The sequence below is a fragment of the Microcaecilia unicolor genome, unplaced genomic scaffold, assembly GCF_901765095.1.
Source record: "Microcaecilia unicolor unplaced genomic scaffold, aMicUni1.1, whole genome shotgun sequence".
NCBI classification, from domain to species: Eukaryota; Metazoa; Chordata; class Amphibia; order Gymnophiona; family Siphonopidae; genus Microcaecilia; species Microcaecilia unicolor.
Genome location: NW_021963463.1, coordinates 3840 through 75441, shown reverse-complemented (window position 1 = coordinate 75441; position 71602 = coordinate 3840). Strand labels below are relative to the sequence as shown.

General features: G+C 47.1%; 1 protein-coding gene across 1 annotated transcript; it reads left to right on the top strand.

Moving 5' to 3' along the window:
* Positions 1–32811: 32811 nt before the first annotated feature.
* LOC115459338 (tumor necrosis factor receptor superfamily member 21-like) lies at positions 32812–69145 on the top strand (the record flags this gene model as incomplete). Its single annotated transcript, XM_030189180.1, has 4 exons — positions 32812–32838; positions 36703–37339; positions 58079–58591; positions 68504–69145. Coding segments are annotated over exons 1-4 (1819 nt in total), but the record flags the coding sequence as incomplete, so codon positions are not given.
* Positions 69146–71602: the final 2457 nt, after the last annotated feature.

The window sequence follows — 71602 nt, the reverse complement described above, 5'->3', positions numbered from 1 at the left end:
AGGTGGAGATAGAAAACTGAGCTGAGACATCTCTTTCTTGTTAGCTCTTCAGTGTTTTCTATCTCCAGCAGGTGGATGGACACACTCTTTTCAGCCTCTGGTTCAGAGTGCTTTGCTCCAGGTTCAATTGGTCAACTGGTCTCCAGTTGAGTTCTGCGGGTGGCTTGAGTCTGTAGAGTCATAACTGGAGGTCTTCATATCCCGCTTTGGTGCCCCATAAATGAACTTCTTCCCTCCTTCACCTCTCTCCTATTTCATGTGGCACTCTCCTTTTCCAGCACAACAACCTTAAAAAAAAAAGGAGAGTTTTGCTGGAGAGCGTGGGACACAGTATCTGCCTTGAGCCTTTCTCATCTGTGGTAAGACTTGTGGAGACTGAGCTTGGTTGAGCAGTTGGTAGTGGTAAGTCTGACTGAAATTTGACTCGGAACTGCTTGGAGGGCTGTAAGTACTGCTTGGTGCTGGGGAGGGATCCTGATTCACCACTTGGGACACATGGTGGGATCCTGATTCACCGCTTGGGACACATGGTGCTGTCCTTGTGACAATTAAGGTGAATGGTGACTCCTGCAGAGGCAGTTAAGCAGTGTTCCTGCTGTGGGACCTGCTGGCTGTGTTAGCATATTGCAGTGGGTGCAAGTTGGAAATCCCGCAAGATGTAGAGGAAACTGTTGACGGCAGTACATTTCTTAATTTGTTGCAGCATATAAACGTGTTGGGCTCTCTAGCAGGGCTGTTGTGCAGTTTGATGCAGGAGAGTGCAGGAGCAGGTGCCATTTCTCGGGGCCAGCTGGTAGTGAAGAGCAGTCATTTTACAGCCTTGGGGCCTGACAGAGCATTCAGCTGCATCCGGATCTTTGTTTTCTGTGGAGTTTATGTTGTTCTTATGCTAGGCCATTTTTCTGAAGCAGGGACAGTCAGTTGCTGCAAGGGCTTCAGTTTCTCACCCTGTTGCCATTCCATCTCGTTCACACCTTCAGTAGTGGGCAGTAGTGGTTTTCCCTCCTTATCTGATGTGTCCTCCGTCTATTCAGAGGAGCCATCATTGAAGGAGCCGTTAGAGGAAGATGATGATCCAAAAGTACTGAGGTTGTTTCATAAAGAGGAGCTCTTATTTCAGAGGCACTAACAGTGCGTTCCATTGAGGAGCCTTCTGCTTCGGCATCATGAGTTCCATCTTTGCCGATCGTGAGGGGACTTAGAGGTGCTTCTAAGGCCTTCCTGATGGATCCAGACATTTAGGACCTGATTACAGCAGTATGGGTCTTGCCAGATGCGGGCTGAGAGTGGGAAGAGTCATGGCTCGCCTCCACCCGTTAGTTCCGATGGGGGGAGATAGATAAATGGCAGCTTCCCAGGGTGGATTCCCTGGTTACCACGGTGACTAAGAATACTACCTTGCTGGTGGAAGGTGGCATTGCCCTAAAAGACCTACAGGATAGGAAGCTTGAAGGTTCACAGAAATAAGCCTTAAAATGGCCTCTTTAGGCCATTATTAGGCCTTCAGGTGACAGTGTGCATCTCGTTTGTGGCAAGAGGGGTAAAGGGGAATGGAACTTGATATACTGCCTTTCTATGGTTTTTCAACTACATTCAAAGCGGTTTACATAGGGTTACCATATGGCTCCAGAAAAAGGAGGACAGATTGAGCCAGTCTGGGTTTTACTTCCATTGCTTTCAATGGAAGCAAAACCCGGACTGGATCAATGTGTCCTTTTTCTGGAGCCATATGGTAACCCTAGGTTTACATATTATATACAGGTGCTTATTTTGTACCTGGGGCAATGGAGGGTTAAATGATTTGCCCAGAGTCACAAGGAGCGCCAGTGGGAATTGAACCCAGTTCCCCAGGATCAAAGTCAGCTGCACTAACAACTAGGCTTCACCTCCACTCTAAGAGTATTCCAGAAGTGGCATCAGCAATCACATCTAGTTATATTGCCCTTTTGGGACAAGTGGCTATTTGGAAAAGCTGCTGTTTATCCATACCCTTCTCCAGTGCCAGATAATCCATGCCTTCTGGCTTACTCCAACAGTGGCCTGGAATAGCCTCTCTAAACGCATTGTAAGTTCATATCTAATCTGAAGAGACACTTCTACACATGGCCTCCTTCTATTGCTGCTACACCGGAGGACCTCTGAGGCCTCACTTTGTGCTGTTGACTCTATTGTGTGCTTAAGCTGTGTCTTGTGTATGTTTCTATTGTTTTCTTAATTTACCTATATGTCTGTAATACAACTTGTACACCTGGTAGCACTATACAAATTATAATTTATAAAATTGTGGGGTTCTTTACTGACGTTTGCTTATAATGGTGACTTAGAACTTGGTTAATTGTGTACACCAGAGAACCCCCCCCCCCCCCACTTTGATTGAGCTCAAATAAGAGGTGCTTCTCTTCTGTGGATCCCCCCACTGCACAGTACCCAAGCCCTTTTTAATTTTTCTGTCTGAGTTTGTTTTGGAGCAGTTCGTTACAACAATGTACTTTCAGTTCTCATGTTTAAACCTATTACCAAGCACAGCAACTGTGAAGCTGCTTCTTCCTGAGAAAACCACAAAAAGTGATATCCTAATCCTGGAATAGAAAAATATTCTGCCTTCAAAGATCTCTCTTTGTCTAAAGTCCAGTTTCGTTGCCAAGTAGCTTCTGGATTGTTGACAGATCAACAGGATCTGAGGTAGTCATAGCTGGGAAGCTAATTATCTTACCTTGTTTGATTGAAGTGTGAACATGCTTTTACTGAAAAGGATATTGTTGAATCATACCCAGCATACGCTTACTTAGTTTCAGTATCTTGGTCTCTGCATGCGCTGTGTTGCATCATATTTTCATGAACACAGCACTCGTTGTAGAAGCAGCTCTATATTTACTGTTGGATATTTATTGCTGGATTATTGAAACTGATGTAACAGGAAGAAAATTTCCCAAAATAAGGCTGAACCAGCAATCTTTGTTTTGTAAAGTTGAAGTGTCAATTTTTTTTTTTTTTTAAATGAAGGATCTCCTTCTTTCCTTTCCTAACCTTGAAAAAAGTCCTTTATGAAGAAAACCTGAAACTTTTATAGGGTTAGTGGTTAATGCATGGCAACCCCACATTATCTGCTGTAACATCCCCTCCATGCAGTAGCCCAAAGGCAGAGATAATACATGAGAAATGTTACTAAATTATCTCCTTTAATGTGGAAATATGCCTTTCCCTGTCCCTTAGGCAGTACAAAGTAAAAAGACCATCTTCAATAGAAGAGTCTGTAAGTTGCGAATTTCAAAATGAAAATGTAACTTTTTGTGTGGCCTCCTAGCTCCTGTAGAATTTGCACACATGCAACATCTAGAAGCCCTGCCTTGAGTAAGACCTGCCCCTCCCCCTGATAAAATGGGAAAAAGGGGACTGCAGTGGTGATGGGCTTGGGCAGAGGTTCTTTTTCTGGTATTTGTCCTGTGTAGCAGCTTCAGGTTTCCATCCTACAAATGATTGGAGGGGATGATCCTGAGTATTCTTTTCTGCTGTGTGAGAGTAATCACTTAAAATGTGGGGATTGAGCACAGTTTTTGGATGCCAAGGGTGAAGAGGGCCTTCTAAGGAATAAATTAACATTTTTGATTGCAACTTTGTTGGTTCTTATGCAAAGAAACCTGCAGTTGTGAAGGGGAGAGGTTTTAGGAAAAAAGGGAAACTCCTCATTTTATAGCGTCTACAGGCTTGGGATATTACAAATCCTGAATCTGTTGCTGAGATTCCTCTTTTTGTTAATATCAGAGCAGTATTTAAACATTTCCTCCCTTCTTTCATGTTGTGAATTCTTCAGGATTGTCTCCAAACTTGAAAAAAAATAGTGGATGTATCATGGAAATACTTTTAAAACAAATAGGAGGAAATATTTTTTCACTCAACGAATAGTTAAGCTCTGGAAATCTTTGCCAGAGGAGGTGGTAACAGCAGTTAGCATATCTGGATTTAAAAAAGGTTTGGACAAATTACAGGAGGAAAAGTCCATAGTCTGCTATTGAGACAGACATGGGAAGCAACTGCTTGACCTGGGATTTGTAGTATGGAGTGTTGCCATGATTTGGGTTTCTGCCATGTACTTGTGACCTGGCTTGGCCACTGTTTGGAAAACAGGATACTGGGCTAGATGGACCATTGGTCTGACTCAGAATGACTACTCTTATGTTCTTATCGTGTTGTGGTGTTAGGAACATGAACACACTCCCACCTTTTTTTTCTTTATTTTATTTTTTGCCAAAGGATCATGCCAGATTCTCTTATCCATGTTGTTTAACTGTAGGAATCTGAAAATTGTTTCTTCACATTATTAGAGAAACCAAGGAACATGATGGACCTAAGGGTTTTTCTAGCTAACTTCAAAGCTTTGCGATTTGTTTTGGCCAGCACTCTTCATAAGGATTATTTTTAACGGTTTCTTCTATTGCCTCCTTTCCTCCATGGGTTTTTGTTTTTCATTCTTGTCATTTTTAGTACTAACACTTTGAGAATTAAATCTATGGTGTGGAGCCTGCTAATTTTTTGGTGGTTTCTGCTGGGATATGTGTAACCCTTTCCTTTGCTGTGTCATGTCGTGGTTTCCTTGTGTGCTCCTCAGGGACTTGCACGGTATCTTGGTGCATTGTTTCTTGTGTTTTGTCACTCCCAGTGCTGTGGTGCAGGTCTTCCAAGCAGCTTTTGCTTGAATCCATATGGAATACTCGTCTGGTCCAGTGAGCCTTCATTCAGAACAAGGTCAAAACCCACATTTAGTAGAATGAGGCAAGCGCTACATGTTTCTTCTTGCTTTTACTTCTTTCCTTATTCTTAGGCTCCTTTACAAAGGGAAAGGTGGCTTGTGAAATTGCTGTGATGGTGGTGTTTTATCCATGGGTTTGCATATCAGTAGACACACGTACGTTTTTCAAAATGATTAGGGATGCTCAATACAAAGTTACAATGAAGGAGCTTGCTGAATATTGGAAGTGCTCAGCACTTACTGACACACACAGAACTGGCTCCTTGCTTGGAATAATAAATGCCACTATACTAGATCAAGCGCCTCTCCCCTGTTGCGTCCAAACTATGCACTCAAGACCTCGCATTTTAAGATTGGTTGCCCTCTTAGAACAGAAAGACCATGTCTTGTGGACATACACACATCCTGGAAAGTACTACTACTAATCATTTCTATAGCGCTACTAGATGTATGCAGCGCTGTACACATTATATGCAGGTACTTTCTTTGTCCCTAGAGGGCTCACAATAAGTTTTCTACCTGAGGCAATGGAGGGTTAAGTGCCTTGCCCAAGGCTACTGGTACATGAAACCTCTTATTTCATTGCTTTCTGTTTCTTGGTTCTCACATTAAACTGTTTGTTGAATGCTTAGGTAAAATTTCTGTGGATTTCTGCTTTTTGAAAACGCTATTATAACTCTGTGAAGTAACTTGGTGATCCTTCAATAGCCTTTAATCCCTGAACTTAACTGTGTCCTGTGTTGTGGTGTGCTAGCCTATAAATGTAACTTTCTGTCTTTCTGTGTGTTGTAAGCTCTTTGGGTTAAAGGTCTCCTGAAGTACTACGGAGCACAAATCTAAAATTCCTGATTAACTTCTTTTTGCATCAACTACATTTGCAAGTTTGTTCTTGGAATTAATGTATAATATAGAATATGAAGGACAGGTTAAAAATTAACCTGCATTATCAAGAGGGCAAATAGTGTTTCTGTTTTCTCACAATATTTGCGATTCTCCCTCTTTGCCATAAACATGGGACAAACTAGTTTGTCTTTATTGGGATTCACTGCAATACAAAAGTAATACCACTTTTCATACTAATCGACATATAGATATGAGGTCAAACACACACTTTCACAAAAGTAGTCGTTTCCAACATCTGACAATCATGTGTCACAATATCAGAATAGACTAGGGTTTCTCAACCCAGTCCTCGGGTAACCCCAAACCAGTCTGGTTTTCAAGATGGATATCCGATCTTGAAAACCAGACTGGGTTGGAGTTCTGAGGACTGAGTTAAGAAACCTTGAAATAAACCATTCATGAAACGTTCTTTTTGAGGACCTTTTTGATATGCAGCAGATTTAATTTCACCCTGTGTGAAGAATTGTGAACCTCTTGCACCCTAGTCCCTTCCTTAGCCTCTGCAGCAGATGAATCCAGAAACTGGTGGGTTGCATCTGTCTACCAGCAGGTGGAAATAGAGAACACTGAAGTGAAGGCAGTGATACCGGGTGGCAACCCCCTCAGTCATTCAGTATATCTCTATCTCTAGCAGGTGGTAAACTGATTCCCTCCAGGTCCTGAATTCTGTACTTTGGGGTGCTCCTGGGCTAGGCCTAGCCAGTTGAGCCTGGGGGTGTGTGGCCAACGGAGTAATCTTTGAGGGCATACTTAGTGGTCCAGGTCCCTGTCTTACCCTGCAGTTCCTCTTCTCCCAGTGTTTTCTGCCTTGGGGTTTCCTCACACACACACACACCACACATGCAGTGTATCAACCGTTTTCCAGTCATTTGTCTGCTCAGTCGGGGCTTAGTGGGGTTTGAGTATGGCGGCAGAGATGGTGAAACGCTGTTCCCACTGCCGGAAGAGGTGTTCAGCAGTGGGGCTGTGTAGCGCAGGATGCGTGGAGACTTTAGTTTGGGATGGCGCCTCGCTCTCTCCTGACATGGCGGTTTCCCTGCGCTTGTCATTTTTACTATTCCCCCTGAAGCGATCCCTGCCTCTCTTTAATATTTGCATGCAGCATATACCTCCAAGGTAGATTCTGGCAGTATCTTAGGTGGGGATGTCCCTTGCATCTTCAGAGGTCGCTTTGACTGTGGTTGCGGGGGCAGGGCTTTCTGGAGAATTTTTCTCCCCAGACTTTGCCCTACTGTTACATCAGGCCTATTTGTTGAAGTGGGCCCTGCTGCAGTCACAGTACTGGGGACTCTGGGAGCTTCCTTTGGGAATTTTAGGCAGCTCTCACATCCTTATGCAGAGGATCCTGCAAAGAAGCAGCGGCAGGTGGCCTACATGTCTGAGGTGGGGCCGTTGGGCCCCCATTCCCCCTCTTCCCTCGCTTTCTGCTTTTTCGGAGGAGTCCTTACAGTCTTTGACTAGCGGAGGGTGAGCTGCTCTAGGAGGAACCGGGTGACCCCCATGGCCGTCCGCATTTTTCATAGGGACAAATTGTCAGCCATCATTTCTAGTGCTTTGGAGGCATTGAATATTTTGGATCCTGAGGCGCAAGCATTCTCTATAGTGAATTTGAAGATTTTCAAGCATGAGGAAGCTGTCTAAGGTGTTCTCAGTACATGAGGCCATCCAGGAGCTTATTACAGCTCAGTAGTCTGATTCAGATGGGGAACTCAAAAAGAGTGGTGAAGGCAGGGTCTTGCCTTTATCTGGTGGGTGCTGATCACGCTTACTGTTTGCTGCCTAAGGTGGATGCTCTGGTGATGGCGGTCATCAAGAAGACCACACTCCTGGTGCAGGGAGGGGAGGCATTGAAGGACATGCAGGGCTGGAGGCTTTTTTGAAGCATTCATTTGAGGTTTCTGCTCTTGCTCTGCAGTCCTCTATTTGTAGTTCTTAACACAGCCAGAGCGTGCCTTAGCTGGCTTCAGCTAGCGTTGGAGCAGGACCAGGATTCAACCTCCTTGTTGGCGACTGCGGTGCCACGCATGAAGTTGGGCCTTGCTTATTTAGCAGATGCTCTTTATGATTTGGTGTGTACCTCAGCCAAGCAGATGGTGCTGGCGGCCATGTCCTGCTATTTATTGTGGCTTCGCCATTGGGCAACAGATGTGGCATCTAAGCATTTTTCTTTGGGGTAAACTGCTGTTCGGGGAGGACCTGGAGAAGATTATGAAAGATTTGGGGGACTCCAAAACCATATGCCTTCTGTAGGATAAGCCCAAGTGTGCTTCTAGGTCTGGGACATTGAGGCCTCTGCTTCAGGATGCTTGGAGGTACCATCCGGGTCGAGCATCTTCGGTGTTTCAATGTCCCAGATTCCAGCAGCGCTCTACCTTTTGCAGTGAGAAAAGGACTTTGGATGCTCCCACCAGACAAGGAACTGCAGGGCACTTCACCCAAAGATGGGGGCGCCAGTCCGCTCTTTGGTGTCAGATTGAGGGTCGGCTGACTCATTTATGAAGAGTAGACCAAGATCACTTTGGACCAGTGGGTTCTAGAGCCTGTCAGAGATGGTTACAGACTAGAATTCTTCTCTCCTGTTGAAGATTCGTTTTTAGAGTTTCAGTGCATCATGGCGTCCAAACGGGTGGTGATCACCATGTTGCAGTCTCTGTTGGCAACGGAAGTGGTGGTGCCAGTTTCCCCACTCAAGGTTTGCATGGGTCGGCATTCCATTTATTTTCTGGTGCCCTGAAAAGGGGGCGCCTTCCATCCCATTCTTGATCTCAGGAAGGTGAACCAGTTCCAGAGGGTTTGGCATTTCCGCATGGAAACCTTTCGGTCCATGGTAGTGGTAATACAGCCAGAAGACTTTCTTACTGTGCTAGACATGGAGGATTATTTGCATATCCCTATTTGGCCTCCACATCAGCGGTATCTTCGTTTTGTGGTCCTGGGGCCACATTTTCAGTTTTGGGCCCTTTCTTTTGGCCTTACTACTGCTCCTCGCACTTTCTCCAAGGTTGTGGTGGTGATGCTGAAGGAAGATGTCTGGTGCATCCATATCTTGACAACTGGTTGATTCATGCAGCGTTGGAGCAGGAAAGTCGCCTGGCCACAGACACTGTCTTGGTACTCTTGCAATCTCTAGGCTGGATGATCAACTTTCCAAAAGGTCACCTGGTACTTTGGTACTTTGGACTATCTGGGTGTTTGATTTGACATGGCGCTGGGCCATGTATTCTTGCCAGAGGACAGGATGGTCACGCTGCTTTCTTAGGTGCGTAGTTTGTTGAGGTTGCCGAATTCCCAAGCCTGGGACTATGGTCAGGAGTTGGGTTCAATTGCGGCCACTTTAGAGGTGGTGCAGTGGGCCAGAGCTTCTGTGCGTCCTCTGCAGTGCTCACTACTGAGCAGCTGGTCGCCAGTGTCCAAGGAGTTCTGGCGACGGCTTTCATGGTTGCCCCGATCGGATCAGCATGAGCTGGTAGCTTCGACTCCAACCTGCATCAGGGATGCCGTTGGCTTCTCTGCAGTGGATCGTGGTAGTGACTGATACTAGCCTTTCAGGGTAGGGGCTCGTCTCCACTGTTATGCACAGGGACAGTGGACTGTGTTGGAAGTGGCATGGTCCACCAATAGGCTGGAGCTATGGGCAGTGGTAAACTCCTTTCAGGACTTGCTGCAGGGCCAGGCAGTCTCGGACAACATGACTGTGTTGGCATACATCAAATCGGCAGGGCGGTACGCAAAATGTGATGTTGGCCACAGAGGCGGGTGACCTCCTGGGAGTGGGCAGAGAGATATGTCCTGTGCTTGCCGGTGGCGCACATTGTGGGCCAGTGATATGTACAGGTGGGCACAGTTTTTTGCAGAGGTGTTTTGTCAGATCTGCCAGCTGGAGGTCGACCTGATCAGGGCTAATTCCAAGGTGAATGGGTTCTTCAGCAGAAGAAAAGAACTCTGGTTTGCAGGATTGGATGCACTGCTGCAGCCTTGGCAGGAGTCGGCTCGCTAAGTCTTCCCTCTGTGGCCCTTAATTGGGTGGGTTTGCCACAGGGTCAGGCCACCTCCGGGGGCCAGTTGATCAGTGGCTCCGGCTTGGCTGCTCCGACCTTGGTATGAGGACTTGGTCCACCTTCTGGTGGAAGCACCATTTAGACTTCCTGTACTGCCTGACGTTTTGCATCATGCAGCTGGAGTGGAGGAGTGGCCTAGTGGTTAGGGTGGTGGACTTTGGTCCTGGGGAACTGAGGAACTGAGTTTGATTCCCACTTCAGGCACAGGCAGCTCCTTGTGACTCTGGGCAAGTCACTTAACCCTCCAATGCCCCATGTAAGCCGCATTGAGCCTGCCATGAGTGGGAAAGCGTGGGGTACAAATGTAACAAAAATAAAAAAAATCTGGTTCAGAAGGAGGATTTGTCCTTCTTTGGTCTTACAGTTTGGCGCTTGAGAGGTTGAGATTGAGGATAAAGGGCTATTTGGACACGGTAATAGCCACTTTGCTTCGGGCTATAAAACGGTCTACTATTTCTACTTTGACGACGTATGCCCAGGTGTAGTGCACCTTTAAGGTATGGTGTGCGGTTCACGCATGGTCACCGTTGCTGGCGTCTGAATCTCAGCTATTGGCCTTACTGCAGGACAGTTTGCAGAAGGGTCTGGCTTATAACTCCGGGTGCAAGTTGTGACTCTGGCCTGTTATAGGGGGTATGTATCTGGTTCTTCCCTGGCAGCTCATCGCCATTTGGATTCCCAGTCTCGTAAGGTCTTCTTGTAATTTTTCACAATACTCTTGCGATTTTACAACTTTGAATAACTTTATGACATCAGCAAATTTAATTACCTCACTATTTACCCCTTTCTATAGATAATTTATAAATATGTTAAAAGCAGCAGTCCCAGCACAGACCCCTGAGGAACCCCACTCTCTACCCTTCTCCATTGAGAATACTGACCATTTAACCCTTCTCTCTCTCTCTCTCTCTCTCCCTCTCCCACCCATCTTTTAACCAGTTTTTAATCCACAATAGAACACTACCTCTTATCCCACGACTCTCCAATGTCCTCTGGAGTCTTTCATTAGGTACTTTGTCACAAATGCCTTTTGAAAATCCGGATACACAATATCGACTGGCTCACCTTTATCCACATTTGTTGACTCCTTCAAAGAAATGTAGGAGTGGACTAGTGGTTAGGGTGGTGGACTTTGGTCCTGAGGAACTGAGTTTGATTCCCACTTCAGGCACAGGCAGCTCCTTGTGACTTTGGGGCAAGTCACTTAACCCTCCATTGCCCCAGGTACAAATAAGTACTTGTATATAATATGTAAGCCGCATTGAGCTTGCCATGAGTGGGAAAGCGCAGGGTACAGATGTAACAAAAATAAAATTTATTCTAGACCAGAAGGCAAGTTCACCACATGTGAATAAAATCTCCTTGTTTTCAGTATAACCTCTCAACAGTAGGGACTTGTCTGTTTACCCCAACCATGAAGGAAGCTGGGGGTGGTATACATATTCAGTAGGATTTTTACCTGCGTGGAAATTAGACAGTATAGGAGACAGCTTAAAAGTATACTCCAAAAATCAGGCTCCTCTTCCCCCAAAGATTTCTTCCCACTTTTGTACATTCAAACTTTTCAACTCTTTATCAGCCAGAGCTTTGTGTACTCTCATGGTCAGGTTGTGACCTGTACCCTTGTGGAATAACACTTGCTCCTATTGCCATAGACTGTGTGCCAAATGTGCCTTACACTTTTGGTCTATCCCATAGTGGCAAGACTTAAAAGTACTGAAGAAAGCTAGTCCCACAAAGCTCCTTTGCTTACGGTCACAAAACATTGGTTATCTGGAAAGGAGGACAATCTAAGGAAGCCTAGCTTTTCTGCTTCACACTTCCACTTCCCCATATCTTGAATAAAATGACAAGCAGACAGTGTGTACAGTGACAGATGTAGTAGTGCCTCCTCCTTCTAATAAATCATTTGCCAGATTTTGACTCTAGAGAAGTCAAACTTGAATGTGGTCTTCTGGGGAGGCTTCCTCTCTGCCCCTCGTGAGAATAGAAGTGCAGGTAAGAAGGAGCGGCTGGATCCGCTGCTGTTCAGTTGATCAAGCTGGCGTGTACTCCTCAGTCGTCCAGAAGAACACTCCCTAATGCTCACACACCAGTAGTCTCATGATTCAGGAGTCCTACCCCACCGTGCTTCTTGGGCTGTTCTGTAACACATAAGTAATCCTATATTGTTGGAATTTGTTGCCAGAGAATGTGGTAAAAGCGGTTAGCTTAGAGTTTAAAAAAGGTTTGGATGGCTTCCTAAAGGAAAAGTCCATAGACCATTATTAAATTGGACTTGTGGAAAATCCACTATTTCTGGGATAAACAGTATAAAATGTTTTGTACTTTTTTGGGATCTTGCCAGGTATTTGTGACCTGGATTGGCCACTGTTGGAAACAGGATGCTGGGCTTGATGGTCCTTTGGTCTGTCCGAGTATGGCAATACTTATGTACTTATATTGCTTGCTCTGCCAAATAAACTGCGAGAAGTTGACCATCTTAAATAGAGTATATGAATAAGGAGTTGTGTGAAACAAACAAACAAAAAAAAAAAAAAGAGCTGGAGAAGAGTATTTTAATGATGCAAGACCTAAAGACACCACTGAATCCATTTGTCTCCTCTCTTCTTGTGTTAATCTATTCCTCCCTTACAGCTCTTTCCTCGACTTCTTCTTTTTTTGCTTTTTCCATCCCCCTTGCCAAGGCCCCTTCCCTTGGTGTCTCCAAAAGTACAGCCATCTTCCTGCTCCAATGTGGCAGATGGCCTAGCTGCTCTAGCTCTGGTATTTTACTCTCATTTGATCTAAGCTGTACTCCTTCACCAGGTCACAGCAGTAAGTGTCGCTTCTGGTTTCCCTTCCACTACTGTGACTCTGTGAAGGGGCGCAGCTTGGATAAAATACAGAGAAAAATGCAACCCAGTTGAGACACCACTGAATTCCCTCCCCTCCTGCAAGTCTGTCCTGACAGTAATAAGGACCAAGTTCCTTGGAATCTGCATCCCCAGATATTTGAAGGGCTGAACTACTAGGACAAACTAAATTAAACACAAGAGCTCCTGCTGGTAATATCTCTTGTTGCAGAATTGGCTGGTTTAATGTGTGATCTAGATTTATATGCTCCCTAAGCATGAAATGCATATTGAACCTGGTTAACAGTTGAACTAATGGTTTCTCTTAAGGCTAAAGCATTTTCCAGAAAGTAGGAGGAAAATGATGCATGTGTCTTCTTGGGCTGTGCAGCACTTCATATGGCCCATTTTGTTTGGCACATCTCCCAGAATGGAGATCTAAGCCCTGGCTAAGATAAGAACACATTGAACAAACGTCAACATTTAATGCTGCCTTGTTCAAGACAGTGACCTTATTTTCCCTCGTAGACACTACAGAAACAATTTCATTTGTAAAGAATGTATCGGTTTTTTAGTGTACCCAGAACTGTATCGGATATAGATACATCAGAGCAGAGAAACAGTGAGGAGCACGAGTCATAACAGGTACGTTATATACCTCTGATGCATCATAGAGTTTAAAACATATGTAGAAGAAAGGGATAAACTTCAGAGAGATGCTGTGGATAGATAGCTTCAGAAATATGCTGTGTCTTTAGAGCCCATAATTTATCTTTGGTAATCGATGAAATAAATAAAGGTGGGAATTTTTACCATCATGAGCACTGCGACATGGAAAACTGAAGGTTTGCCTCGCCATGTTTCGCCTCAGGTGTTCAATCTGTGCACGCTGCTTTTCAGTACATGAACTAGGCAGAGATTTCTAGAGACACTCTTGCATCTATAATTTTCTGGGGAGAACGTGTGCTGCTGCTGCCTGGTGGAGCCCAGCAGGAATTTGTTCATTTATTCTTTCTTATATCCCACAATTATCCAAAAACAAGTTTCAGTTCAATGTGGCTTTCAGTTAGTTAAGAGAAATTACAAGCAAAGCATTTCAATTATAGTGATGTGGAACACCAGAGACGTAGGATTAGCTATAAAATTTCTTGAAAAAGTAGGTTTTTTAGTTCTTTTCTGAACTGACTATAGGGCCCTGTTTATTAAGCTGCACTATCATTTTGAGCACATGCACAAAATTAGCGTGCACTAACTGTGTAGGTGGCTTAGTAAACAGGGGCCATAGTTTGTAATGCTTTTTGTGACTCTGGGAATTGAATTCCACTGTTTTGACCCCAGATAGCTAAATCCAGCCACGTTGTTGAATTTGTAAATTATATTTGGGTAGGTGAAGTACTAAGTAACCTCTGGATCCTGGACTTGCATTTCTAGGTGACAGTTCAATCAGGTCTAGCATGTAATCGGGAGACATGCCAAACAATATTTTGAAAATGAGTGCTAGTTTTGAAAATAGTCTGGCCTTGATTGGGAGCCAGTGTAGCATTACCAGTAATGGGGTTACTCTTTCATATTTTGACGTTTTGACTATTGCTGCCGTGTTTTGAACGGTCTGTAGCAATTTTAGTATGTTTTCTTTGCACCCTACATATGCTGCATTACAATAGTCTAGTTGGGACAGTGTCAATGATTGTACTATAATTCAAAATGATTGTTTGAGAAAATAGTCTCTAATCCTTCTCAATTTCCATAGAGTTTTGAAACTTTGTGACTGCTTGAATCATGTTTAGAGTGTAGGTAGTAAAACTGATGCTTCTGATGTTCTGTTACTATTCTTGTTATTATTACTGCTGCTGCTTGTGCTAACCCTTTTGTGCCTAGCAAAAGAATTTTTATAATTGGTTCGTAGTGCTTTATTTATGTCTTTTTTAACCGTGGATCCCTAAGCATTGATCTTTGCATTTAGAGTGCATGATGCTGTTTTTAGACCAGCATTAGCTAGTGACTGAAAGCTAGTGATATGTCGAGGCCTGCCCACCATAGACAGAAAGCAGGGACTAGCTTTTAGTACTTCCATTCGAAGTTTGTTGGCTGCTGCATGTGATTGGCCCCTACTGTTGGGATTTAATGTTAGACACCAGTAATTTAATATATCAGATTGGAGATCTATTTTTTAGCTACCAGAGTCTGAGCTGGGGTTTATTGGATATAGTATTTATGCAGTTAAAAACTAATTCTAATTTGGACATCCTAATCCTGCACTTCCCACTCTACTTGGGTATTTTGTCAAGAAATGCTATAGCTTTTTACTTTGTTCTTAAACCCTAAAAATGTGAAGAAGTGTTAATAATTGTATCCCACTCATCGCTCTTGGGGACCTCCCCTTTTGCTCTTTTTGTTGCAACAAGAGCTCTGTTTTGTTCCGATTTCTGTTGTTGCTTTGGTTTCCTAAATTTCAGTAAAGACTTCTAAAAAATATATATTTTCTTTATTCTACATAGATTTTGAATCTCTTCACTTAGGAAGAAATATTTTTTTTTTTCACTCAAAGAATAGTTAAGCTCTGGAACTTTTTGCCGGAGGATGTGGTAACAGCAGTTAGTGTATCTGGGTTTGGAAAAGTTCCTAGAGGAAAAGTCCATAGTCTACTATTGAAACAAAGATGGGGAAGCAACTGCTTGCCCTGGTATTTGCATCATGGAATGTTGCCATGATTTGGGTTTCTGCCAGGTACTTGTGACTTGGATTGGCCACTGTTGGAAACAGGATACTGGGCTAGATGGACCATTGGTATGACCCAGTATGGCTGCTTTTATGTTCTTATGTTATATTATCATTGAAGACTTGCTTTGAATTCCTCAAGGAATGGAAAGGAGATTTGATATACATCTTTTCTGTGGTTACAATCAGGATTGAGATATTATATACAGGTGCTTATGTTCCTGGGGCAGTTTTCCCAGGTTCTCAGGCCACTGCACTAACTGTTAGGCTACTTCTCCACTAGTAACAAAAATGATGCGGAATTACAAATGCAATTAGCAACAACACCAAAATAATCCACACAGTGTCAAAGTATGAAACTCAAATATAACAAACTTACGATGGAAAAAAAGGAAGGAAAAGCCTCAAAGTAGCTTTTCCACTAGTGGCGTATTAACTCCCCACACAGCAGGGTTGTAGCCAGGAAAGCGGGGGAGGGGAGGGACAAAGGCTCTTCAGTGCCCAATGCTGGTGCAACCCACTGGTGGCATCCCTGAGGGGGTGATAGCAGCATCAGGAGGGGTAGCCGCACTAGCCATGGCATTTTTGTCTGATTTGATCCAAGCTGCGCTCCTTTACTGAGCCATAGTAGTGGAAGGGAAACCAGAAACGACACTTGCTGCTGTGATCTGGTGAAGGAGTGCAGCTCAAATCAAATGAGAGAAAAATGTCAGGTCTAGAGCAGCTAGGCCTTCTGCCACATTGGAGCAGGAAAATGGCTGTGCTTTTGGTGGAGACGCTATGGAGAAGGGACTTGGTGAGGGGGAAAGAAGTAGAGGAAAGAGTTGTAAGGGAGGAGAGGAGACAAATGGCAAATGGACAGCAGACCTTGAATGAATGAGGAAAGCAGAAAAGTCAATGACTAAATGTGAGTGGGATTACAAGTTGAAATAGCCAGACAACGAAAGCAGAAAGTGTTTTAATTTTGATTTAAAAATTATAAATGTATGGTAATAACCCCATGTTAACTGCAATACACAGCCTCCACTCATTCCTCATCCACAACCCCCCTCCCTCACACATGAATTTCCATGTGTGGATGCATTTTCATGCATACATATCAGTACAGCTGCTTAAGAAATGCACCTTTTCCAAAGCTGACATTTCCACTCATACTGTACAAAATACAAAGAAAATACATTTGGTTTTATCTCTCCAATTTCACTCTTGACTTGGGGTTTTCAGTTAGGTTTTGTGTATTCCTCTTTCTAATTTGTGGTCCCTTGCTCTGTGTTTTGGGAGGGGCTGTGTATTTTTTGCCTGTGGACTGGAGTATAGGATTCTTCTAGTGTTGGTTGCAGTGTAGGGATCTGTAGCAGTCCTGCTTATTATGTTTTTTACAGTAGGGGATATATTACTGTTCTTGGGGCCCAATATAATATGTGTGGTGCTGCCTTTTCACAGGTAGTGTTGAGACTATGTGAGTCCTGACAATGCTGTGGTAGGTTGCTCTAGATTTTGTATTTCATAATGTATCTAGCAGTTGGCATCGGAGGGAAGTCATATAAAAATCTGGTAGCCTTACTCTACTCTAACCCAGTGTCTCTCAACCCAGTCCTCAGGACACATCTAGCCAGCCAGGTTTTCAGGGTATCCACAATGAGATGTGCATGAGATACATTTTGCATGCATTGCCTCCATTGTATGCAAATTATTTCTATTCTATAGTACATGATTCTATTATGAAGTAGGTTTGAGTTTGTAATATTTTGTACCTCACCCTGAATAAGGGTGGGTTATAAATAATAAATTTAAATCTTACATTCTACTAAGTTCGGAGCAGATTCTATGTGGATTACAAACAAGAGTTCCTTTATTCAGGAATATTACAGTAGAAACAACTAAAAACTTAAATCTGAAATACATCTCTCATCACTATAAGACATGTTTTTCAACAAACAAAAATTACTTTAGCACTCTTCGAAAAGCATGGTATAGTGGTATTCTCAGAATTTTCAGAGGTAATCCGTTCTAGAGCTTCACTTCCTGATATAAAAAGGACAGCTCTAAAGTGGATTTCTCTTGATTGCCCTTAAAAGATGGATAATTTAATTTCAAATTACATTCTGATCTAGCTGAGGAAAAAGATGGAAAATCCAAATAATTAAATTACCAGGGCCATCACCATGTAACAATTTGTACATCATACAAGCTAGTTTATATTGTAGTCTTGGGTACACAGGAAACCAATGTAATTCCTTTTAGGGGCATGCTTTTTCATATTTTCCCAAACAATAAATCAATCTTGCAGCTGTGTTCTGTAGTAACTGCAACCTTTTGTAGCAACTTTTTAGTAAGACCCCCCCCCCCCCAAAAAAATAGCGAGTTGCAATAATCCAAATATGGAAGTAAAACTGCCTGTGTCACTGTTCTAAAACTATCAGAATGGAGCTTAGAGCAAATTGCTCTTAGTTGCTGTAACCGGAGAAAATTTGTTTTAGACAACTTCACATCTAAGTTAGACCTGAATCAATTAACTCCTAATACTTTTGAATGACTTTCAATCACTAATATCTCACCTGTTCATTTAACTGGCAACATTTCATAAGCTTCAAACTAAATGGTCTTAGTCTTTAATCTATTCAGTTTTTTAAAAAATTAACCATAGGCCAATTATCAATTTTAATGACAGTCTCCTTCAAGAATAATACTACATTGCAATCCGCTTAAGTGCAGGGGTCTGGGACCAAAGAAATACATGCAGCTAACCGGAGCGTGCACTTAACTGTTGTGACCCCAAGAAGCTTGACATCTGATAACATATGTACAGTACTGTTTATTATATGTACAGTATACCGTCTCCGTTAACTGACGTTATACAGTCTCTGTTAACTGATGTTAGGCTTACTTGAAGTAATCGGTCATAGTCCTCTGTACACTATTGTCTATGAGTTCCATAGACTGCGTCTGCCAGACGGTAAAAACTGTCATAGCACTGACATCCAGTGGCCTCCAGATAGACCCGCACGGTGTTGAGATTCTCCAGCACTCTTGCAAAAGTGACAGGAGTTTGTTGAATTTTGTCAGCATGTGCCTCGCTGCTCATTTCATCATCAGCCATTGCCTGCATGTAGGCACATATCTGGACATCAGTGCTGTCGTCAGCTGTTTGTAGATCGTAATCAGCAGCTACGTAGTGATGAAACTCCTCTTCAGTAACACTGGCTGGGATGTCAATAGCCTGTTCATCTGACACGTTTGCAACAGCTGCATCTGTTTCGTCCCTCTCCACATCCCTAACAAAGCTTGCCCGCTTGTAGCAGTTCACAGTGGTTGCCTGTGTAACATAATTCCAGGCTTTCTGCATATGTAGGGAATCCAACAGTGATTGATTACGAGTCAGTTCAACAGCACGTTTATCCTTGCCAGTCTGGTCATCCGCTCATCAGACAACGTAGCACAATAGCCCGATAATGTTGTTTGAAATTGGCTATTATGCCCTGATCCATAGGTTGGATCAGAGAGGTAGTGTTTGGTGGCAGGAAGACCACCTTGACATTAGACAGCCTGACATCATCACTGCGTGCAGCACAATTATCACAAAGCAACAAAATCTGACGCTTTTGTGCCCGCATTCTAGTGTCTAACTTCTTTAGCCAGTGTTTCCAAATTTCCCCAGTCATCCATGAATTTGCATTAGCCTCGTATGACACAGGAAGTTGCTTAACTTTCTTGAAACAATGAGCCTGTTTGCTCTTTCCAGTGATGAGTGGTTCCAACTTCTCACTCCCATCCATATTGCAGCAAAGGAGGATCGTCAGTTGGTCCTTCAACGTTTTACTTCCTGTAGTTTCGGCTTGTTTGAATGCAAATGTTCCATCAGGAATCGCTCGCCAGTAGAGACTGTTTTCATCAGCACTGAAAATGTCACAAGGTGCAAACTCATTCAAGATGGTAGGAAGAGCTGAAACAACCCAACTTTCAGCACCAAAGTCATCAGCGTCTTGTTTTTCACCATTCTGTTTCTTGAATTTTATGTTGTTCCTCTCCTTCCATCTTTCCAACCATCCAACAGTGGCTTTGAATTCAGTTAGTCCAAGACTTTCAGCTAGCTGATTAGCTTTCTCCAGTGGACCACTGACAGGAAACTGTCTCCTCCTGACTTGAGAAAACCACTGAAGAAGAGCATCTTCTACATCCTCAGCTTTTCCCGCCCGTTTACGTTTCCTGTGTGGATTTGTATTGTTTTGCCAGCCTTCCAGAAGCTGATCTTTCTGCTTCATGATATGTGAAATTTGACTGGGATTGACACCATATTCTTTAGCAATAGATGCTTGACTTTGTTTGTTTTCTAATTTTTTAAGAACTTCTATTTGTTCAGCCAGTGTTTAAAATCTTACAGTTGTGCAATGACGACTCCGACTCCAGTGTACACTCTAACAACTTTCTTTTGATTATTCTGCCTGTGGCAGTAAACCAATGAGATTTCAAATTTATCACCCCTTTGTCATGTGCCAATCTGCTTCCATATTCCATGCGTGCGCTTATGCGGAGTCTTTCCTGCAGATGAGCGGTCTTTAAACCATACATATAAGCGAATCTTGCATTTATCAGTGGTGCGCTAAACCGAAGTTTGTCCCCATAGAAATTGATAGCGCCAAAAACGGGACCGACGTACTGCATGCAATTAAACAGAGCATGTGCTTATCCGACGTGCACTTAAATGGAGTGCACTGTATATCTTCAAACTTTTCCTGGGCTTAACATAAATGAAAAATATCAGCATATAAATAGACCAGTACTCCCAAAGTAGACTATATAATTCCCATTGTTCTTAAATAGATATTGAACAAACAAAGAGTGCGATGATGGTGATCCTTGGGGAACTCCACAATCTGCATTCTACTCTGAGGATTCCTTAGAATTCTTTCTTACATTATAAATTATCCTCTGTAAAAATTATTTAAACCATTTTAACACAGTCCCATTCACTCCGATCTGGCTAAGCCTGCTCAACAACTGATCATGATTCTCCACGTCAAAAATATCTGAAAAATCAAATTGCTATAGAGTCGTTTGCTTTCCCTTTCTGAGGGCTAGCCTAATTTCTGTTACACAGTACAGAAAGATTGCTCCTAGAAATGGTAACAGTGTAAAGCTATGTTATGAGGTGTGAATATAAAATCTACTCTAGTAATCAGAGTTGATTATTCACAACAAATTCAGTAAATTTTTCAAGCCATGGTGTGCTTGCCTTAGACAGATCTTGCCCCCATTTGATTTGGCATGCATTATGTTAACTCCCAGTACTTAGAATGGAATTAACAAGCATTGTCAGCCAGACCACTGTCAGATGTCTTAAGGACAAATGTCTGAGTAGCTAGATTAAGTATTTCTAGTATTTTCATTGACTTCCAGAAACTCATTCCATAGCATTTCTTCCTTCGCAGAATTATCCCTCCTCTCCTCCAGTTGTCCTCACCACAGATAGTCCCATTCAGTCTCAATGAGACTTTGCCTAATATTTATTTTAGTATGAAAATAATTCAACTACTCATCTGCGGTAGGTTGTGTGTCATGTAAAATCATCTGTACCCCATCAGTTGTCAATGAATTAAAAATGTGAAAAAGCTGATGAATTTTCCGAGTTGGCTATCAATTTTCCATAATATTCCCTTTTTGTCACGGCAATAGAGCTTTTTATATCTTACCATTGTCTATAAATTCTCAGGTTCCCTACCATGTTTTACTCAAAGACCTCTCTAACCTCCTACAACTCCTTTTAAGATCGCCAACTCTGATGTATACCGTTGATTTTGTTTTAAACAACTATTCCTTTTCTTCATAGGTGTTAAATTATCTAAAGATGAAATCACTACATCATTCCATATCTATAACACTTGGTTTGGTTGTTGTAACTCTAGCTTTAATTCTCCCCCCACTCTTCCCCCCACTCTCTGCCAATAGGATTCTGCATCAATTTTTTCCCCAACTAAGACATGTATTAATCTTAAACTTTGAAAACTAAAATGGCCTTAAAAGATATTCAAAAGAAAATGCTCAATGCAAGGTACTGCCTCCCACTTCTGATGCCCTATAAGTGCCTCTAATTCCTCCCTTGTAGTAAAAGCTAAAAAATTGTGTGTGACCTTCTTTGAGTTGCTTGATCATGCCAATCCTAAAGGCTAATTGTAACAAGAAATCTATAACTGTTTTACTGAGACATCACAATGATTTTCCAAATGGATATTCATATCTCCCAAAATAATTAATTCCTTAAAAACAAGCATATAATTTCAAATAGCTGCTCGCTAATGCTATTCCAGTGGCCTATAAATTAAGATTATCCCCAGTTTCTTCCTCTTCATAAAATCAGTAAGTTGACAAACTACACTTCCAGGCCCATCTCAATGATATCTACCTTTGTAATGGTAAAAAACTTTATAAATAAAGGCCAACCCCCCTCCCTTCCTATCTAGTCTAGGGTTATGTAAAATCCGATAGAACTTTGCCTTGTAGGCTAACACACAAAGGGAATTTGGCAGCCAGGTTTCAGTAATAAAAATCAAGCCTATTTAATCAGATCATGGATCAAAATTGTCTTATTATAGACTGATTGCACATTTAAATACAAACATTCAATGGACCCATAATCCTATTCTCGAAAAATCTTAGAAACAATGGGAGGATATGTTATACACCTACTTCTCTCTCTTTCTCTAACATCCCATACCATTTCTGGAATCCACGAACATCTCCAAATTTCTATTTCCTATATTATGGCAAATTCACGTGCAGCCTAATTGAGTTACTGGTATTGGTAACCCTACTAAATCCCCCATGTTTTCTGACTTCCAATTTTCCACCCGTCTCTACCTCAAATAATACAACAATAATAAAAGCAACCAAGACATTATGCCTCTGTGTCTAAAGTAAAACCCCTTAAACAATACCTTTACCCTCAATAACCCCAAAATCGCCTCCAAAGTTGCCCATAAAAGTGCACACTAAGGTATGTGACACGCCTCTTAAGCGTGCCCCTTCATTGGCACGCCCCAGACTAGGCACCCTGATATGGTTCCTCTAAGAGTGTGTTGAGGATGTTGATGTCACAGGGGCTGGGGCTTCATGCCATACCACTAAGAGAACTGGAACAAGTCTCTAGTTGATAAAACTTGTACAGCAACACGTTCTCTTTACAGCAGAGGTGACAGTATGGATGGTAGAAGGTCCTCTGACTAGGCACCCTGATATGGTTCTTCCATGAGAGCACATTGAGTATGCTGATGTCAAAGGGGGCAAGGCTTTGTGCCACACTGCTAAGTAGAAAGTTGGAAAGTCTCTAGTTGGTAAAACTTGTACAACACCAAAAAAGCAGGAGAAGCCTCTACAGAAACAAAACAAATCACCAAGGAGTAGAGGCTGACTGATGAACAGACCAACTCAGGAGATGATGTTGAAGACGTTTTAATAAATCAACTTGCACAAAGGACCTGACACGGTCTGTGTTTCAGCATGAGAAGTGCCTGCCTCAGTGGTCACAAATAAAATTTAAACCTTGTCAACTGGGAAATTCCCTCTAAAAATATAAGTAGTAAAATGAAAAACAAATGAGCTCCTCATCTGAATATGAGCTCAGCAAAGAGCACAAGTGCAGTTTTCTCTCAAGGAAACCATGTGACAGCAAAAAAAAAAAAAAAAAATTAAACTTGTACAACATGTTCTCTTTAAAACAGCAGTGGTGAATATCCTGAAAACCCCGTTCCATCCCCTCTTCATGTATAAAGGATGTTCAGACTCATTAAATTGTTGAGAGAAAATAGAAGTTTGTGAAGGGCTCTATTGGAATCCACTGGACAGGATAGGACAGGACAACAAAAATTAGCGTCAGTAGGTATCTATATATATAAAAGGCACCACCAGCGTTCTAATGAAGCCTCACTTCTGGTTTGCATGGTGGTGTAGATATCCAGTTTTCCCCATGAGTGTCTGGCCCGCCCTAGGGTGGAGCACTGACATCATGGGGAAAACAACGAATGACAACCACATCCACACTACAGGGGCAGGAGTAGGGAAATACGCGGAACGTGTTTCCCTACTCCTCCCCCACCCTATAAAGCAACCCTCACTGCCTCCCCCAAACAGAACACCCTGAAGCCAAGCCCCTACCCCACCTTGCAGCATCACAGAAGCCCCTCCCTCTGCCACATCAACAAACCCCCTAGGAGCGGCTCCAGAGACGACAGTCCCCCCTACACTCCCTCTCCCAAGTCGCCGCCGCTCCCCCCCTCTCCCTCCGCCCAGCAACTTTCCCACCAGTCCTGCCCACACACCCACCCAACAGACCTGCCGTGCCGCTCCAATCTCTGCCCGAAGCAGCAGTACCGGACCAACAAAAAAAACATCAGCTGTTTACACGAAGCAGGCACGGCATCGCTGGCAGCCCATCAGGATTGCCTGTTGGCTCTGCAGCCGCTCCTCTTGCCTCACGTCGCTCCTACAGGTCCTTCTCCAGGGGCAGTTACGTCGAGGCGCGAGGACCGGCTGCACAGCCAACTGCCAGTCCTGATGGCCTCCTGTGGTGCCTTGTCTGCTTCGTACAAACAGCTGATGCTGTTTTTGTACCGCTGCTACTGCTGCTTCGGCCACACATCAGACCTGCTGCCGCCTCTGTGGATGGAGAGAGTTGCTGGCCGCACGGAGAGGGGGGAGCAGCGGCGGCGACTTGGGGAGGGGGACAGTGGCTGCGCAGACATCCGGGGGGGGGGGGCAGCGGCTGACATCGGGGGGGGGGGGGGAAGCGGTGCTAGTGCCCGTTTCATTGCTCTCTGAAATGGGCCTTTCACACTAGTTTTAAATAATTGAATTTTTTTAAATGTGAAGTTGTCACTCATCAGATATAACTGCTGCAGACTATGTCAGGTGCAGTCAAGGGCATTATTTATCAATAAAACTAACTAGCATGTTTCAGATCTGCATGCCTCATGTCTCCCCTCCCATCCATAGATGTTCCTGCAGAGCAGAGGGGCAGCCTAGTAGTCAGTGCAGTGAATTTTAATCCAGGGCATCCAGGTTCACTGCAAACTCTTATTTTAAATGGTGAGCCCTCCAGAGATATGGAAATACTTACTGTACCTGAATGTGCACCACCTCAGCCCCCAGGCTTGCAGATGTCTTTTTAATATTTAGGTACAGTAGATATATATCTGTTTATGGAGGGCTCACAATTTAAAGGTAAAAAGGAGTTGAAGTAGGATTTGAACCTAGGTCCTCTGGTTTACAGTCCACTGCACTGACCAATAGACTACCCTTCAGACCTGCTTGCTGCTGTGTTCAGAATGCCTATAATACCTGATGTTAGGCAGCCTAGTTTCCCTTTTCGGTGTTACTTTGAGGGAGGGGGACAGTATCTACTGGGGGGATTAAGGAGGGAGGGACTGTAACCACTGGGGATTGGTTATTGTGCAGTGGATTGTAAACCAGGGGACCTAGGTTTATAGTTGTGACTGACAGGACGCGATTGAAACAGGTCTAACTTACGATGCTCTTCTTTTTTGACTTGGATGTTTCTTGGTGTTTGATTTAACGCTGTTGGGTGTCCAAAATTTGGGCTCTCCCTAGTCCCAAGCTAAACGCACCCCTTGCTATTTGATTGAACTGTCCAAATTTTGTGTTTCAAAAACCACAGTTTGGATGTTTTGGTGATGAATATTTGAGTGTTTTTTTGTTTGTTTTTGTTCTTTTTGTCAATTTTGAGGCATCCATATGCTTTGAAAATGAGCCCCATAGTCTCTTCAACAGATCATCATGGCCACTGCAGCGAGCATGCTCCAGTAAATTTGAGAGAATGAGATCATACTCCATATACCCTGGTTTAGGAGTGAGGCTCATTCCTGTCATGGTGTGCAGAAAAATAATTGTAAAACAAAACGGATAAACACTGATATAGTATACACACAGCACAAAATCCTGCAACAAAAAGAAATGGGAGAAACTAACTGGTATACTATATTGGGTAGAAAATTTAATGGAGAACAGATGATTAAGACGTGAACTAACATCTGGACCTGAATTAGGACCTCTTAAAGGACTAGGTCCTATCATAGGAGCCAGCTCTGTGGGTTCTTCAGCACTTTCAATATTAAATTAATTCCTTGACTGACTGTGTCCAGGGAGAAGTCATTTCCGTTGGGTTTAGCACTCCCAATAATTTTGAAAAGTTGTCTCCTATGAGATTCTAAAAAATTATTTGACTGATTTTCTGATGCCCTTCCAACACATGTACAATAACAAGTTTGTTCGATACCATGGATTAGTTTCTCCCAATTGTTTTTTGATATGCAAAGCTAACCCATTTGGATAAATTGCCCCCATGAGACTCGCCATGGCCACTATCTCTGAAGCAGGGACAGCAGAATGCGATTTTGATTGGAGGAGCCAAACAAATCTCTGGTTCTGGCCCCAGCTCTGTATTTGCTAGTTCTGTTTTGGGCAATATATTGGTTGGGTCCATTGCCCTAGCAGCTCACCCCATTCCGCTGCCCATGCCCTGAAGATTTGAATTCTATGCATTGTATTGGTCCACAAATTTCCTTTTTGCCAGATGTTGGATTGCTCTCTGAGACCTGACAGTCTGTGGCATCTTCTGAAGTTAAGCTGGTATTTTCTTTCCATTTGGCAGGTTGGATTTGGTGATGGTTCTTAAAAGCAGGCTTGCTGATGCAACTCAAAACTTGCTTTCAGATCTGATATTTCCTTTGACAGTTTGAATGTGCAGTACACATATTTAAGATTTCATCTGGACATTGGTCGGTGTGATAGAACAGTGGGGTTTTAAAGCCTATAAAACTGCCTTCATTCTTTAAGTGTATTTATGTAGTTTGGCCAGCAGGTGGTGCATGTTTATGCTTAAAGCTGTTATAGAAAAGCCAATGCTTCATCTTTAGTTTCACTCAGTGAGGAAGTGATCTACAGTACTATGAGTCGTATACTTTTAAAACTTGTTGCTCTGACCTGTGATTGGCCCAGGAGCTCATTTTTGTTTGTATTTTACTGGCTTTTCTCCGAGAGATAGAGAGAGAGAGAGAGATATCTTGCTGAGGCCCTGTGATCACATATATTTGATAATCTTTGAGTAGCATATTTCCTGATCTCCCCAGGTACTTTTTAGGAAGTAAACAAATGTTTAGTTAGTGTTATAATTCAACCATATTTCAGTTACCTGTCATTGTTTTGTTGATTGCACTTTTTTCAGTTTCACTGTTCAAGTTCGGACAATAAACAATATTTAGTTTGTTGATTCTGCCTGACTGATAAAGAATCATGGTGGTTTGTGTTTTGGGTTTGTGAGTGCTTTTTGGGAACTGTGAGGATAAGTTGAGATCGGGAGACTCGCCCAGAGGCGGTTTTGACCTAGTCAGTGGGAGAAGGGTGCTAGTGTAGATCACAAGCAGCAGATGTAGGTGAACCTGAGCTGTGCTAGGGATAAACCCTTTGAGTGGCCATGGGATAACCTCAGGCAGGTGGCTAGGCTAATATTAGCATCATGTTTTGTACAGTTTTTGGGCCAACTGACTGACTCCAGTTCAAGTGAAGTCCACCCTTCTGCTTTCCAGTGTAGTGTATGTGTGTGTTTTCCTGTATTTTTGGCATTTCTACATGACTGTTACCATTTCATCTTGAAAGTGTTTCCCATGTCATTTGTTTTTTGGCCTATTGATTGCTGCATTCAGTTTTCTGGCTTGATTGTAGTTAAATAATTGCCACATTTCTATAAAAAACCAACCAACCAACCAACCAACCAAACAAACAAACCAGTAACTATTTTCCTTTCTTGGGTATCTGTTGCTCCCCAAATTTCAGGAAAGCCACCATGTATTTTGGAAAATTGAAAATTCTGAAGTGTTACTGTTTTTTTTTTTCTTAAAAAAATAATTTTCATTGTTTGCCTTATTTACGTTTTCCTTTATTAAACATGATACAGTAACAAAGGGCAGAATATGTCTTCATAGTCTGGACAGCATTGAATTCAACCATCCGTTACAACTTTCTACCCAGAGCTCCCTGGGCAAGTCACTTAACCCTCCATTGCCTCAGGTACAAACTTAGATTGTGAGCCCTCCTGGGACAGAGAAATATCTAGTGTACCTAAATGTAACTCACCTTGAGTTACTACTAAAAAAGGTGTGAGCAAAATTCAAATAAATAGGTGCCCGACCTCCCTCTCCTTCCCTCAAGCAATCTCCACAGGTCTTCAATGGTCTAAGCCAAAGTTCGCCGCTAAGTCCAGTAACAGTGCCCATGAGATGCTTCCCTTTCTATAATGTGCAGTAAAAAGTAGTTTTTTACAATGCTAGGAACACTTTAAAATGATTCTGTTTGCATTTCATCTGGATGTCTATATCGACCTATTCTACATTTTTAATTTCTAAAGAAGTATTTACAAATAATTCTTCCAAGCTGGTGATTTTTGCTAATAACTCCAAGCATGAAGTTGTCTTCTTAAAAATAAGAATCAGGATCCTGATGAAAAACTTGCTCTCTTTTTATTCCAAATAAAACAAAGAAGATACAATAGGACAGAAAGCAAGGAGGAAAAATGTGAACATACAGTGGCCTATGAAAGAGTGATGAGCAGATAAAAATCTATCCTGTATGTCAAATAAAGAACACTCAAGAATTCCACTTGAGCCCTGCCAGAGTTTACTTGAGCTTTTACAAACATGAGGCATGAGGGCTACAGTCAGTGGTGTGCTGGTAAATTTTGAACAGGCTCTCTCCCTTGTCCACCTCTGGGGCCCCCCTCCCAAATTTCAGAGCTGGCTAAACCCGGGGAGAGAGCCTGGGGGAGGGGGGGGTGTAATGCATTGTTCTCTACGGGAATTTTTTTTGTTAAATGCTCCAAGGCTCCAATCTAATTCATGTGGGATAAAATGCCATAAATAGATAGAAAGTCTGAACGTTGAGCACTTGATTCCCATAACATGATGTGTGTTTTAGAAAGAATCTCTGCACCAATAACAGGGTTAGGTGCCCCTGTAACCAGCCCCTCCAAATGACACACTGATTACGATTTATAACAAATTACTATTCTACCTATGAAAAGTTATTCCCTTATTATACTTACTCTGTGTACATCCCTGTGCAGAAGAAGGCCATATTTTTAAGAATTTAAATTTTTTTTTAATAGTATCTTCACCTCACCTACCTATTTCAGACCTCCTCCCTGATCCCCAGAGCCGAAAGGTCCCACTCGTGCTGCTGGTGCTGACCCTCCTCCTGTTGCATCTTTTTTAAAATGGCTGCTAAGACTTACAAGGGTGGCCTCGCAAGACAACTCCTTCCTCTTTCTTCCCTCCCCTCCATCCATATGCATCTCCTTCCTCTCTCTTCCCTCTCATCCATCCATGTCCAGCTTTTTACCTCTCCCCCTCCATCATCCATGTCCAGCATTTCTCCTCTCTCCTCCCCTCCATCCATGTTCATCTCACTTCCTCTCTCTTCCCTCCCCTCCATCCATGTGCATCTCCTTCCTCTGTCTGCCCTCCCCTCCATCCATGTCCAGAATTTCTCTTCTCTCCCCTAAATCCATGTGCATCTCCTCCCCTCCCCTCCATGTTCATCCTTTCTACTTCCTCTGTCTTCCCTCCCTCCCCTCCATCCATGTCCAGCATTTCTCCTCTCTGCCTTCCCCTCCATTCGTGTGCATCTCCTTCCTCTCTCTTTTCTCCCCTCCAATATTTCTCCTCTCTCCCCTTCCCTCCATCCATGTCCAGCATTTCTCCTCTCTCCCCTCCCCTCCATCCATGTGCATCTCCTTCCTGTCTTCTCTCTCCTCCATCCAGGTTCAGCATTTCTCCTGCCATCCCCTCCATGATCCATCCATCCATGTCCAGCAACTCTCCTCTGCCCTCTTCTCCCATCCATGTCCAGCAACTCTCCTCTCTCCTCTGCCCTCTTCTCCCCTCCATGTCCAGCAACTCTCCTCTCTCCTCTGCCCTCTTCTCCCCTCCATGTCCAGCCATTCTCCTTTGCCCCCTATCCTCCCTTCCCATCCATGTGCAGTGATTTGTCCCAGCTTCTACCTGCCCCTTTTTCAGCCCCTGAGTTCCAGTTCCAACCTCCCAGTGCCGGCTCACCTACTACTACTAAATTTATATAGCGCTACTAGATGTACGCAGTGCTGTACATATTATATACAGGTACTTTCTCTGTCCCTAGAGGGCTCACAATCTTAAGTTTTTTTTTTTTTTTTTTTTTTTTTTTTTGTACCTGGGGCAATGGAGGGTTAAGTGACTTGCCAGAGGTCACAAGGAGCTGCAGTGGGAATCGAACCCAGGTTGCCAGGATCAAAGCACACTGCAGTAACCATTCAGGCACTCCTCCACTTTGCCACCTTCTTCCACCCCCCCATCCCCAGCATCCCACATTACCCACCTTCTTCCCCCACCCCATCCCCAGCTTCCCACATTTCCTACTTTCTTCTACCCCCTCTCCCCTCCAACACATATCAACTATCTCCCCCCCCCCCCAGCAGCCTATCAACACTCTCCTTCCCTCTGCAGCCCACGTTAACCAAACTACATTTATTGCGTTTTCACCCCACTCCTCAACATCCCATTGTTAACCATCTCCTTCCAGCCTCCCCCCCCCCAGCAGCCCATGTCAACCATCTCACTTCTAGCACCTCCCCCCCACTCAACCCCAGTAGCCTACATTTCCTGCCTTCTTCCAGCCCCCCCCCCCCCCGCTCCCCCACTCCCCAGGTCGTCCATCATTTCCTGCCTGCCCTCAGCTCCCCAATAGCCCTCGTTTCCTTCCTGCCACTGCCCTGTCTTTAAATATTGTATTTTTCCTCGAGTCGCAGCGCCAGTATTGAAAGCAGCAGGCTTGGCTCGCCTCCGGCCTTCCCTTCCCTCGCATGGTTCCGCCCTCTTCTGATGTATTTCCTGTTTCCGCGAGGGCGGAAGGCTGGAGGTGAGCCGAGGTTGCTGCTTTAAATGCCAGCGTCGTGACTCGAGGAAAAATACAATATTTAAAGGCAGGGTGGCGGCAGGAAAGAAATGAGGGCTATCGGGGAGCTGAGGGCAGGTAGGAGATGATGGACGACCTGGGGAGCTGGGGAGCCTGCAGCTTGCGGGGTGGGGGGAGGAGAGGCAAGCTGGCTCGCGCTCGGTAAACAACTGGCTGGCAAGATGCCAAAAAATTTAACAACCTGCTCTTGCGAGCCGGCTTCAGCAAACCACTGGCTACAGTGTAACACATTCTGTTATGCCTTACCCTACCCTCTTCCTCCTGAAACTGCCTCTGAGCCCTGCAGAACACACAATGCTTCCACATCTTGTTTTATTGTTCTGTTTGTTCTTCGAGTCTTCCATTCATGACCCTTTAGGTTTTTTACTCCCCATCTTTCCTTCTTCTCTTGGCCTCTCCTATCTCTGCCCTTGCCCTTTCCATTGAGTGTTTCTTTTGCTCCCTATTGATGTTGGCAGTTACTGTTGCAATCCCATATGAAGAAAGTGGGGAATGTTGGGCTATATTGGCCCTTTTTACTGTGGCCTGGCAGCAATGCAAACTTCCTTCTGCACTTTCACAGATGTGTTTAGGGAGCCTGGGAGTGGGATTCTCAGGGTTGTTGATAAAAATCATTCTGAAGCTGAACTGGTTTCTCTATCCATTTATTCCTTTTCTTATGAATGCCAGTAGTATTTTTGTTTGGTCTCTTTGATATAAAACATACCAAGTGAGGGCAGCTGACTTGTTTTTACTAAAAACTGCTGCACTTAATGAGTTGTTAAGAACAGTCCCTGTAACTAGTTAATTTTAAACTGGAAAAAACTTTCACAATACTCCTTATGAGGGTATGTCAGATTAGAATAGGGCTGCTTCTGTATGAAAAGTGTGTGTGAAGTTGATTGGAAGTTTTTAAAATGTCATTCCATTACGTTCATTCCCACTACTCTGGGACAAGTGGGTAGTTATGTCCATTGACCAGCAGGTGGAGATAGAGAATACAGAACTGAGCACCACTACATAGCTCCCTGCTAGCAGCTGAGCTCCTCAGTATCTTCTATTTCCAGGAGGTGGATGGACAGACTTCTTCTGACTCTGGTTCTGAGGTCTTGCTCCTGGTCCAGTTAGTCAACTGGTTCTCGGTTGAGCATAGTGGGCAGACATACCTGGTGGTGCCTGGTCCCTGTCGTGCTTTCTCCCCTGGAGTGTTCTGCGTTCTTATGGGAGCCTGCTCAGCAACCAGTCTGCTTCAGAAGATAAGGAACAGTGCAGGCAGCGCAGTGAGTTTGGCGGGCCGGTGGTGCAGTGCCCTGCTGTGACAGGGTGGTGGCTGTGTCCTCTGGGAACATGGACCCGGGGTACTCTGCTGTGCTTTGGGCCTCAGGACGTCCTTGGGAGCGATTTGTGTCTGTGCTCACAAAAAAAAAAAAAAAAGAGCTTTATGGTTGTGCTGCGCTCCAGTTAAAAAAAAAAAAAGTGCACGAAAGACAAGCGAATATGTAGCACGGTGCGCCACATGCTTTCCCACGCTGCGACAATCTTCGTTCCTGGCAGCCCCTGCTGGGAGTGCGAGGGGCTGCCTGTCTCGCAGTGGGCGGGGTTCCTCCTCGGGCTGCTGCAAGGTGTGCAGTCCGGTTCCCGAGTAGAGGGGTTGAGTCGGGGCTCACGCACACAGAGCGCCCTCAGTCGCAGCAATGTGTTTCTTGCAGCTCTGGTCCCCAGTGCAGCGTCTTGGTGAATGGCAGCCATTTTGTTCTCTGCTGGGGTGAGAGCCCGTGCAGACAGCTGTAGCAGTGGGGATCTCTTCGAGGGGGGGGGGCCCTGAGTCAGAGCCTGCCCTTCTGGGCTTGTTCTCTTGCTCTGCCAGACTTTGGGTTGGTGCAAGTAGTCCCTTTTCCAGTGGCCCTAGCATCTCCTGGGGGACAGGGGATGGGGTTTTCCCCCGCCGGCTCCCAGGAGTTCACAGTGGAAAACACTTGAGTCTTCGTGTTGTTTTGCTGCAGTTGGGCTGCTCTATGGGGTCTCCTCTGTCAGAGCCCTTGGTGGAGGGTGAGCTCCCTTTGGGGGAAGGGGATGACCCTCGGGTGCTCAGTCTGTTAAAGCGGGGGGAGTTCGGCTTCTTGTTTGCGGTGGCGCTAGCAGCGCTTTCCATAGCAAAACCCTTGGTGTTCTCTGGAGGAGAGTCTGGCGGCTAGCCTTGCGTAGGGCCTCAGGGGCTTGTCCAAGGTGTTCCCCATGTAATGGTCATTCGGGTCCTGTTTTCCACAATGTACAGTGCACTTGACTCAGGCCTGCAGGTTGGGAGAACCATGGTCCACTTCTTTTCTCTAGTGCGGGGAGAAGGAGAAGCTCCGTTCCCTACATTGGATTCAGTGTCTGCAGTCACCTTGACTCTTCCCTTCCTGGTTGCTGGCGGCATTGCCTCGCAGAATCTGCTAGATGGGAAGCAGAATCAGACCTTGTAGCCCCTCTTGGAGGTGTTTGCATTAGGAGCTGCAGGCTTCTGTTGGTAGCCCTTTGTCTTTCCCGCTGTGGGCTGTCTTGGGTCGAGGGCTGTGGCATGAACCTGTTTGCACTGGCAGCAGCAGTCTGTTTCCCGGGGCAGTCCCTGGGCTGCCTGGTTGGAGGCACATTGTTTTGGCTGTCTGGTGGACGCTGTGTATGACATTCTTCGGGCTTCGGCCTAGGGTATGTCTTTGGCATTCATCACAAGCTGTCAGTTCTGCCTGCGGCCGTAGGCGGTGGTTGCCACCTCCAAGGCTTGCGTGGTCAGGTTTCCACTTTGGGGCACCTTTCTCTTTGGGTACACCCTTAGCGATTTTGGTTCAGGAACTCGGTGAGTTGGGCTCCTACGTTTGCCATGGGACGTTCCTCGTTCTTGGACTTCCCTGTGGGCTCGGCAAGTGCCCGGTTTCGTGTCAGCACTAAGGGTAGGCCTGGTCCTCGGAATTTTGGCCAGAGGGCTCGGTTTAAAGCCTGGCATTCTCCCTTCCGGGGGACGGGGAACCAGCAGGGCACTTGGGGTGAATGACTGCTGTCTCCCGGCCATCCTTGGGTGGCCTGGCTGGCTGGCCTGTCTGCGCCGAGATGGAGCCGCTTTTGGGCATTTCCGGGATGTGTGGACTACCTTCTTGGCTTAGGTGCTGGATTTTCGGGGTGCTGGCGTTCTCCCCTCTGGTAGCCCCTCTCTTCTTGCAGTCTTCTTGTCAGAGGGGACCTCTGTCTGTTCAGAGCGCTGTTTGGGTCGGTACTCCATCCTTTTTGGGATTCCCAGGAAGACGGGAACAGTGCAACCCATTCTGGATCTCAAGGGATCCACAGGTATCTGTTTTCAGATGGCGGCCCTGAGGTCTCTGATCGCCTCTGTTTGGGAGAGAAAGTTTCTCTCCGCTCTCGATCTCAGGGAGGCATACTTCTCTTTCCTGCTACGGGCTGTCTTGGCAGTTCATTCCTGTTCTGGATCCTGCCGGTTGGTTCCGTTGGACCGGAGGACCCTTTTTGAGGTCATGCTCATAGTGGCGGTCTTTCTGCAGAGACACAGGTTTTTGTGTTCTCCTGTACCTGGATGACTGCGGGTCTCTTCTTGGTTAGCCTGGGTAGAGACCCCTTCAGCGCTGGTTCACTCCCAGTTTTTTGTCTGGTTCGGGTGTTTAATTTCAACAGGAGCAGGCTGGCACCAGCACGCCAACTTTTATTCCCGATGAGCTTGAGTATTTCTTCAGAGGGACAACGCTTTATGTTAGCTTCCAAGTTTCTCGCTCCTGCTTTGTCACCAGCCACAGGCCTGGCATTTCATGCAGGTCTTTGGATCTATGGCAGTGGCCATGGAAGGGGTTCCTTCTCTCATGCGGCCGCTTTAGGGGGTCCTGCTCAGCTGCTGGTCTCAAGTTTCAGAGGGCGGCGGCATCTGGCTCTTTTGCTCTCTGGCTGTCAGTCAGTGCATGAGGGGGTTGCTGCTTCCCCAGTCGTTGACCCTGGGAAGGTCCTCCTCAAGCCTGCTTTGGGAGGTGGTGTCTATGGATACCAGCTTCTTGGGCTAGGGAGTGCCCTTTGCTGGGGTTCGTTGGTGCAGGGCTCTTGGTCTTCAAGGAGGGAATTGGCCTTCTATCCTCTGGAGCTGCGTGCAGTGAGCTGAGCTCTGGAGGCCTTTGCCCAACTGTTGGGAATGCCGCCGTTTTGGCCTTTCGGTCTTGCCTGCGGCGGTTGCCTTTTTTCGCCTTGCGGGGGGGGGGGGGGGGGGGGACTCCTAGCAGTCTGCTGGCAGGGGAGTCCAGCTTGTTAATGGATGGGGCAGTGAGACTTCAGTTGTTCCTTTAGCTGGTTTGCGGGGTCCCTCAATATGGAGACAGACTTGCTCAGTCAGTACGCTCTGGTTTCCAGCAAAGGGAGCGGTTGGTCGAGCTGTTTTCAGCTGGTGGCCTAGTCCTATGTCTAGGTTCCTCAGTGCTTCAGCCACCACAGGGCATAGGACTCTAGGGATCTATTCGCCCTGCGACTGTTGTGTCTGAGCGAGAGACCTCCGTATGCCTTCACCCGTGCCAATTTTAGGCCGGCTGTGGGGGAGAGTGGCAAACCTTTGGGGCAGGGTGATCCTGGTCTCCAGCCTGGCCATGGTTTCCATGGTATGCAGATCTCGTGAGGCTCCTGGTTAGGGAGCCATTGTGATTTTCCTCAGTGTTGAGGTCTTTCTGTTGGGGCCTAGTGGCCATGGAGGTTCCCTCCCCCCTTTCCTTTGGTCCTGCGGCCTGGCCCTGGAGAGGGCTCGGCTGAGGAAGAAAGGTTATTCACCTTCAGTGGTGGCTTCCCTGCTTCGGGCCAGGAAGTACTCTTCCTCATCGGAGTCTGCCAGAGTGTGTTTCTAAGTCTGGCATGCTGTGAGGTTTTGGGTCGCCGTTGTGTCCTCTCTGGGCCACTTTCTGGCTTTTTGGCAGGAGGGAAATTCATGGGGCTAGTGCTGCAAGGTCCAGTGGGGGTCCTGGCTTGCTTTTAGGGCTTCTTGCAGGAGTCTTAGCTGCTCCTTCTGGACTGAGTTCTTTTTCTGGTCATTCGGGTGCTTCAGCACTCCCCATTTGAGCCTGTTGCTAGGTGGCCCTCGTTCTGTGGCACCATGGCTTAATTGGCTAAAGCACTGTCTAGTTCTCTCTGTCCACGGTGTTCTTTGAGGTGTTTCTGTCAGCCTGTTGCTTCTCGCAACTTCAGTCTCTTTCTCTCTTGGACGGTCCCTTTATCCGTTTTTCAGAGGCAGGGGTCTCACTTGGGGCAGTACCATGCTTCTTGCCTTAGTGTTTGTTGGTCTTTCTTTTTCCGTAGTCAGGGGTCTGTTTTTTGGAAACTTTTGGTCTTAGCAGGGCGTTCTTGCATTTCACGGTTCCTGATGTTTTTCGTCATTCGTTTGGTCCTATTGGGCTATTTGGTAAACAGCAGGGGGGTCTCATGTTGCCCAAGGCTTTCATTGCCCAGTGGGTGAAGGTGGCTGTGGTCTTAGCCTGTATCCTGGAAGGTGCTTCAGGTTGAAGGCTCTCCTGGACGTGTGGCTACGTCTTGGATGGATGCTTCGTTGTCTTCTCTGATGGCTATCTGTAGGTCAGCGGCGTACGTTTTGCTGCATGCCTTCACTAAGTATGGTAGAATGGCTGGTGCCGCTTAGGCAGCAGCTACATTTGGGGTGTCGGTTGTGCTTTTGAACATCCCACTTGTCCTGGAATAGTGGGAATGAACGTAATGGAAGGAGAAATTAGGTCTTACCTGATAATTTTCTTTCCATTAGTTCTTTACACTATACCAGGAGCCCTCCCCTGGTGCGATGCCTTTGTTGGTGGCTCTATGAACTGTCTTTGTATCCTGTTTTCCAGGGGCCTTATCTTTGAATGGTTCTTGGGGCTGGATATGTTGATTGCTGACCATGCTCCTGATTGGGTGTGTTTTCTTCCTTGCTTGAGGATGGATACTGAGGAGCTGAGCTGCTAGCAGGGAGCTATGTAGTGGTGCTCGGTTCTGTATTCTCTGTCTCCACTTGCTGGTCAATGGACATAACTACCCACTTGTCCTGGAATGGTGTGAAGAACTAATGGAAAGAAAATTATCAGGTAAGACCTAATTTCTCCTTCTATTCTGTTCTATAGTTTACCCTCTTGTAAGATCAGTAAGCAATTTCTAGTTTTAGACATAAAAACAGCATGGTGAAAATATCTGTGTACATAACTTCAGTGGCTGGTGGTGTTATTTTCACTTAGGCATTGCCCACCACCAATAAAAACTAGATTTACATTGGGGGCAAAGAGTGCAACGTTTTTTAATTTTTATTTATTTATTTTTTTTGTAGCATTTGCAAATACCATGTATGTCTGTCTGTTTCAAGATACAGAAATTTTGTTCAAAATAGGACTATGTATGTATTAATTTTGTGTGTATATATGTTAACAAATTTAATTTTGTCTCCCTCTTGTTGTAGCTTCTTCTGTTACTTGTTGCTGCTGGGGCTCAGTCTGAGAAGGCTTCCCAAAATCTGCCCTCTGGCAAATATCATCACACTGACCGTGCCACCAATAAAGAGCTGCTGTGTGACAAATGCCCAGCAGGAACCCATGTGTCCAAGCACTGTATGGAGAGTGCCCTACGGGAATGCAGCCCTTGTCCATCTGGGACCTTCACAAAACATGAGAATGGGATAGAAAGGTGCCATACCTGCTTGGAACCCTGCCAAGAGCCGATGATTGAAAGAACACCTTGTACTGCCTTGTCTGATCGTGAGTGTACGTGTCCGCCTGGTACTTTCCTATCCAATGACACCTGCACCCCTCATTCTGTCTGCCAAGCTGGATGGGGGGTGAAGAAAAAAGGCAGTGAGACTGAGGACACCAGGTGTAAACCATGCTCACGTGGTACTTTCTCTGATGTGCCTTCTAGTATGGTTGGGTGCAAGAGTCACACGGACTGCTTGGGACAAGGACTGGAAATCATCAAGCCGGGAACAAAAAAGAGTGACAATGTATGTGGTGCCACACAATCTTTTTCTGGTACAGACACGGTTTCAACAGAACCATCTGAAGCACTTGGCGCCAGTGCTGCTTTAACCACTTCTCCCAAAGGTAATACATAGCATTCTCCAGGAGTCTGCATGGCTTACAAAGTGTTGACCAAGGAGGTTTAATTGACACAGAGGGAGAGTGCTTGGCCCATTATCTGGTCTGAAGCCAGTACGTAGAGCTTGCCACCATATTGAGTTGACTTGAACAATAGCAAATATTTATTATAAACTAGTAAATAAGGCCCGTTTCAGAGACAAATGAAACGGGCACTAGCAAGGTTTTCCTGGGAGTGTGTTTGCTTGAGAGAGTGTGTGTGAGAGTGACTGTGTGAGTGAGAGAGAGAGTGTGCGAGTGTGTGTGTGAGAGAGAGAGAGTGTGTCTGAGAGACAGAGTGTGTGTGTGTGTGAGGCACAGAATGTGTGCGATTGTGTATGTGAGACACAGTGACTGTGAGAGTGTGTTGCACACAGATACACTGTGTGTGAGAGAGAGTGTGTGTGTGCCAAAATGCAAGCTGTAGCGAAAAAGAGGGGAGTAGATGTAAATGAGCACTTCAGTGTATCACTTAAAAAAAGGTTGCAAGAAGAGTTAATTCTTGTACTTCAGAAGGGCTTCATTAGATTTTGCAGCTAAATGATTTTTCCCTCCTAGCTTGCTCATTTCCTGCCATGTTGGGCTCTCCTGTGCTTTGCAGTGCTGCAGTCATCCCTGCTGTGCTGAGAAAGAGTTAATGGAAATCGTGGCGGCCGCTTAGACACATATTCAGCGGAAGCAGACCCTCGTTTTCGCCCGTGGGCTGCTTTGTTGGGTATGGCTGCTGATCGGTGCGGGAGGGTAGGAGGCGCCCTCACTGGGAGTTATGGTAATAATGTTGAGAGAGAGTTGAGAGATCCAGGGTTATTGTCTGTCATCCGAGCTCCAGTGCCAAGGAAAGGGGGGGGAGGAGAGTAGCAACACATTGCATTAAACCTGTAACACGGCTCCGTCAGGCAGCTGGCATTTGCTGTTGTCTCTGCAGCCGCTCCTCCTCTCCCCTCTGACGTTGCTGTGCTCCTCCGGTGTTTCCTTCAGGGGCAGTGACGTGCAGGGGAGAGGAGGAGCGGCTGCAGAGACGACAGCCAATGCCATATGGCTGTCCGGAGCCGTGTTTCAGTTTTAAAATTTGTTTTTTGCTTTTTTGTTTTTGTACCGGCCGCTGCGTCTGCGGGTGGCGAGGGGGTTGATGTGCCGGAGGCGGGGGTAGGGGCTTGGGTGATGCACCAGGGGGAGGGGTTTGGTTGCTGCGCCGAGGGGGGGGGTAGGGGCTTGTGTGACGCTCCAACGCGGAGGAGCTTGGGTGTTGCGCCGGGGGGGGGGGGGGGGGTGGCTCTGTGAGGTGTTTCGTAGACAGGGAGGCTTTTCACAGCTTCAGTGACTGCTTGTTTTTTGCGCTTTGTCGCCGAGGGGGGGGAGTGCACTGACAGCTGATTGCTAGGCAGGGGGAGGAGTAGGGAAACACGCTCCGCGTGTTTCCCTACTCCTCCCCCTGCCTGGGTCGCAGTTTTGTTTGGTTCGTCTGTGCTGGCGATGTCATCCGATGCTTCATCCGAGGCACAGCCAATCAGCAGCGCGACACGGTCGGTGAGTGTCATTGCTCCGCCCTCGATGTCATCACGTTTGACGTGTGGGCGGGGCAGACACTCATGGAGGAAAATTGATCTCAGCCGCCTCACTTTTAGAACGTTGGGAAAGTGAGGCTTCATTAGAACGTTGGAGGTGCATTTTATATAGAGAGATCAGGGCTGCCTAAGTTGCTTGTCATGGACCAATAGTTTGCTTTGTTTTGAGTTTATCAAGATAATGGCTATGGCTTCAGCCTTGTTATGTGATGCCATCTCCTATCAATGAAACCTCCTTGGTGTTGGCTAATCCCGCTATTCATTGCTGTGGAAGCTACAGGCACTCAATGCTTGTGGGCTTGGATTAGGTTCATTTGTTCTTGGAAACCTTTGTGCCTACAGCAGTGCTTCTCAACCCAGTCCTTGGGGTACACCCAGACAGTTGGGTTTCAGGATATCTACGATGATATACATGAAATCTGTATAGCATCTCATGCATATTCATTGTGGATATTTTGAAAACCTGACTAGGCTGATAAACATTGGCCTATAGTAACTTTTTTGTGGATTCTTTGATTTATTTTATTTTTATTGGAATTTTTATAATGCCATACAACTTAACTCTAAAGACACTTATGCAATCATATTGGAGCTAATACACTGAATAACCTAAATCCCCCCCCTCCCCGCCCTTAGGCATCATGGTGGTGCTGAAAGCTGCGCTTTCGACTGTTCGTATGGTTGCCAAATCTTGTTAAAAGTCCCCAAATGGCCTCTTCTCAATGCAGTAAGTTTCGTCACTTGGTAGAGATAGTCCACCTTGTGCAATATAAGTTGCATTGGAGGTAGAATCCGCTGTTTGCACGCCCTTGCCAATGACAGCTTTGCGGCAGTAAAAAATTTTGGGTTGCAAATCTATGGTGAGAGATGCTAATCTCTGGAGGCTTAAAATGCAATAGACAATTCTCTGCTTTACATGGGTAATTTTGTTGCAAAGTTTGCTGAACCAGCCTGATCACTTGTTTCCAATAAGTCTGGGCCAGCGGGCACTCCCATTATATGTGTATGAAGGTACCACGAGATCCACAGTTACGCCAGCAGTCTGCTGATACCCCAGAAAACATTTGTTGCAGTCTATCAGGGGTGTAATACCACCAATATAGCATCTTGAAACCATTTTTGACCATATTTTGAGCTAGTGATGGCTTAAGCAAGAACCTATATCCCCTTCACCAGGTTTCCCTTAAATATGTACATTGTAATGCTACCTCCCATCGTTCAACATAGTATGATTGGGGATTATTATAGAGCAGTAGTGCTAAATATAGCCGAGATACGCTTCCTTTGCTCCCCCCCCCATCCTTAATGCCTTCTCTAATGTTGTTTCTGTTAGGTCCATTTCCTCCCGTGCCCATCTATAAATGTAATTTCTTAAACAGCTATAATAGAGATCACTTTCCTGCAACCAATATTCCTCTTGAAGATCTTCAAAATTAAGAAATCTCCCATTGACCTTCACCTGCCCAAGATTATATAAACCAGCTTTGGCCCACCTCTCATATATCAGTTCTGAGGATCCCAGCTGGAAACCCGGGGCCCTCTGGATGGCTGTCTGTAAATAATATTTTATCTCCAGAAAATTTTTTTTTCGTATACGGTACCATGTTGAGAGCAGGTGGCCCACCCCCAACGAAACTTTCCTAATTATGGCCAGCAAATCACTCCCCGTTAGCCACATAATATCTCCCAAAGATCTGGTTCCCGCCCAAGCTCACTCCTAATGTAGCCATTTCTTAGTGGTGAAGGGAGTCCAATCTGCTAATACTTTCAACTGCGCTGCTTGATAGTACAGATAGAAATTAGGAACTCCCATACCTCCTCTGTCATATGTCTGATACATCATGGCTCTCTGTACCCTAGGAGGTCGCTTCTTCCAGATGTAAGCAAACACCTTACGGTTGAGCTGAGAGAAGAAACTGTGTGGAATTGGTATCGGGAGCGCCAGGATAGATATACTAATTTAGGGAGCAACATCATTTTGATTGCATGAATACGCCCTGTCCATGATATGGTCAATCCCTCCCACCTATCTAATTCCACAAAAAGTTCTGTTACCTTCTGGGGATTATTGACTAAGAATAGGTCCTCCACCGTAGGTGTTGTGTATCCCCAAATATTTAATAGATTTAGCAGCCCATACAAATGGCAAGGCAGCTTTTAGCTGAGGTACTTCCCGTGAGGGAACCGTCAGATTATGAATTTCCGATTTAGTAATGTTGATCTTGAAACCTGATAGCTGACCATATTGAGTGATGGTTTCTATGGCCTGTTGTACAGAGGACTCCGGACGAGCCAAAGTCAGGAGCACATCATCGGCAAATAACATTATTTTATGTTCCTTTCTTTCCCTGACCAAGCCCCTAATTCCAGGATTCCCCCTAATCCTATTAGCAAGCGGTTCGATAGACAGAGCAAACAGTAAAGGTGAAACCGCACACCCCTGTCTGGTTCCCCTATGGAGCATCAAGGATTTAGTATATGTACCATTTAGCTTTAAAGTTGCTAATGGATTTGTATACAGCAGTCTAAGCCAGCCCATATATCTTCCCTCTATACCTACGTGTTTCAGGACTGAAAATAAGAAAGTCCAATTCACCCTATCGAAAGCTTTTTCAGCGTCGATCGAGAGTAATAGCGCTGGAACCTTATCATCTCGGTTTGTTGAATTATATGCAGCAGGCTTCTAATGTTATCATGAGTCTGCCAACCTGCTATGAAGCCTGTCTGGTCCTCATGTATCAGCCTAGGCAGCACCATCTGGAGTCTGCGTGCTAAAATCTTTGCTAAGATTTTATAATCTGTATTTAATAGGGAGATTGGTCTGTAGGAAAAACACTGCTGAAGATCCTTCCCCAGCTTCAACAACAAAGTGACTGCTGCCAGTCTCCAAGAGTGTGGCAATTCCTGTATATTGTCAAAAGATGTAAACACTCTGTGTCACGTCTGTGGTCGTGACCCCCCCACAGTCTCTACCTGATTTCTAGGGATCAGCTTCTGAGCTGGCTTCTGCCTATCCTTTCTGGGAAGATCTGTTTCGGTTTCCTATTTCTGGCCGCCGTCATCTGGGTTGGATCAATGGCGGCAGCCATCTTGGATGGCTCAATAGTCATAGCGATCTTGGATAGCTCAAGGGGTACAGCCATCTTGGATAGATCATATCATAGGAAGCCATCTTGGAGTAACGAGGACAGGAAGGAAGCCCTTATTTGGTCCTTAGAGATCTCCTGTGGGAACAGCCTCCATTGTTGCTGCACCTCAGGTGTGGATGGGCTTTATTAATCACCTAGAGACTGCAGTCAGTTGCCTTTGCATTGCATCTTAGGCCCTGGTATGTGGGTGCTGGTGCACTTCTGCCTGAGAGACTTTGTCTGATTCCTGATTCTGTGTTTGCTGGTTTCTTGCCTTTTGAACCCTGCCTGTTACTGGACTATTCTTCTGCTTGCCGCCTGCCTAGACCCGGAGTGTTACTGGACTATTCTTCTGCTTGCCGCCTGCCTAGACCCGGAGTGTTACTGGACTATTCTTTTGCTTGCCGCCTGCCTTTTGAACCTTTGCCTGGACCTGGACTTTGTTTTGCTTGCCGCCTGCCTTTTGAACCTTTGCCTGGACCTGGACTTCGTTTTGCTTGCCGCCTGCTTTTGAACCTTTGCCTGGACCTGTCTTCTGCTTGCTGGCTGACTGCCAGAGACCTAGCTTGGATTTACCGGTATGTCTGTTCTGCCTTGCTTCTGGTGTGGGGTGGTTTTGCCTGCCACTGCTGCTCCTCAGCAGTGGCCCAAGGGCTCACAAACCCAGGTTCCTGCTGTGAAAACGTGACACTCAGCAGTATAGGGGCCACCCGCTTAGCAAACAGTTTGTAAAACCTAGTGGGAAAACCATCTGGACCTGGAGCCTTATTCTGAGGGAGGTCTGAAATTGCCCATTCAACATCGTCTAACATAGTAACATAGTAGATGACGGCAGAAAAAGACCTGCACGGTCCATCCAGTCTGCCCAAGAAGATACATTCATATGTGCTACTTTTTTATTTGTACTGTCCTCTTCAGGGCACAGACTGTATAAGTCTGGCCAGCCCTATCCCCGCCTCCCAACCACCAACCCCGCCTCCCACCACCAGCTCTGGCACAGACTGTATAAGTCTGCCCAGCACTATCCTCGCCTCCCAACTACCAGTCCCGCCTCCCACCACCAGCTCTGGCACAGAGCGTATAAGTCTGCCCAGCACTAGCCCCACCTCCCAACCACCAGCTCTGCCACCCATTCTAGGCTAAGCTCCTGAGGATCCCTTCCTTCTGCACAGGATTCCTTTATGTTTATCCCACGCATGTTTGAATTCTGTTACCGTTTTCATCTCCACCACCTCCCGCGGGAGGGCATTCCAAGCAACCACCACTCTCTCCGTGAAAAAATACTTCCTGACATTCTTCTTGAGTGTGCCCCCCTTCAATCTCATTTCATGCCCTCTCGTTCTACCGCCTTCCCATCTCATCATCTAGTGTGATGGGTGTTGATAACATAGCCGTTTCTTCTACTACTACTACTACTACTACTATTTAGCATTTCTATAGCGCTACAAGGCGTACGCAGCACTGCACAAACATAGAAGAAAGACAGCCCCTGCTCAAAGAGCTTACATTCTAATAGACAAAAAATAAAGTAATCAAATCAATTAATATGTACAGAAAGGAGGAGAGGAGGGTAGGTGGAGGCGAGTGGTTACGAGTCAAAAGCAATGTTAAAGAGGTGGGCTTTCAGTCTAAATTTAAAGGTGGCCAAGGATGGGGCTCAGGAAGTTTATTCCAGGCGTAGGGTGCAGCGAGACAGAAGGCGCAAAGTCTGGAGTTGGCAGTAGTGGAGAAGGGAACAGATAAGAAGGATTTATCCATGGAGCGGAGTGCACGGGAAGGGGTGTGGAGAGATACTGGGGAGCAGCAGAGTGAGTACATTTATAGGTTAGTAGAAGAAGTTTGAACAGGATGCGAAAACAGATAGGGAGCCAGTGAAGCGACTTGAGGAGAGGGGTAGTATGAGTAGAGCGACCCTGGCGGAAGACGAGATGGGCAGCAGAGTTTTGAACCGATTGGAGAGGGGAGAGGTGACTAAGTGGGAGGCCAGCAAGAAGCAGATAGCTGCGGGAGGCTAGCCTCATAAAGATAGGATTCTTTGTCAGATACCGATGGTACTACCTCAGGTGTATAAAGCTCTGTGTAGTAGAAAGCCTGCTGTATTTGCTCTGTCTGAGTGCACTGTATCCCTGAGTTATTTTTGATAGTAAAAATATGATTTTGCTGGGCTTGCTTCTTTAATTTACACACTAACAACCTACTAGCTTTATCTCCAAATTCAAAGTGTTCTTGCTGTACCCTTTGCAGCTGAGAAGATATCTCCGCCATTTGAATCTCATTAAGCTTTAATCTAAGCTGATGCAATATTTCCGCTCTCTGGAGATCAGAGGGGTCTGCTTTGTGCAGTGGTTCCAACTGAGCTATATTGCTTCTAATGTCTTGTTCTTGAGCCTCCTGTGTTTTAGTAAGGTGTGCCTGTAATGCTATAGATTTCCCCGAAGGACTGCTTTCAGACCCTCCCATAGTATAGTAGGCTGTATCTCATCCACATCATTAAAATCTTTCCATAATATATTTTTCCACAGTGGACACATTCTGGGGATCTTGTAGTATAGATTCATTGAGCCACCAGTATCTAGGGCCCTTGGGGATACTTGTTACTCCCAACATCAATACCACCGGGGAGTGATCCAACCACGACCAGGACTCGATAGTTGTCGCATGCAGGTTATGCACTATAGCCCCATCTCCCAGCCATAGGTTTAACCTGGAGTATGTATTATACTTAGGAGAGAAATAAGTATAATCCCTTTCCTGCCCATGACTCCCTCGCCATAGGTCAACCAACCCCCAGCGCGCCAAAAAGTTTTTAAATAAAACTCTCGCTTGGCATAATCTACCTGCCTCTTTGAGTTGTCTAATGACGGATCTATTGCGAGATTGAAGTCCCCCCCCCCCCCCCCCTCTATAATCAGTTGTCCCTGCGAGTGACATTGCAACACCCTCTCTACTTCTGCTATAAAGGACCCCTGTCCTTCATTAGGTGCATAGATTGACATCATAGTATATTGTGCATTATACATGGAGGCCGTAATTACAAGTTATCTGCCTTCTTTATCAGACACTGTATTATGTATGTGCCACAGGTGGCTACTCGAAAAAGCTATGAGCAACCCTTTGTTTTTCAATTAGTTGTATTAGAGGCAAATACTATAGGATAACGCTAATTTGACTAATTTTTCATGCTGTGGCTTCAAATGGGTCTCCTGAATAAACATCACCTCTGCCTTTAAACGCAACATTTCTTTAAACATTAGCTTACGTTTCATGGGTGATTTGAGACCAAGGACACTTAAGCATATTCACTGGACCCCCATTTTCAGCTATCCTATTCAGCCACCACCAGATGCCATTTTGTTTCCCCCACCCCCTTCCATTCCCCTCCCCAATCCTTCCCCAATACCAACCGTAGCATGCCATTTTACCCAATCGTGACATGGCTACTCGAGAAGGAAGTATGTCCTCGAGCAATCTTCCAGTCCATTATCAATAGTCCTCCACACTTGCCAGCATTCCACTCCTGTGAGGATCCTGCCCATTCATGTAGCAGGGCATTTTCTCAAGTGCTATGAACCTCAGCTGGGCCCCGGTGGCAATATGGCTTGTCTTCCCGAAATCTGCCTCCTAAGACGGCCTTTCCCCTGGGACACTCGGTGCCATTTCAGCCTATCTTGCTTCTTACTACCAGGTTGCTATTGCTTCCCTGGTGGGTCATTCCGATCACCAGTTGATAAAAATTCTTGTGCTTCATCCAGCGAGACCACTCTGTGTTGTTTGCCCTCTTTCTAAAACACTAGAGCAAAAGGATGCTGCCATTTATACTGGATCCCCTCCTCTCTTAAGCGGCCAGTTAAAGGGCGCAATTCGCTCCATTGCTTGAGTGTAGTTCACCGGGAGTTGAGCCCCCAGCTGCAGGCGGCCAATGGGACTTCTGGAACCGCAGGGGTTGGCGGACTGGCCAGTAAGCGAGGGTAGTCAGGAACAAGCAGTGGTCAGGACTGGCAGTAAGCGAGGGTAGTCAGGAACAAGCAGTGGTCAGGACTGGCAGCAAGCGAGGATAGTCAGGAACAAGCAGTGGTCAGGGCTGGCAGCAAATGAGGATAGTCAGGAACAAGCAGTGGTCAGATGAATCAGGCTAAGCAGAAACGACGTCTGGCGACAGCACACGGAAGCTTCAATCCTCTGTGACGAGAAACCAAAGCAAGGGTCATGTAAAATGCTGCTCCTTAAATAGCCCTTCCCATCAGGGCGCCGAGAGTCAGCTGGGAAGTGCAGGACCCCCGGCGATGTCCTCAGAGGATTCCCCCTGATAGGCGCAGCGTCAGCTTGGGGGCGGAGCCCCTCGCTCCAACCTACCAATCAGGAACTCCCCAGGCGCTGCCTCGTTTCCCGGGCTCCGCATCCGGAAGAGACGCCGGCTCCCGAACGCCGGCGCCATGTTCTTGGGCTATTTGACACGGCCCTAATGGCCGGCGATCAGAAACTGCGAGGTCAGGATGGCCGGCGATCTGGTGAGGTAACTGAACAGGCCGGCCAATGGCGTGAGGAAAGGCGGCCAACTCTGAAGCGGGGCCTCTGTGGGAGCAGCGCTGTCCAGGCGAGGGACGCGACAATAGGATAGCTATCCCACTGGATAGGACTAGCTGCCCTTGCTTTATGCATCACTGCTTCTTTCATTTTAAGTTCGGCAAAGCAGGCCACAATATCTTTTGGCACATTTGATTTCCTCGCACCTAAGGCTCGATGGGCACGCTCAATCTGAACTGAGGCCGGTGCACAAGGCTTGGGTGGATTGGAGAGCAAGTGAGCCGCAAGGCTGTGGATTACTTCTTCGCAGTCAGAATATTCGGGTATCTCCGGCAGCCCACGGACCCGTATGTTGGAGCGATGGCTCCGATTTTCTAGGTCTTCCACTTTATCTAGAAGATATCTAGTTTCATTTTTTTTTGGTCCTGTAATTTCCATTCCAGCATAGTTGGAGACTCAGCATGATCTTCTAGGCCCACTTCCGTTTCAGCCACACGGTTACCCAGCTCAGCTATTTCTCCTCTAAGGTCAGTTCCCAGCGCCACCAACTCGTGGCGCATTGCCTTTAAATCTGACCTTATTTCTTCGCGCCAACTGCATAGTGTGGGCCACGCTTCATGTTGTGATTCCATTGTCTCTCCATTCACATTAGGGCCCGCCAGCTCCTGCATGAGCTGTAGGTGTTCCCCCTCTCGGTGCCATGTTCCTCAGGATGCGTTACAGGAGACATTGCCTTCCGTTGAAATGCATATGCTTGTAAATCGAGTTTCCCTATCATCAAGCCGATCAATCCATAGACTGGTGGGTTGTGTCCATCTACCAGCAGATGGAGATAGAGAGCAATCTTTTGCCTCCCTATATGTGGTCATGTGCTGCCGGAAATTCCCCAGCATGTTCTCTATCTCAGCAGGTGTGTGGTCACACAGCAGCAGCTCTGGCTAGGTCTCCAAGCCTAATTGTTTAGGTTTTGTTGAGTACTTGGGGTTGAGGGCTCTTCGTGAGCAAGTGCAAACCTGGTGGTGCCAGGTCCCTCCTTTTCTCCTCCCTCCCACTGGCTCCGTTGAAAAAAAAAAAAAGTTTTTAAAACGTTCAAAAAGGACGTCCATGTGCAGCTGCTCACTGGAACAAGTCGTCGCTGCTCGGAGCAAGAAGCAGGTAATTTTTACCTTTTACTAGCGGGCAGGGGGTTCCCCGAATGGTCTCCACGTAGCTATGGCCTTGGATGGCAAGGGCGCAAAAAGACGCTCCCTGGAACGCGTTCGCGCGCCTAGCGGGGAAGCGGGGGGCTCGAAGTTAGAGTCGCCCTTTTTGGGCGGCCTTTCGGAGCTGGGAGAGTTCACCGGTTTTTCCTCCGGCGCGGCTGGCCGCCCTCCCGGTCGTGACCGGCCACACGGCTCGGTCGGCTTCTTCTTGGGCCGCCCTCGAGATGGGAGACGTTAACAGCTTGGTTGCCCTTGAATCGGGCAACAGTAAGAAGTCGGCGAAATTAAAACGCCCTTCTTCCCGCACGGCTCCTTCTCGGAGTTTCGCGCCGGAGGCCATTTTGGACGTGCAACACACCTCTCCCCCGCTGCTGGGAGCGCAGATGGAGGGCGCCTCTAGGGCCGCGGCACAGGCTGCAGAAATGCACAGACTGGGGGGTTTCTCCTCTGAGTTCATTTTGCTGCTGCATCAGGCCTTTCTTATGCAGAACACTGCCCCTGCTCACGTCTCTGATCGGGGTGATGAGGCCTCTATGCTTAAGCGCCCTAGGGTGGATCTTCCACCCTCGGGGGTCTCCTCTGATGTGGATGACGGCAGCGTGTCTGAGTTCTCCCAGAGATCCTTAGTGGAATCTGTGGAGGAGACTGATCCTCACTCGGATGGAGCGGACGACCCCTCTGCAGCGCGGCTTTTTCGCTCAGAGGATTTGCCCAACCTGCTTGTGCAGGCCATGAGCATTTTGAAGATTGCCTCTCCGGAGGAAGGCTCTCTCTCTCAGCCTCTACTGGCTCCGCCATTATGCTGGGAACGAAGCGCCTGCCTAGAACCTTTCACGTTTATGAAGCCATGCAGACCTTTAATTTCAGTGCAATGGGATGCCCCTGAGGCGAGCCTGAAAGTAGCCAGGGCTGTGTCCCGTCTGTACCCCTTACCTGAGGGGGAACGGGAAGCCTTTGTCTGGCCCACGGTAGACTCCTTAATCACTGCCGTGACTAAGAAAACGGCGCTGCCGGTGGAAGGTGGCACTGCCCTGAAGGACGCTCAGGACAGGAGAATGGAGGCGGCCTTAAAGTCGTCCGTTGAGGCGGCCGCTCCGAGTTTGCAAGCCTCGGTTTGCGGCTCCTACGTGGCTAGGGCGTGTCTGACTGTTTTGAAGCGGGCTTCCCCCTCGGACCCTTCCTGGAGGGCGGAATGGCCACCCTGGAGTTGGGTTTGGCCACTTGGCAGACTTTGCTGTATGATGTTTTGAGAGCCTCGGCCAAGGGTATGGCTCAGACAGTCTCTGTGCGGCAGTGGCTCTGGCTTAAGCATTGGTCTGCTGACCATGCCTCTAAATCTCACCTAGCCAAGCTGCCTTTTAAGGGCAAGCTGCTCTTTGGGGACGAGCTGGACAAGATCGTGATGGAGCTGGGCATATCCAAGGGCAAGAGGTTGCCGGAGGTCAGGACTCGGGCCGGCAGTGCTCGTCCTGGTTCCTCTAAGGGCCAATTCCAGGAAGCCCGTCTGTATCACCTGGGCAAGTCGGCCTCCTCTGCCTCCGCTTCCTTCAAACGGAACTTCTCCCCCAAGCAGCATTCCTTTCATAGGGACCGCCGTCCAGGAGGTTCATCCTCCGGCCCGCCCACAGGGTCGCGTACCCAATGACGGGGACCTGGTCCATGGCCCAGTGCAGATAGGAGGAAGGTTGTCCTCGTTTCTGGGCAAGTGGACCAGGGTAACTTCAGATGCTTGGGTTCTGGAAGTCATCAGAGACGGCTACAAGCTAGAGTTCTGCCGACCCCTAAGAGACGGGTTTGTAAACTCTCCTTGCAAGTCTCAGGTCAAAGCACTGCCGTGCAGCAGACCTTGAACAACCTGATCCGCCTGGGCGCGGTGGTCCCGGTGCCAGTAGATCAGCTTGGCAAGGGGCGCTACTCCATTTACTTTGTGGTGCCAAAGAAAGAAGGTTCTACTCGGCCTATTCTCGACCTCAAGGGAGTCTACTACTACTACTACTACTTGACATTTATAGAGCGCTACTAGTGTTACGCAGCACTGTACATAATAACGAAGAAGAACGGTCCCTGCTCAAAGGAGCTTACAATCTAAAGAACAAATGTCAAGCTGGGGTAGTCTAGATTTCCTGGGTAGAGGTGTAGAGGTTAGGTGCCGTTCAAAGCGACATTGAAGAGGTGGGCTTTAAGCAGAGATTTGAAGATGGGCAGGGAGGGGGCTTGGCGTATGTGCACGGGGAGTTTGTTCCACGCGTGGGGTGAGGTAAGGCAGAAAGGGCAGAGCCTGGAGTTGGCGGTGGTGAAGAAGGGTACTGAAAGGAGGGATTTGTCTTGAGAGCGGAGGTTACGGGTAGGAACGTAAGGGGAGATGAGGGTTGAGAGGTAAGGAGGGGCTGCAGATCGAGTACATTTGTAGGTGAGTAGCAGAAGCTTGAATTGAATGCGGAATTTGATCGGAAGCCAGTGAAGCGACCTGAGGAGAGGGGTGACATGAGTGTATCGGTTCAGGCGGAAGATAAGACGTGCAGCAGAGTTCTGAACGGATTGAAGGGGGGATAGGTGGCTAAGTGGGAGACCAGTGAGGAGTAGGTTGCAGTAGTCAAGGCGAGAGGTAACGAGAGAGTGGATGAGAGTACGGGTGGTGTGCTCAGAGAGGAAAGGGCGGATTTTGCTAATGTTATAGAGGAGGAAGCGACAGGTCTTGGCTATCTGCTGGATATGCGCAGAGAAGGAGAGGGAGGAGTCGAAGATGACACCGAGGTTGCGGGCAGATGAGACGGGGACGATGAGGGTGTTATCATCCGAAATAGAGAGTGGAGGTAGAGGAGAAGTGGGTGTGGGTGGGAAGACAAGAAGTTCGGTCTTGGCCATGTTCAGTTTCAGGTGGCGGTTGGACATCCAGGCAGCAATGTCGGATAAGCAGGCTGATACTTTGGCCTGGGTTTCCGCAGTGGTGTCGGGTGTGGAGAGATAGAGCTGGGTGTCGTCAGCATAAAGATGATACTGGAAGCCATGAGACGAGATCAAGGAGCCCAGGGAAGAGGTGTAAATAGAGAAAAGAAGGGGTCCAAGGACGGAACCCTGAGGGACTCCAACAGAGAGCAGGATAGGGGTGGAGGAAGAACCATGAGAGTGTACTCTGAAGGTACGATGGGAGAGAGAAGAGGAGAACCAGGAGAGGACAGAGCCCTGGAACCCAATAGAGGACAGTGTGTCAAGAAGTAAGTTGTGATTGACGGTGTCAAAAGCGGCGAATAGGTCAAGGAGAATGAGGATGGAAGTAATGACCTTTGGATTTGGCGAGGAACAGGTCATTACAGACTTTGGATAGTGCCGTTTCTGTCGAGTGAAGTGGGTGAAAGCCAGATTGAAGCGGATCGAGGATGGTATGAGAGGCGAGAAAATCAATGCAACGGCTGTGAACGGTGCGGCGCGTTCAAGTATTTTGGAGAGGAAGGGTAGGAGGGAGATGGGGCGGTATTTGGAGGGACTGGTAGGGTCAAGTGAGGGTTTTTTGAGGAGAGGTGTGACAACAGCATGCTTGAAAGTGTCAGGGACAGTTGCGGTGGAGAGAGAGAGGTTGAGGATATGACAGATGGGGGGGGGGGGGTGATAGTAGGAGAGATGGTGATAAGTAGGTTGGTGGGGATGGGGTCTGAGGAACAGGTGGTAGATTTCGAGGAGGAGAGAAGATGGGCGGTTTCCTCTTCGGTGATATCAGGAAAAGAGGAGAAGGAGGCCTGGGTTGATTGGTTGAGGGAGTGGGTGATAGGAGGAGGAGAAGGTTTAGTGGTGAATTAGAGGTTGATCTTCTGGACCTTGTCGTGGAAGTAGTCAGCCAGTGATTGAGGAGAGAGTGGGGGTGGGGGGGGTGGGAGCGGAGGGCACTTTGAGGAGGGAGTTGAGGGTGGCGAAGAGACGACGAGGGTTAGAGCTGAGGGAATTAGTCAAATGAGTGTAGTAATCCTGTTTGGCGAGGAATAGGGAGGACTGGAAGGAGGATAGCATGAATTTGTAGTGAATGAAGTCAGTATGGGTGCGAGATTTCCTCCATAGGCGTTCAGCTGATCGGGAGCAGGAGCGAAGGTAACGGGTGCAGGGGTTAAGCCAGGGCTGGGGATTAGTGCGCCTTGTGGGACAGGAAACAGATGGTGCAAGGGTGTCTAGGGCGGAGGAGAGAGTGGCATTGTAATTGGAAACAGCCTTGTCAACAGACTCAGAAGACGTGATGGATGGGAGGAGAGCAGAGATAGTAGCGGATAAGGTGGGGGGGGGGGGGGTTAACAGCCTGGAGATTCCTGGAGGTAGTAGTTAGTGATGGGCGGGACTTAGGAGGAGGGTGATGAAGTGTGAATGTGATCAGGTGATGGTCAGAGATGGGAAGAGCAGAGACGCAGTGATTAGAGGGCGAGCAGGTAGAAGAGAGGACGAGATCAAGACAGTGACCAGATTTGTGAGTAGGGGTGGTGGAGCTCAGTTGGAGGTTGAAGGAGGAGGTTAGGGTGAGGAATTGAGAAGTGTATGAGTCGGATGGGTTATCAGTGTTTATGTTGAAGTCACCAAGAATGAGGGATGGGGAAGAGGGCTCAAGAAAAACGGAGAGCCAGGCATCGAAGTCAGTCAGAAGGAAGGGAGGGACTTATCAGGGGGGCGGTAGATGACTGCAACTCGGAGTGGCAGCGGGTAGAATAGACGGATGGAATGGACGTCAAAGGATGAGAAGCAGTGAGACTGTGGTAAGATGAGGGGTTGAAAACTACAGGAGGGCGAAAGTAGTAGGCCAACGCCGCCACCGCGGCTGGCTGTGCGGGGCGAATGGGAGAAAAGGTAGCCTCCGTGGCAGAGGGCTGCGACTGAGGCAGAGTCGTTGGGGGTGAGCCAGGTTTTGGTTAGGGCGAGCAGATGGAGGGAATGGGAGATGAAGAGATCATGGGTGAAGGTAAGTTTGTTGCAGATTGAGTGGGCATTCCACAGGGCACACAAGAAGGGGAGGGAGGAGGGGAATGGAGATGAGATTGGAGATATCGCGGGAACGTTTGCATAGATGAGACGAGGACGAGGACATGTGTGGTGGACCTGGGTTGGGATTGATGTCTCCCGCAGAAAGCAGGAGAAGGAGCAAGAGTGAGCGGAGAAGGGTGTAGGGGAGGTAGGGCGCCGAAGGCGGGATGCGCTGAGGAGGAATGGGGAAGGGTTCATGGCAGGAAGGAGGTGTTGGAGGTTGAGAGCTAAGAAGGAGGAGGAGGACAGAAGGGATGGTGAGGTGGTGGGAGATGGGGGTAGGTAGGGTATTGAAGTAGTGAGCAGGACGGGGGGGATGGGTAGTGGGTTTGTGTGTAATACAGCGGAGGAAGGGGGAAGAGATTAGGGAGGGATAGGGCGAGGAATAGAATGTGAATGGGGGCCATAGGTAGTGAGAGAGGTAGGGAGTGAGTGAGCAGGCAAGTTGGACAAGCTGGATCAGGTGGGCTGGGATAAGTTCGATCAAACGGGCAGGAACAGCTGGGGCAGGCAGCAGGCAGGGAGAAGCTGATCAGGTGGGCTGGAACAAGCTGGTTGTAGATGGACTGGAACGAGCAAGATAAGCTGGATCAGGTGGGGTGGAGCAAGCTGGTGCAGATGGACTGGAAGCTGGATCAGGCGGGCTGGAGCAAGCTGGTGCCGATGGACTGGAACGAGCAAGGGGAAGCTGGAGAAGCTGGATCAGGCTGACTGGAGCGAGCAGGATTAGGCGGGCTGGAACAGCAGGAGCAGATGGCTGGAACAGCAGGAGCAGATGACTGGAGGAAGCTGGATTAGGTGAGCTGGAACGGCAGGAGCAGGAAGAGCTGGATCCGACGGAGGCTGGAGGAGATGAACTGGGATGAGCAGGAAGAGCTGGATCTGACGGAGGCTGGAGCAGATGGACTGGGACGAGCAGGGGGAGCTGGAACAGGTGGGCTGGAGTAAGCTGGATTAGGCGGGCTGGAACAGCTGGAGAAGCTGGAACGAGCAGGGAGAAGCTGGATCAGGCTGGATCAGAAAGCAAGGAGGCTGGAGCGGGCGGACTGGAACAAGCTGGAACAAGCAGAAGACAGCGGAGCAGTAGGGTTGGGACACGCTGGAACAGATGGACTGGAACAAGCTGGAACAGATGGACTGGAACAAGCTGGGACAAGCCGAAACGAGCTGGAACAGACTGGGACTGGCTGGACAGATGGACTGGAACAAGCTGGAACAGATAAGCTGGACGAGTTGGAGCAGAAGACAGCGGAGCAGCAGGACCAGAGCAAGCCGGAACAGACAGATTGAGAGAAGCAGGAGAAGAAGTCAATCGGGCCTTGAAAGTTCGGCACTTCCGGATGGAGACCCTCCGCTCCGTAATAGCTGCGGTGAAAAAGGGAGACTTCCTGGCCTCCCTGGACATCAAGGAAGCTTACCTACATATTCCCATCTGGCCGCCTCATCATCGCTTTCTGCGCTTTGCAGTGCTGGGCCGACACTTCCAGTTCAGAGTCCTCCTGTTCGGGTTGGCTATGGCTCCGCGGACCTTCTCCAAAGTAATGGTGGTCATCGCGGCCTACCTCCGCAAGGAGGGAGTGCAAGTCCATCCCTATCTGGACGACTGGCTGATTCGAGCCCCTTCCTATGCGGAGTGCGGGAGAGCTACAGACAGGGTCATTGCTCTTCTGAGCTCCCTGGGATGGGTCATCAACTGGGAGAAAAGCCAGCTGCGCCTGACTCAGTCCCTGGAGTATCTGGGAGTTCGATTTGACACCCAAGTAAGCAGAGTGTTCCTGCCGGACAACCGGAGCGTCAAGCTTCGGGCCCAGGTGGACCAGTTCCTAGCCTCCTCTACTCTTCGGGCTTGGGACTATGTGCAGCTGTTGGGCTCCATGTCGGCCACGATGGAGGTAGTGCCCTGGGCCAGGGCTCATATGAGACCACTACAGCACTCTGTTCTGCGGCGGTGGACTCCAGTCTCGGAGGACTACGCAGTACGCCTTCCTTTGCATCCAGCGGTGCGAAAGGCGCTGAGCTGGTGGCTGAGGCCAGGCAAGCTGTCCGCAGGAAAGCCTCTTACGACCCCGGAGTGGGTTGTCGTCACGACGGACGCCTGCTTGATGGGCTGGGACGGACAGCGCAGGGGCTCTGGTCCCCTGCAGAGACAAAATGGTCCATCAACCTCCTGGAACTCCGAGCCATTCGGTTGGCGCTTCTAGAGTTTCTCCCGGCACTGGTGCTGAGGCCTGTACGGGTCCTGTCGGACAATGCCACGGCTGTGGCCTATGTCAATCGCCAGGGAGGTACCAGGAGCGCCCCTCTAGCCAAGGAGGCCATGAAGCTATGCCTGTGGGCGGAAGCGAATCTGGAACAGCTGTCGGCGGCCCACATTGCGGGAGTCATGAACGTCAAGGCAGACTCTCAGTCGCCATATCTTGGATCCTGGAGAGTGGCAACTGTCTGCTCAGGCGTTCTTGGACATCCCGAAACGCTGGGGCCGGCCGAGCCTGGATCTGATGGCGTCCTCGGCCAATTGCCAAGTGCTGCGTTTTTTCAGCAGAGGACGGGACCCTCGATCTCTGGGAGTCGATGCTCTTCTCCAGCAGTTGCTGGCACAGGAGCTTCTCTACGTGTTCCCGCCCTGGCCCATGATGGGCAGCGTGCTAGGCCGGGTGGCAAAGCATCCGGGCCGGGTGATCCTGGTGGGTCCGGATTGGCCCAGACGTCCCTGGTATGCGGACTTGATCAGGCTCTCAGTGGATGGACCTCTGCGGCTGCCAGCGGAGCAGGGCCTCTTACATCAGGGTCCTGTGGTGATGGAGGATCCCTCCCCCTTTGGTCGTACGGCCTGGCTCTTGAGCGGAAGCGGCTGAGGAAGAAGGGCTTCTCAGACAAGGTCATCGCCACTATGCTGAGAGCGAGGAAGCGCTCTACTTCTACCACTTACACCAGGGTTTGGCGTACCTTTGCGTCGTGGTACGAGGCGGGCTCTGTATCGCCCTTCACTGCTCCAATATCTTCAGTGTTGGCGTTCCTGCAAGAGGGGCTGGAGAAAGGCCTGTTGCTCAGTTCGCTGAAAGTCCAGGTGGCGGCTCTAGCTTGCTTCAGGAGTCGCCTGAAGGGGGCTTCCCTTGCTTCACCGCCCCCCTCTGCACTCGATAGTGCCTACGTGGAATCTCAATCTGGTGCTACGGACCTTGCTGAAGCCGCCCTTCGAGCCCTTGCCAAGGGCATCGCTGAAGGATCTGAGATTGAAAGTGGTCTTCCTGGTGGCTATCACATCAGCCAGAAGAGTTTCCGAGCTCCAGGCGCTCTCGTGTAGAGAGCCGTTCCTGCGATTCACTGAAGCAGGAGTATCGATTCACCCAGTGCCTTCCTTCCTGCCCAAGATTGTTTCTCGATTCCATGTGAATCAGCAGCTTTACCTACCCTCCTTTCGTAGGGAGGATTACCCAGAGGAGTACCCTGCGCTCAAATACCTGGATGTTAGACGAGTCATCATCAGATACTTGGAAGTGACCAATGATTTCCGGAAGTCGGATCACCTGTTCTTGCTGTTCGCAGGCCCTTGTAAGGGTCTGCAGGCATCTAAGCCTACGGGGGCACATTGGGTCAAGGAGATGATCGCGGCAGCTTATGTGGCGGCAGGGAAGATTCCACCTATTCAGCTGAAGGCACACTCTACTAGAGCACAAGCAGCCTCGATGACGGAGTCCAGATCTGTCTCCTTGGAAGAGATTTGCAGAGCGGCTACTTGGTCGTCGGTTCATACCTTCTCACGACATTACCGCTTGGATGTGGCTGCTCGGGCCGAGGCCCAGTTTGGGGCTTCAGTGTTACGTTCAGGGATTTCCATGTCCCGCCCTGGGTGAGTACTGCTTCGGTACATCCCACCAGTCTATGGATTGATCGGCTTGATGATAGGGAAGGTAAAATTATGTATCATACCTGATAATTTTCTTTCCCTTAATCATAGCCGATCAATCCATAGCCCCTCCCAGATATCTGTATTGTTTGTGTTCTGGTTATATTTCAGGTTCAAGTTCAGTCTTCATTTCCTGTTCATGAGGACTTCGTGTTCAAGTTCTTCCAATTGAAGTCTCTTCGAGTTGAGACGATTTTGTGTTACAGTGAGCTGCTGCTTCCTCTCCCCTCCGTTTCGGTGGTGGCTGGATTGATAACTAAATTATGCCTGCGCTCCCTCCCGCTTCGGGCGGCTGTAGGGTAGCTTTGTATCCCTCCCGCTTCGGCGGTATTAGGGTAAGCCAGCTCCTCCCGCGGTTGCGGTATCAGGATAAGCCAGTTCCCCCTGCATTGGCGGGTGTGGTTTCCCGCCCACCGCCCCGGCGGTGGTGCGCTGGAATATTTCCTCTCCCCCGCTTCGGTGGTGGTGAGCTGGGCAGAGTGTCCCTTTGTGGGTGTAATTTTCTAAGTGCTGAGTCCTGCGGATGGAGCTTTGATATCGACATACTGGGGAATTTCCGGCAGCACATGACCACATATAGGGAGGCAAAAGATTGCTCTCTATCTCCACCTGCTGGTAGATGGACACAACCCACCAGTCTATGGATTGATCGGCTATGATTAAGGGAAAGAAAATTATCAGGTATGATACATAATTTAACCGTTTTTGCCCCCGATGCAGGCATAGTCAATGCAGCGCACCTGCCCTCCAGTTGAGAACATATCTCACTTAATTTTTCGTGGGGAATTGCTAGTTTTAGGCTATTTTTTGGCAATGGCTCAGGAGCTCCGTTTTCACGCTGCCATTCGAGCCTGTGACGTCACTTCCTCCGATTCTTTGATTTCATTGGCCTTGCTTTGCTTCTGAAAATTGCCTAACCATGTAAAAATACAATTTGCTGTCTGAAAATTGTTCATCCCATATCTGCCTGAAAATAGGGGTGAGGATTAACACTTGCTCTTCTGGCAGGTTAGAAAGACAGCCTTTCCCAGGGCCATAGTTAGGTAGGGGAGGAAATAACATGTACATGTTATGTTCTTCAGATCTACATGGTTTATATTCTTGCAAATATCTGTGTGTGGCATTTCCCCAGAGTCATGGGTAGGTAGGGGAGGAAATAACATGTACGTTTTGGGTTCTTCAGATCTACGTGGCTTATTTTCTTGCAAGCATCTGTGTGTGGCATTTCCCCAGGGTAATTTTCAAAGGCAAACGCATGCTCTTACCTCTGAAAATTGGTGCAAAGCCTTCAGGTAAGTGTACCTGTGGACTAAGTAATGGTGTCCTCTTTGTGAATTTGGAGAGTTATAAATGTATGAAAATGGTCCTATTCTCTTCGTACCCAGCAGGAACCCATGTGTCCAAGCACTGTATGGAGAGTGCCCTACGGGAATGCAGCCCTTGTCCATCTGGGACCTTCACAAAACATGAGAATGGGATAGAAAGTTGTCATGCCTGCAGGGAGCCCTGCCAAGAGCTGATGATTGAAAGAACACCTTGTACTACCTTGTCTGATCGTGAGTGTATCTGTCCACCTGGTACTTTCCTATCCAATGACACCTGCACCCCTCATTCTGTCTGCCAAGCTGGATGGGGGGTGAAGAAAAAAGGCAATGAGACTGAGGACACCAGGTGTAAACCATGCTCACGTGGTACTTTCTCTGATGTGCCTTCTAGTGTGATGAGGTGCAAGAGTCACACGGACTGCTTGGGACAAGGCCTGTTAATCATCAAGCCGGGAACAAAAAAGAGTGACAATGTATGTGGTGCCACACAATCTTTTTCTGGTACGGACACGGTTTCAACAGAACCATCTGAAGCACTTGGCGCCAGTGCTGCTTTAACCACTTCTCCCAAAGGTAATACATAGCATTCTCCAGGAGTCTGCATGGCTTACAAAGTGTTGACCAAGGAGGTTTAATTGACACAGAGGGAGAGTGCTTGGCCCATTATCTGGCCTGAAGCCAGTACGTAGAACTTGCCACCATATTGAGTTGTCCTGAACAATAGCAAATATTTATTATAAATAAGGGCTGCCTATGTTGCTTGTCATGGACCAATAGTTTGCTTTGTTTTGAGTGTATCAAGATAATGGCTATGGCTTCAGCTTTGTTATGTGATGCCATCTCCTATCAATGAAACCTCCTTGGTGTTGGCTAATCCAGCTATTCATTGCTGTGGAAGCTACAGGCACTCAATGCTTGTGGGCTTGGATTAGGTTCATTTGTTCTTGGAAACCTTTGTGCCTACAGCAGTGCTTCTCAACCCAGTCCTTGGGGTACACCCAGACAGTTGGGTTTCAGGATATCTACGATGATATACATGAAATCTGTATACCATCTCATGCATATTCATTGTGGATATACTGAAACCTGACTGGGTTGTTAAACATTGGCCTATAGTAACTTCTTTTGTGGATTCTTTGATTTTCATTGGCCTTGCTGCTTTGGATTTTTACATGGATAGGCAATTTTCAGAAGCAATTTGCTGTCTGAAAATTGTTCATCCCATATCTGCCTGAAAATAGGGGTGAGGATTAACACTTGCTCTTCTGGCAGGTTAGAAAGACAGCCTTTCCCAGGGCCATAGTTAGGTTGGGGAGGAAATAACATGTACATGTTATGTTCTTCAGATCTACATGGTTTATATTCTTGCAAATATCTGTGTGTGGCATTTCCCCAGGGTCATGGGTAGGTAGGGGAGGAAATAACATGTACATTTTAGGTTCTTCAGATCTACGTGGCTTATTTTCTTGCAAACATCTGTGTGTGGCATTTCCCCAGGGTAATTTTCAAAGGCAAATGTATGTTCTTACCTCTGAAAATTGGTACAAAGCCTTCAGGTAAATGTACCTGTGGACTAAGTAATGGTGTCCTCTATGTGAATTTGGAGAGTTATACATTTATGAAAAATGGTCCTATTCTCTTCTTACCCTAAGAATTGACCATGGATTCTCAAGTCTAATCCATAGTTTATGCATTTCACTATTTACTTTGTGTACATGGCTTTCAAGAACAAGCTGAACTTGATATGTAACTGTTCTTTGGCAATTTGTGAAGATACATTTTTAGCTCTGAGCCTTTCATTTGTTTCTGCTTTGTATCATATCTGCTTGATCATATTGTAGGCTTCAATGAGCAGAAACTGTCCATTGTTGAAGGTATTTTTATAAAAGGTTTTCAGTGTAACCTCTGTTTTACATGTGGAAAAAGCCTTTTATAAGATTGCATGGCAGTATAGACGTGTGTAAGTATGTACAATAAGACTAGAATTTAATTCCACTGGAATTGTGGGAAAACTTTAATTTACACTTGAGGGGGGGGGGGGGGGGGGGGGAGGAGCTTAAACCAGGATGTTTTCTTACAATTTTTTTTTATGTGAATTATGACCTCTGGTAGTCTATGGATTCTGAATGAACAAATGGGATTAGAAATACCTAATCTTTTTTTTTTTTTTTTTTTTTTTTCTTAGTGTTGGCTCCACCATTCTGCACAAATGGGTGTCATCCCTTCCTACCAGCAGTTGGAGGTAGAGAACTGAATGTTCCAGGAAGCACCTCTGGTGCTGGTGTTGTCACTGGCAGAAATCTAGTATTTTTTCTCTACTCTCAGCAGGTGGTAGGTTGTGCTGACGGGGCTCCTGTCCCTGGCCTAACTCCCTACACAGCATAGCCGAGCCCATGGCTGCTTCCAGGTCAGTCTCGGGACTGTACCTGGTTGAGCTTGGAGTTTGGCTCCACAGCCCCCCATCACACTTCTTAGTGCCACCGAGTGTGAGGCTTTAGCTTGGTCCTGTGGGGCCTTGCCCAGAGGGGTGCGGCTCCCCCTGCAGTTCCCAAAATTGAATTGGCTTGACTTGCTTTATGCCCTTTGTCAGGGACTAATGCTTTTGCAAAGAACTAAGTAAGGAATTTCTCTCTAGGTGCGCCAAAGAGAGCCAGAGAAGGTGGAGTGGCCAGAGGCCAAGGCAGTCGGGCAAGTCTTCGTGCTTCTGCTGAGTAGCAGGGCATGCTGACTAGCACATGCGCATTTTGAAGAGCTAGCAGCTGAGCAGGGATAATGGATTATTTTTATAGTATGTAAATGTGGCTTATTTAGTCTGTGGTTTCTCTCTGAGCATTTTACATGTGCTGGTCCCCTAATAATTTTTATTCAGTAATTGATTTGTATGTTTAATATATGTATAATATACACAATTTAGATGTACTTGCGTACATTCATTGAGCTACAGTAAACAAATGTTAAATCGACCATACTGAAAAGGCATGAGTTAAAACCAAAATGAATACAACATTATGTTATGATATACCTGCAACAAGAGATGAATTATAAGCAAGATAATACTAGCTGCTTCCAGAAACATCCTCCCATTGATCTGGTAACCATAAAATGTGGAAAACTACTATTTCTAATACCCCATATTGGAAGAGTGTTCAGGATACCGTTATGTTGCTATGATAACAGATCCTTTGAAATCGGGGTAATAACAATTAAATGTTAAAATGAAGTATGGCACAATCCATGGCTAAAACCCTTTAATTTATTTTTATTTTTTAATCTACTCACATACCTGAATGTATATTACCCAATTTTACATTACTATAAAGTTAAAAGATTGTGGACACATTTTAAGGACTTTTCTTTTGTATGAGATTTCCAGATCTCAAGAACATTGCTTCCTTTGTCATATGTTTTTAATTTTTCCTCTGCTTTTTGATGTGAAGGGGCAGTTTTAAACAACCAAAAATGTATGATGAATGTTTGATAGTCTTTTTCTAGTGGATCAGAGTAGAAAATGCATGAGGTAATACAAGTGTTAATTATATTGTGCTATTTTAACAAGTGTGATTAAACATATCAATTGTGTGATTAAACATATCAATTGCATTTCTTTTAATGCACAGAACCAGCTAGAAGCATGTTTCATAAACAATGTATCTTACCAATCATTTTAATATACAAATGTTCCATTTGTTACCCCTGTTAAATAGCAAGGCTGTGGGTGGGCCTGTAAAGTGGTTATGGACTTGATGTGGTTTTAATATGGTGAATTACAATTAAATGAGCATATTTGTTTCCTGGGTATTGTTTTTGTCAATACACCTTTCATATGTGGACATAATTATCCAGGAAACGCCTGACCGGCACCAGAAATTAAGCCTTGAGAGCATCAAGGTTTAGATTAAGTTGAAATGCTCTTTGTGTAAGTGCTTTGGCAGGTTATCATAAACCCTAAGGAGAAAAACTTTATAAATAAAAAGCTATATAGTTTCCTGAATTTCAGGGCTTGGCAGACAATGGGAACATTGTGTTCCATGTCCTGGCTGTGTATTTCAGACAGTGGTGGGAGAAGGTTATAGAACAGCATGGTGAAAACCTTAAATCGAGCTGTCCAGTTTATCTAGAGGACTTCATGTGCTGGAACTTTCTCATTCTTGGGTTGTATGTGCTATACACTTCATAGGCCCTTTGCACCCTTCTTTTTAGCCAAGCCAGTTAAAGTGCTGCTGTAACTGTATGTATCTCTCTGCTTTTATCAATAAAAGAGCTTGTAGATTTAAATAAAAAAAAAAGAAATTGAAAAAAAGGTGGTGGTATAATTAAGTAATTTAATACGAGGTGAAATAAATCATGATGCAGTGACCAGAGACTGTGTCATTTAGGGGCATAGTTATCAATGTGGCCTTCTGTTAAGAGATGTTTTACAACAGGTCCCATTTAAAGCAGTGAGTCCTACCTAATTAGTATTAACTGGTGTTAACATTAAAATAACATTTCCTTGTCATCAAGCAGATGAAGCCATTGCATATGGGTTGTGTCCATCAACCAGCAGGGGGAGCTAGAGAGCACTCAAATTTCACAGTGCCACATGGTCAGCTAGCTCCACTGCCTCTTCAGTAGTCTCTATCTCCCCAAGCAGGGTGGTTGCAGCTTGATCAAGCTCCTTAAAATATCTGCCTGGGGGTGGCTCCTGGCTTGCCAGTTGTTAGCCGGGGTGTTAGAGGCTATAGCAGCTTCACTTTAAAGGCACATAGGTTTGCCCTTTTCCTGCCTTACCCATCCCCCCAGTAGATGTGAGCACATTAGTTTCACTTTTCCCTGCTCTTTCCCACTCTATACTTGGTGGATGCAGGCACATTGGTTCGCCTTTCCCTGCCTTTCCCACTGTTCTGTACCTCCGGAGTTGATTTGATTGCCTCTTTTGCTGTTTTCTCTACTTTCCTCACAGTGTTTAAAAAACAAAACAAAACAGGTTTTCTTCAGTTTCTACAGCGTGACCGGAGCTTGTATACTCGGTCCACTGAGGTAAGAGTGTTTTCTGACTCCTCCGGGGAGGGCCCGCGATCGAGATGTTTTTGGCGCGAAGCTGCCATTTTGAATTTTCCGCCGTTTTTCGGCGATGGCTGCAGAGTGTTAAGCACTGTTCCAAGTGTGGCAAGCGCAGATCAGCAGCAGGGCTCTGTAAAACGTGCTGTTCAGGCGTAAGAGCCAGCCCGAGCATGGTGAGCGATGATTCTTCCCGCTCGGTGGAGCTGGCAGCGGGCGCCATTTTCAAAGCACCACATGGCGTGACCCCCGCTGAGGCAGAGGGTCTGGAGACCGGAGGGGGCCCTCGAATTGAGGCTGGCCAAAGAGCTACTAGCCCCAGACTGGAACCGGGTGCCCAGGGCGAGTTTTTCTCCCCTGACTTTGTATTATTGCTTCATAATGCTTATATGCTTAAAATAGCTCAGCCACAGGGGTTTTCTGCGGCCCCCCTTACTGCTCCTCTGGTGGATGCAGGCCTGGGATTGCCCTCTGAGGCGTTTTTCCCTGATAGCTGGCCGCAAGAGAAGCGCAGAAGGGTAAATTCCCCTTCAGAGAGTGGCGCACCCCCCTTTCCCCCCCCCCCCCCCCCGTGGTCGGGATGTGGTGACTCTGAGGGGTCTGGCAGGCCCTCGTGGCCAGAGGAAACAGAGGAAGGTGCAGAAGGGCCACTGGATCCAGATGATCCATCCGCAGTGAGGATTTTCCACCGTGAGGAGCTGCCAGCGCTTATTTCAGATTGTCTTACAGGTCCTGTCTATTGAAGATCCAGGGAGTGGCGTGGCCTCCTCTGGAAATCAGAGGATGGCAAGTACCAAAAAGCCTGCTCGAGCCTTTCCTTTGCATGACTCCATCCAAGAGCTTATTTCAGCTCAATGGGCTGAACCCCGAAGGACCTTTGAAAGTTTCCAGGGCTATGGGGCAATTATTCCCTCTGAGTGAGGAGCATTTGGCTCGCTTTGCAATGCCTAAGGTGGATGCCCTAGTCACAGCTGAAGGACATGCAAGACCGTAGACTGGAATCAGCACTTAAACGGTCCTTTGAAATTGCTGGTCTTACTATTCGGGCGTCTGCATGCAGTTGTTATGCTGCTGGAGCCTGCCTGGCATGGTTGCAACAGGCAGTGGAACAGCCCGGTGATGGAGCGGAGCCCTTGTCTGAAGTGGCTCCGCGAATGGAGTCGGCTTGTCCTTTTTGGCTGACGCCCTTTATGATATTGTCAGAGCTTCGGCTAAACAGATGGCTGTAGCAGTGGCGGCTCGCCGTCTTCTGTGGCTACGGCATTGGGCGGTGGACATGGCCTCTAAGCAAAGGTTGGTGAAGTTGCCCTTTCAAGGCCTTCTCCTATTGGGTGAGGAGTTGGAGAAAATTGTGAAAGGCCTGGGAGATGCTAAACCCCAGCGCTTACCCGAGGATAGGCCGCGGCCTCTCTCCAAGGGTCAGGCGGTTCACTCCTCTTATGGACCTCTCTTCCTTGAAGCTAGAAGGTACCGCCTGGGGCATTCTGCTGGGTCCACTTCTCGTGGCCGGTTTTCAGCAGAGGAACTTCTTTCACTCGGACAAACGTTCCGCAGCAGCAGGCTCAAGACCTGGAGTTCAAGGGCAACCCTCTCAATGAGGGTGCGCCGGCCCCCTCCTCGATTCCTGTTATAGGAGGACGTCTTTCCCTCTTTCTCGAGGAGTGGGCCAAGATTACCTCAGATCAGTGGGTCTTGGACCTGATCAGAGAAGGATACCGAATAAAATTCGATGCCCCGATAAGAGACGTGTTTGTGGAGTCCTGGTGCGGTTCTGCCACCAAACGGGCAGCGGTAGAGGAGACCTTACAAGGTTTGATTCACATTGGGGCGGTTTTCCCCGGTGCCTCCCGCCGATTTTGGCTGCGGCCGCTACTCCATTTACTTTGTGCTGCCGCGAAAAGGTGGGTCTTTTCGCCCTATTCTGGACTTAAAAGAAATAAACGTCCCTAAGAGTGCGGCATTTTCACATGGAAACCCTGCGCTCTGTCAGTGCGGCGGTACAGCCAGGAGAGTTTCTCACGTCTCTGGACCTGAAAGAAGCTTACTTGCACATTCCAATTTGGCCCCCGCACCAGAAGTTACTGCGGTTTGCGGTGATAGGAAAACATTTCCAGTTTTGGGCCTTGCCTTTTGGCCTCGCCACAGCTCCCTGAACCTTTTCCAAGGTAATGGTGGTAGTAGCTGCTTTTCTCAGGCGAGAAGGTATCCGGGTTCACCCGTACCTAGACGACTGGCTCATCAGAGCGGACTCCTCAACAGAGAGCCATCAAGCTACAGCCAGAGTGGTCTCAGTACTTCAATCTCTGGGCTGGGTCGTCAATGTAGCCAAAAGTCACCTGACCCCCTCGCAATCTCTAGAATATTTGGGGGCACGGTTCGACGCAGACTCGGGATATGTATTCCTACCCGAGCAAAGGCGGTGCAAGCTTCAGAATCAGGTCCGTCTGCTCCTGAGGATGCCCCGCCCGCGAGCTTGGGACATTGTCCAGCTGTTGGGATTGATGACGGCCACCTTGGATTTGGTGCCCTGGGCGAGAGCGCACCTGAGACCTCTGCAGCATTCCCTGCTTCAGCGATGGTCTCCAGTATCTCAGGATTATCAATGCAGACTCTCTTGGCTCCCTGCGGCCCGACTCAGCATGGAGTGGTGGCTCTCAGACAGCATGCTGCGGCGAGGAATGCCGCTGGCACTCCCTGATTGGTGCCTAGTGGTGACAGAAGCCAGCCTGAAGGGCTGGGGCGCACATTGCAAGGGGAAGCATGCCCAGGGTCTTTGGACACCCGACGAGTCGGAGTGGTCCATCAATCACCTAGAGTTGAAAGCGGTGTTTCAGGCGCTTCTGGCCTTTCAAGTGACCCTGGAAGGATTGGCTGTCAGAGTGATGTTGGTCAACACGACAACAGTGGCCTACATAAACCGACAAGGCGGCACTCAGTGCTGAGTGCTGGTCACACAGACCGAACAGATTTGCCACTGGGCCGAGCTGCATCTACAGTGTCTGTCGGCAGCTCACATTGCAGGTCAGAGCAACGTGCAAGCCGATTATCTAAGCAGGCATCAAATCGATCCAGCGGAATGGGAACTGGCAGACGAAGTATTCCTGCAGATATGTGCCAAATGGGGCAAGCCCGTAATGGATCTTATGGCGACAAGCTCAACTGCCAAAGTCCCGTGCTTTTCAGCAGACGGAGAGATCCTCGCTCAGCCGGGTTGGATGCCTTGGCTCAACCCTGGCCTCTGGGCCTCTGGTATGTGTTCCTTCCGTGGCCCTTGATAGGGCTTGTACTCCTGCGGATTCAGCTTCACCCAGGAGAAGTGGTTCTCATCGCCCTGGATTGGCCCAGGGGGTCTTGGCATGCGGACCTCCGACAGATGCTAGTGGAGGCTCCCCTTCCTTTACCTCTGGTACCAAACCTGTTGTCGCAGGGACCGGTGGCCATGGAGGACGCCTACCGTTTTGGTCTTACGGCATGGCTATTGAGAGGGCGCAATTGAGAGGCAAAGGCTATTCCAATAATGTTATTTCCACTCTCCTGCAGGCCCGCAAGCGGTCCACTTCCATGGCTTATGCCAGGATCTGGCGCCAGTTTGAGGCTTGGTGTGTTTCAAAAGCGATCACACCCAGGCGGGCTCCTGTCTCGCTGATTCTGGACTTTTTTCAGGATGGTGTACAAAAAGGCTTGGCCTATAATTCCCTGCGGGTGCAAGTGGCAGCATTGGCCTCCCTTTATGGTAAGGTTGCAGGCGTGTCTTTGGCTGCTCATCCAGATGTGGCACGGTTTCTTAGAGGGGTGCTTCGGCTCCGTCCTCCCGTGCGGGCACCTTGTCCAGCTTGGAACCTGGGGCTAGTTTTGAAGGCTCTGCAGGGTTCTCCTTTTGAGCCGCTACGGCGAGCTTCAGAGAAAGATTTGACACTGAAGGCCGTTTTTCTGGTGGCCATTACTTCAGCAAGACGGGTGTCAGAACTCCAGGCGCTGTCTTGTCGAGACCCATTTCTGCAATTTTTAGAGTCCGGGGTCACGGTTCGTACTGTGCCTTCCTTCATGCCTAAGGTGGTTTCAGCGTTTCACCTTACCCAGCCTGTTTTTCTACCCTCTTTTGTTAAGGAGGAGTTTCCAGAATCCTTTGGGCAGTTGCACCTGTTGGATGTGCGCAGGATTCTGTTGCAGTATCTGTGAGTTACTAATTCTTTCAGGACCTCTGATCATTTGTTTGTTTTACTATCAGGTTCTCGCAGAGGGTCTCCAGCGTCTAAAGCCACTATTGCCCGCTGGCTCAAAGAAGCTATCTTTTCAGCTTATCTGCTTGCCGGCCGGCCTCCGCCTGTAGCCTTTAAGGCACATTCTACAAGAGCGATTTCTTCCTCTTGGGCTGAAACTGGAGCACTCTCTGTTCATGAGATTTGCAGTGCAGCAACATGGGCTTCGAAGCTCTCATTTGCCCGACATTACAGGCTGGATGTGGCTGCTAGGAGGGATGCGCGTTTTGGAGCACAAGTGCTAGCGCGTGGTGTGACTTGTTCCCACCCTATATAGGGATTGCTTTGATACATCCCATACATAATGGCTTCATCTGCTTGATGACAAGGAAGGGAAAATTAGGTTCTTACCTTGGTAATTTTCTTTCCTTTAGTTATAGCAGATGAAACCATGAGCCCTCCCTGTATGATTGTCTGTATGATGTGAATCTGTTTCAGGTTCTGTTCTTGTTTCCTGAAGTTCTAATCCTTCCTTGGGAGAAAGTTGGAAAACAGTCTTCAGGATTCTTGTTCACTTATAGGAGGATGAGTTCATTCCCTCCAGTTCATGTGTAGGAGGTTGAGCTCATTCCCTCCAGGAGGATTTGTGTGTTCCCTCCATAAATACAAAGAGGAGGACGAGTTTATTCCCTCCAGGAGGATGTGTTCATGCCCTCCTTTTGAGTTCATGCCCTTGTTATGGGGCCATCGTTCGCTGTGAGGAAAGTTCATGTTATTCCCATTGCGGTTTGTTATACTGCTTTGGAAGCTTCAAATACTGAAGAGACAGTGGAGCTAGCTGACCATGTGGCACTGTGAAATTTGAGTGCTCTCTATCTCCCCCTGCTGGTTGTTGGACACAACCCATACGTAATGGCTTCATCTGCTATGACTAAAGGAAAGAAAATTACCAAGGTAAGAACCTAATTTTCCCGTCTTAACAGTAGCCTACCTTAATAACTCTCTTAATTTAAGAATGAGTATATTTAGATATTTCCTTCCCACCCCCATCCCCGGGCTTCCTAACTTTTGCACCGCCAAGTGAAATTTTGGCTTTAGAGTTAGCGTTGATTAGAAGGGTTCTGTCGGGGTCTTCAGGAAGACCTGGTCTCTTACTGTTGTTTGTGAGCTCTGTTGATCGTAAGTTACATTTTAATTTCATTTTTTGCTCATAACCCCTGAAACTATTGTCTTTTTGTCCTTGCAGCTGTTTCTTCAGGGCTTCGCTTTGCTGCCTCTACAAGGATAAGTGTAACAAACCCAACCCGACGTTTAAGTGAAACCTCGCAGAATGACACACATAAAATAAACATAACAGCTTCAAGTCCCAGGGCTACGAAACTCCTTGCAGCTGTTTCTTCAGGGCTTCGCTTTGCTGCCTCTACAAGGATAAGTGTAACAAACCCAACCCGACATTTAAGTGAAACCTCACAGAATGAGACTCGCAAAATAAACATAACAGCTTCAAGTCCCAGGGCTACGAAACACCAGGAAAACCACCATCACAAAATGCCCCCCCAGGTATCGGTAGCAAAGATGCAACCAGCCATCGGGGTCACAGGAGCTGAAGGTGAAAAGAATGCAGCTTTCAAGGCCTCCAGAAGGGGCCCCCCACGGCCGAACACCCATAAACATTTTGACATCAATGAGCACTTACCCTGGATGATTGTATTATTTCTGCTGCTGGTTCTTGTGGTGATCGTGGTGTGCAGCATTAGAAGAAGCTCACGTGTCTTAAAGAAAGGGCCAAGGCAGGACCCTAATACTATTGTGGAAAAGGCTGCAATGACGAAATCCACTGCCCCAACACAGAACAGGGAGAAATGGATTTACTACTGCAATGGGCATGGTAAGTGAAACATGTATCACACAAGAAGGGTAGCATGTGGTAGAATTTGTATCCTCACTATAGGCAGGGATTCTCAACTCTGTCCCTGGGACACACCCAGCCAGTCATATTATCAGGATATCCATGATTAATTTGTGTGAGAAATTTGCATGCACTACCTTCATTGTATGCAAATCTGTTTTGTGCATATTCATTGTGGGGATCCAGCAAACCTGACTGGCTAGGTATGTCCTCAGGACTGGGTTGAGAACCATGCTATGGACTACTGGTTTGAATAAATATTGAAATCTCTACAGTAGCAACTAGGAAAGTTCAGCAAATGTTTCTATTTATTGTTTTTATTAGGTCTGCACATTGGTTAAAGATTGTAATCTCACGATTAATCACATAAAGCGTCCTCCTCCCCTCACATTTCCTCCTCACGATTAATCGCATAAAGCGTCCCTCCTCCATTCACATATCCTCCTGTTCAGTGCAAAATATATAGCTGAAGTAAATTCAGTTTAGTAACATATTTCAGTTACTAAACTGAAAATACAATAATTTTTCTCATTTTTGTTGTCTGGTGATTTGTATTTTTCTAATCATCTTCTTCCCTGTCTCTGATTCTGCTTCCCTCTCTCTGTGCTCTGAACTCTGTTTCCAGGGCCTCCTGTCCATTCACTGTTTCTTTTCTCTCCTCCTTCACTCCCTGCTCTAGTCCTTTCACTTCCAACATTCGTCCATTTTTCTGCCTCCTTCTCAAATCTGTCTAGTTTTCCACTCTTCCCTTTCCCTCCATCCATGGGCTGCATCTCCTCCTTTCTCTCTTCTCTTCCGTTCCCTGCCATCTATGTGCATTTCCCCTCTTCCCTTCTCCTACCCTCTTCATGTCCACCATCTCTCTCCTTTCTTTTTTTCTTCCATCCCCCGTTTCCACATCTGTCCTTCTCTTCCCCTGCCATCCAGCATCACCCCTTTCTCTCACGCCTCTCTCCATCATCCTGTAGTCTGTTTGCGGTGTGTCGTGCCAGGTTCTGCTCCTTGGGGTGGACTCGAATAATGTCGGCTTCTATTTTTCTGGCATCTTTACTGACTTTCACAGTCTTTGGTGTGTTTATCCTATTCTCTTTTCTCTATTGGCTTTCTTTTTATCTTTGTCCCCTTATGTTGATACGATGTCTTTCTCTTCTACTGTTTATTCTCCTCAGCTTATTCTGGTACATTGGGGTTGCCGTCCATTGCGGTCATTTCCTCCTCCTCCTTGCCTTAATTTCTGCCGGCTTGTGCAGCCTTCATTATCTTCTTTTTGTCCCCCTCTCCCCCTTCCTTCCTTCCTTCCTTGGCTCTTGCAGGTGTCTGTTACCTGTTGGGATTCTTTTAACTTTTGTTTCCTAAATAGTCATTCTTTGAAGTCAAAAACAGCACTTGTTCTTGACTTATTTTCACTGAATCATCTAGATATTCTTTGTCTCACTGAAACCTGGTTAAGGGACAGTGAAGAAGCTTATCTTTACCACTGTCTTCCTCCTGATTTTACTGCGTTTCATGTCACTTGGAAGTGTAAAAGGGGTGAGGGTCTAGCAATCTGTCTTCCTGCTTCTCGCCCCACCTCAGAACTCTGGATTCTGATTCTGAGAATTGCTTTGTTTCCTCCTTTACACATTGTTGTCTGTTACTGCCCCCTTCTATTACTAGTTCTGAATGGGATGTTTTCCTGCTTGCTTTTGCTGAAATTGGCATTCGTTTTGAAAACCTGGTCATTGTCTGTAATTTCAACTTCCATGTTGATCATCATTCTTCTCTTTGAACCTCAGCATTTCAGTCCAAAATACACATCTGCATATTTTATTTCTACAGACTTATATTTTTTTTTAATATGGATTCCATAGTATTTATCCTTTACTATAGCATAGGATTTGTATACTTATAATCAGTCCTTAAGAAGAAAAGTGACTTACATACTGCACTTCAATTCTCTGTCCCTCCCCTGCTGTCTCAGCTACTCTGTTCTCACCAAGTTGATCCTTTTTGAACTTAACCTGCAGGTGTATGGAATGAGGCTGTTTTGAGCGCTTTGCACTGGCTTAGTCCTGCACTTGATGTATCCCCCTGAAATTATTTTCAGGAGAGCAGTGTCCCACAGGTTTGCCAGATGCTGATTAGCTGGGAAGCACAGTGGGAGATAGGGCAATCATGGCTGCTCTTGCAGTTCAAGAATACTACTCCATTTGCACATTTTGCATTGGTATTCTTGAGCCTCTTATAAAGACAAAAATGAATTGTGGAAACTTCTTTTCTCTGAGGACAAGCAGGCTGCTAGTTCTCAAATGTGGGTCGATGTTCGCTTCGGTCCGGGAACCAGCATTTTGCAAGCAAAATATAAAAAAGTCTTGCCAGAGTCTTCTGCCGCCCGTGCAGCATGCATGGACCGATTTCCCGCACGTTGCGTGAACGCGTTCCTCAGTTATTTTTTCT